Source organism: Gallinula chloropus, assembly GCF_964237585.1.
Source record: "Gallinula chloropus genome assembly, chromosome: 17".
In the NCBI taxonomy this organism is placed as follows: Eukaryota; Metazoa; Chordata; class Aves; order Gruiformes; family Rallidae; genus Gallinula; species Gallinula chloropus.
In genome coordinates this window covers 5,189,251-5,257,451 of record NC_140102.1, presented here as the reverse complement: position 1 = coordinate 5,257,451, position 68,201 = coordinate 5,189,251, and the positions used below count along the sequence as shown (strand labels likewise).

The 68,201-nt window shown below is 40.0% G+C and overlaps 1 protein-coding gene and 1 long non-coding RNA gene across 2 annotated transcripts; one reads left to right on the top strand and one right to left on the bottom strand.

Moving 5' to 3' along the window:
- Nucleotides 1-3,744: 3,744 nt before the first annotated feature.
- On the bottom strand, nt 3,745-5,011 carry LOC311198206. The gene is made up of 3 exons (XR_014617686.1): nt 4,985-5,011; nt 4,424-4,466; nt 3,745-4,104 (listed from the first exon to the last, which is right to left on the bottom strand). It is a non-coding gene; the product is annotated as an uncharacterized lncRNA (long non-coding RNA).
- A 2,509-nt stretch (nt 5,012-7,520) lies between these two features.
- On the top strand, nt 7,521-48,578 carry IFT81 (intraflagellar transport 81; the record flags this gene model as incomplete). Its single annotated transcript, XM_084271936.1, has 18 exons — nt 7,521-7,664; nt 8,455-8,558; nt 9,178-9,355; nt 12,211-12,300; nt 13,330-13,395; nt 13,714-13,824; nt 15,062-15,146; nt 23,192-23,355; nt 25,927-26,022; nt 27,973-28,119; nt 36,305-36,454; nt 38,415-38,543; nt 39,660-39,749; nt 40,762-40,848; nt 42,401-42,472; nt 42,555-42,640; nt 47,270-47,315; nt 48,246-48,578. 18 exons carry the CDS (start codon nt 7,521-7,523, stop codon nt 48,426-48,428), a joined length of 2,028 nt encoding a protein of 675 aa, XP_084128062.1. The 3' UTR covers nt 48,429-48,578.
- Between the last annotated feature and the right edge of the window lie 19,623 nt (nt 48,579-68,201).

The window sequence follows — 68,201 nt, the reverse complement described above, 5'->3', positions numbered from 1 at the left end:
AGCCAGCAGCCCAAGTTCAGCAAAAATCAGCACCACAGAGAACTCACACAGCGAATGAAAACAGTATGATGCCTTCTGGACAACTGGTCCCAAATAGAAGAAACAAGTTCCCTGACTTATTCTGAGAACTACTTAACCATCACAGAGGTGTTAAGTGGTTCAAACATATCCTGCAGTAATTCCACTGCTAAACAGCTACAGACCTCTCAATGGGAATGACTGTGAGATCTGCCCTCATTCACAGCAGTCTGCACTCTTCCTCACATCTCCCCTTCCTCTGCTCCCCCTCACTGTTTCTCCTTTTAGTGAGGGCACACATAAGCTGGTGAGATTCACTTTTGTAGTTTCAAAAATATGTTCTCTGCTATCTCTTAGGATTCTGCACTGTTCTGCTGCAGTTCTGCAGGTTGGATCTTGCAGATGCTGCACTGGTCAATACTGCAATAGAAGATAGCAGCCACAAAAAGAGATTTCAATCTGAAAACACAGTTTACGTACCATGACTGTGGATATCTACATTCCCTTCTCACAGGAGTTGTCTGAAGAGCAGATAGCTTTGGAGAAGGGATACTGGGGAAAAAAAAAACATGAAAGAGCAATATCAGTATCTTCCTCTCCACATCTATGTAAAAAGTCTTACTCAGCTTCAATATAAAAGTATCAAATAGAGAAAATAACAATGCAGAGCAGGTATAACCCTTAGTAATTATTCGGCTTATAGGAGATAAAGGCTCAGCTACCTGCAAAACAAGAAAACACACACTCCTTACTTATAGCAACATTGTCCCATTTTTCACACTCCCTCCTATACTGTTAAGCACAATAAATTTAATATTGGACTATTTAATTCTTAGTTTATTAACAGTCCCATGTGCTTTTGCCAGAGAAAGTCAACTTGTATTTGAGAACTGCTCTGCAAGGTCCCACTTCAGATGGGCATTATCAAGGAATTGATAGCCTTGCTTTGCCAGCAAAGAGGTGATATATGCAAGAAGAAAATTTCTATTTTTCTTATCCTAAATGATACAGACAACACAAGGTGACATCCTGACCCTTCAGATGCCATTTGTGAAAGAACAATTAACTGTAAGAGGGCTTGATGTCATCCAAAAACTTTCACCCACGCTGCGTTGCCGTGTACCTCGGCTTCGGCTTTTTCTGTCACAAACAGTACTGTCCTCTCTATGCTTTATTTTTTTTGGAGGAGAGCTTAAAATACTCAAGTCTTTAACTTTCAGACTTACTATTTTTGTGCCTCACACTGCTTCAAAAACCTTGGCCTAATGTTTTCACTTTCTCATGAATTGAATGTGTGATTAAAAGGAGGAAGGATGCCTCTGTTTTTAAGCTGACAGGAAAGTCACCTAGCTCATCTAACTCATAAAAGCACTGTCAACTTTGAAAAACTCTTGTATGTTCAGAAGATACTTTCCATGCTACATAAAAGTGAGATAAAAGGTTTGCTCTGAAAAACAAACCACAAGATCTTGCACCATTTCAGTTTAAAAACAGACTGTTGTTAAATAGCAGCTGAAGAACACATACAAAGCGACTGATAATGTTCCTTTATATGTATCATCCATGATACCATTTCAGCATTTTCCTTCTGGACAACAGAGCTTTGGGATAACCCTGTTGTTGGAAAGTGGCAGTGGGAGCCCAGCTCCAAGCAGCAGAAGGTGGGTATAGTACCTCAGTAAGGCAACTTGAATTTCCTGCAGACTTGATTCTTTGTGAGATTGGGATCAGTGTGCTCAATGCCCTGGCTTGCTGCCCTCCCATGAGAATGAAACCAACTTCATGAACTTCAGCAGACTTTGTTCAGCAAACACTTATCACTGAGCACAGCCCCACTTTGGCTGCAAAGAGGAAAATCTGCCCTTTAGGGGCAATCAATTATTGCATATTCCTAAAACATCTTATTGTTCTTGAAATCTGCTGTAAGGGGTGACTGGCCATTCCAATCTGACCCTGAGCAGGAGACTCAACAGAGCAGACTCTAATCTCAGAAACACTGGTGTAAATCTGAGATTATCCAGTGGAGTTATTTTGGATTTTTCAGACAAGAAAAAAAAAAAAACAGAAAAGAAACTCTGGGTGTTTTTTAAAGGAAGCTTAGTTAGCTCCATCCAAACCACCCCACCTTGTTAGATAACATCCTACACCACAGTCCCACCACAAAGTTCCCACAACCATACCCACCTTCTAAGAATGGTCTAACACCAGATCAATGATCTTGTTTGCTGCCACAAAACTCAAAACCCAAAGTGCTATAAGCCAAGTTGCAAGCAGGCAACCCCCAAAAGAAGCAGCATTTGCTCACATACAACACAGCACCCCATCACCATGCACCCACCAAACAGACACAGTTACACAAAGGGAAGGTTTACACACTGGCACATGTAACATTCTGAATACACATGTATTTCTGAGAATCCTTCTGAGTCAGGCACTCCAGCCACACATTTACACCTATTGCTAGTGCTTTCCAGTGAGGTACTGGCTTTTGAAATCCACAGCTGCCTGGTGCTGTCTTCTTCCACCTCTGCATCCTTCCCAAGCCACCCCACTTAAAGAACCAACTGCCTGAAGAAACACATCCTTTGGTTTGTTCACAGAAAAAGCACCAAATTTTACCCTGCAGCTCTGGAGTTGATGGCTCAGCACTGTTCTTGTCACATTCTGTTGATGGTACCATGTCTCCTCTGTACCACCAGTCTTCATCAGTCTGAAGTAATGGTGGGACAGCTGTGGAGATGAAGCTGAACAGATGGAAGCCAGCATGCTGACCTCCTGGGTGTGACTATCCAGCAGCCAACAGTTTGCACTAGCATAAAGATGATGTAATGAACTTCTGGACTGGACAGATGCATGCAGCACCCACTTTACAGGGGGGTCAAAAGCCATGCAAGGCATAGGGCAATGGTAAAGCAAGCTTTTGGGTCATCAATAGCCACAGACATCTCCAGCTTCTTATCTCATGTTGTATGAGACACCATCCTATTTGGTCTTAGATTGGTTTTTTTTTTTTTTACCAGGTCACAGGATTAAAAGGGAGTGGCAGTCACTGCTGCTCTCAGCAGAGCCAATACATGACACATACTTTGGCCAAAGCTTCTCCTACTCCACAGAACCATGAACAAGCCAGAGCTGGTCAGTGTGCTGCAAGCCAGCTCCTGCATCTTGTCCAGGGGGTCCAAGAGCAGGTGTGAGGCCACCATCCAACAAACTAAATACAAGAGATGGAGCTGTAAAGATGCAGAGCTGTCAAGGTAAATCTCAGGCTCAGAGTCTGAAAGTGAAGAATTTGGGATTGGAATCGACAAGACCCATATTAAAAGGACCAGGCTCCTCTATCCTGCAACAGAAGATCCAAAGACACAAAATATACAATCCCTACAACATAGATCTAGTTTTTTTCTTCCAATCCTTTAGTATTTGCAGTCACCTAGGATGCTCTACCTAAGGTTGTAGTCCTGACAAAACCTTCCAAACCAAACAATCTTCTTGGTTGCTGCTATCTTCTTAAATGCTTTAGCACACAGGAACAAGTTGCATTCTGCACAAACAGGCTCAAGTTTGTGCAACATCAGCGATCAGTCCTTAGACTTTTGCTGACCAAGGTCCCTACTGCTATGACTGGTATTAGTGACACTTCAGCAAGCAAAATCTTGCTGCATGATAACTGGAAAAGCTGCAAGTGGGAATCAGAAATAGATGCATTTAGGTCCTAGAATAGTCACAAAGAAATTGATCTTTAATATAACAGTCAGACTTATGTGTACCTACACAATCACAATATTTATAATAAGAGAGACAAACAGGAGGGCTCAGATAGCATAAAGGAAGCAGAAGTAACTGTTGTCTTATCTTCCTAAATGCTCTTGTTTTCACATTAACGTCTTCCATCTGTTTGGGATCTGACCTCAGCAGCTCAGCTGGACCTATTCATCTTCTTGCCCACGACGTTCCCATATAAGGTGATCTCTCCTCGCCCATGGAGCACGATTTCGATTTGCTCAGGTTTCGTTCCTCTCTGATTTGCTGGCCTCTATGGTCGAGCTCTCTCACAGTTCTGCAAGGCAGTCATCCACACAGCAGTAGCTATAAAGAGAGGAGAAAGTCAGGGGGGAGTAATGAAGCTGTGCCTGCAGATCTAGAGCTCTGGATAATTTACTTGCAGGCTCCATTCTCTTTCTTCCACACGTTGCCTCTGGATGATGCTTTTTCAATAAGCAGCCTTTCCCAAGACATAAAACACAAGCCCTATCCAGAGAACTAGAAGGAATTCTAGGGCTGAACTGCTCTCGTGTCATTAGGAAACTTTGCTTGAAAGCCTCTGTCCCTCTGCATGCAAACTAACTTGGGAATTTGGAAAATGCCTCCAGAAATACACCAGAAATATATATATATGAACACTGGCCTTCGATGCTGTAAGGCTTGATCCAGATACCACATCACACCAACTAAGAAAAGATAAGATAAGCATCAAACAAGTATCTTGGCTGCTTCCTGTAACATTTGCCCCAGGCTGCACTGCAAGCTATCATCTCTTTTATGGCTGTGAAGATTCTGTTGTGATACAGAGCACAAGACACTGAGCTAAGCCTTAATTTTTTTAAGCAGTAAGTTTGAAAACTCAGACACTGCTACGGACTGTAAATACCAAGCAGCAGGGAGCCTGGCATAGCAGGATGGCTACTTTGGGCTGCACGTACAAATAGAACAAAACTGTTGCAAGAAAGGATCAGGAAAACATACAACTTTAAAAGGATGACACCAGGTCCCCCATGCTTTCTGTAGAACACGTCTCCAACACATGATTTTGCTCCTGCCTTCAATCAGTTGAGCTGTTGGAAGGCCAGCAAGCTGCAGCTCAGCCAGTCCAGTTCTAATGACATCTGGTTATGGAGCTCTCCCACCCCAAGAGTCAGAACACTCAGACTTCTTGCCTTTCCACCACAACAGAACAAAACTATCTCACCATCTTTTTTTTCTTCTTATCTTGGCATTTTCTTAAGTTTTCAGACATCCTTCCTCTTATCTGTTGCCTCTTAAATGTTACAGACAGACTAGAAGAGGAGAACAATCCTTTGCTTCTTGGAAGGTGAGGGAACTGAAATAGTCTGATGTAAAGGAGGATCTCAGAGGAGCACCCTCCCACAGTACTCAGCAGAAATCCCTCTCCATCCTCACCAGCATGGGCACAATCACTCCTTCCTCTGCACCAAGGTCTGAGGAAATTATGTGTATCTGTACTTACAGAAAGTGTTTCTCTAGCATTAAGTGGTAGACCCACATCCAGTACTTCCTATTATCTCTTGATACAGGGAGAAGACCTGGCCCCTGGTGCCTCCATGGGAAATACCATTTTCATTTGCTGTGTATTCTATATGCTCGAAATACTCATCAGAAGAGAAGTGTAATTGATACCAGGAAAGCATGTCAAAGGAAAGTAGATCTCTTCTGGGAACTTGTAGGTAAATACGATTCCTAAAGGTCAGTATACAGATTGAAAGCACAAAGGAAACATGATCTGCTTTTAAAGTTCAAATCCAGGAGTCAGGAGACTTGGATTATTTTCCTGGCTCTACCACAGCTTTCATGAACAATCACAAGCAACCCATCCATCCCCTCTGTAACTTAGTTTAGCCAGTTAAAAGCTAGGACACCAATGCAGTGTCACTTTTCAGGCTTCCTGTGAATTGTTTTTATGAAGTTTTTGTTTTTCTTTCTCCTCCTCAGAAAGAAAAAAGGAGTTAACCTAAGATAGACGCAGTGCTTAGAATTGCAAAGTATTACATTTATGATTGCTATTTACTGAGTCAAATTCTGCAGTGATTTACAACCTGTGCATTTCAATTGGCACCAATTTAATATGACTCACTGCATATTTTAAACCATCATCTGTGGACTCACATGGGATTCTAAGACTACCCAAGAAGCTAATTGCAATATCAGAGGCTCCAAAATCCACCTATTTAAGATCTAAGCATAGGTTTTGAATGACATGCAACAAAAAAATCTTGCAGATTGAGAGATACCCGCTTTGTGAACAAGTGTCACTTTAATATATAGTCTATTTTTGATTGTTTGGCGTTTTTGAAGCTTGTGCTCTTGCTGCAGATTTAGCACAGCTAGCACTACATACTTATTTCTACTCTGAGGCACACTGACAACTGATCTTCAGCCCTGAGGACATGAATTTGCCATTTGCCCCTAAAGCAGCCTGGGCACAGGACCCGCATTGCTGTTTCACAAGGATCCTCTGTGCATTTTTCCACTTCAAAGAAATGAAGTAACCATTCACCTGATCCGTACATCAGCCACACTCAACCTCTCTTTATGCTGTCAAAGACTGCCAGGAATCTTAATTGGGTAACTGCACCAATCTGTTTGTACATCTCCTACACGCGCGACAACAAGCCTCCCTCTTCAGAAACCACAGAGCTAAGTATACACTTCATAGGGTGAATCTCAGGACCTATTTCTGCTGTTGCTTCCATCAAGAGCACTTGTGCTGTGAAGAAGCCCCACGAGAGACTTGGCCTATGGCGCGCACACTGCGGCAACCGCCGCCTCACGGCAAAGCGCCGTCACCCCTACCCCGCTGCTAAACCCAGCTGATGTCTAGCGACGGTGCCGCGCCTCACACCGTGGCACCAGGCAGGGCCTGCTGCTGCGGCACCGCCACCAGCCGCTCACTGGGGATAAAAGCCCCAGCTCCTGCCCGACCCGAGGCGGGAAGGGACGGGGGAACATCGCACCTTCCGGCGCGCCAGGCGAAGCTACGTCAGGGAAGGCCCCGACACCGCCGGGAAGCCTCTTGGCCTGCTGCGCGCTGCCTCCCCTCAGACCGCAGCCAGACGAGGAAGAAGAGGGCAGAGATTTGCCCCCCACCGAACCAAGACCGCCGCACCTGCCGAGCCCACCCCACTCCATTGCCCGCGCACCTCCCCGCACGACCCCTGCCCCGTCCCGCCCCCGTCGCTCTACGCATGCGCGGACGCCCCCTCGCTTAGGCCTGTTTCCAGCCGCTCCGGCGCGTTGGCAGAAGCGCGCGGTAGTGTCGGAAGTGACGCCATTGCTCTGTCTTGGCAACCGTTGTCAGAGTAACCGGGGAGGCGCGCGCGCGCGCGCGGGCGGGCTGGGGCGGCCCGCGCGGGGGGCGAAGGCTGAGGCCGAGCTGTCGCCTCAGGGCGCTGCCGCTCTAGAGGGGGCACCTCGGCGGGCTTGGCTGGCGGGAGGGACCCGGCCGCCTTCTCCCCCTTCCCCCCACAATCTCTGTGAGGGGCCGAGCCTTTCTTCGTTAGGCCGCGGGGCGCCCGCCGGGGCTGAGGGGGCGGCCGGGCCGGGCTAGGCCTAGCCCAGTGCCAGCTCACTGCTTGCGGGCTGCCGTGGGCCTCACTGAGGCGGTGCCTTCACCCGCCCTCCCGGCAGCCCCTCAGCTCCCCCTGCCCGCCGAGGCCTCCTGACATCTCTTCTGTCTTCTCTGCAGAGGTTTTTTCCAGGACACGATTATGAGTGATCAAATCCAGCTCATTGTTGAGAAGCTCAATCAGGAGCCCTTCAGGAAGAACTACAATTTAATCACATTTGACTCCTTAGAACCGTTGCAGCTGTTGCAGCTGCTCAATGATGTTCTGGGGGAGATTGACCCAAAGGTAAGGAAGGCAACGAGAGGCACTCAGACCTGCATAGTTGTGAACATATTAAACGAGCTTGTCACAAAAATTTGCTTTTACTGAAGTCTGGCTCTGTATAATCTTGTGACATGTTTGGTTTACCAAAATAACTTGTATGAATCTTCCTGGAAATAAATGTGCCTGGCAAGAATCCTTTCTGTCTATACATCTATGTGTTTTTGGCAAACCTGCAAATGTTTCTCTGGCCACGGATACTGGATCCCTCTCCCCTACAGACTGATGGTGGGATATTTTTTCTTTGGAATACAGATCTTAACTTGGTTCATACTGACAATTGCCTTGTTCTTGGGTTACAAGTCAGGCAGTGTCTTGCACACATAGGGCAGGAACTGATCAAAAATTGAAACTCATGACTTCGTTGTTGCAAGAGATACTGAATCTCTCTCATTTGAGGCTTCCAAAAGTGTGTGTAAGATCAGAAGGAATTGATTGTACATCTGAGGCACAGATACCTGTGCCTTGGTGTGCTTGGATATCTGATTACTTTGGTGGAAGTTACCAGTTTGTCTGCACAGATGAGGTCCCATGGGCAGAAATAATATATATCTAGGATAAATTTGCCTGAATACACACGTTGGAGAAGAGTCCATTAGAAGAGAATTGAAGTTTGGTGATAAAGAGGATGTTCTGTATGGAGCATCTCACTATTGACATATCATGTGACCGTAAATTCTTCTAGTGTTGCTAGTTAATTAACATGACTTGGACAAACAGTGGCTAATTAATTTTTACTTTTTTTATTATTTAGCATGCTGTTGACATTAGAGAGGAGCTGCCGGAACAAACAGCTAAAAGAATGTTGAGTCTGCTTGCAATCCTTAAATACAAACCTCCAGGAAGTATATCAGACTTGTAAGTATATTTTTGTCTCCAGATCACTGTAAAGCATCTTTTACAGCTCGTATGGCAGCGACCTTTAATTCAATAAATTTTGGTCGAGGTTTTGACCTCGACTATCGCAGTGGGTCTGTATAAAGCCTTGAAGACAGGTCCTCCCTTATGCCTGTGGAGTACGGTGTAGGGGTGTCCGCCGGGGGAGGCTGCCCTCGGGCCCTGCCGCAGCGGCTGCTATTGCGGAGTCAGCCAGGAGAGGGTGCCGCCTGACTGGCAGGGTCAGTGCCTTCCCCATCCCCTTCAAACCAGCCACCCGAGGCTGGATTGCACCCTCCTGCGCCAGGTTAGAACCCAGAAAACCCACGCTCTTCCCACATTGCCGTTACTCCCGAAGCAGATAGCAGAAAGGGAAGAGTCGTTGTTGCTGGCTTTAGCCTCTTGCTGTGTTACGGCGTCTCAGGTTAGCAGAATTGGGATCATAAATAGCAAACTGTCATCATGAGTGTTTTCTAACAGCATTAAGAAGATCATTAGGCAAGTAGAGAGGGAATAAAATACTGCAAATAGGTTGTTCCAAGCCAGTGTTCTTCAGTTTGAAATTTATTGGTATTTTCTTTTTGTTGTTTCCCTATCGAAGTGCTTTCCGCCAAGGGTTAGTTACTGGAAGCAAACCTGTCATTCATCCTCTCTTACATTGGCTTCTTCAGAGGACCAATGAACTCAAGAAACGAGCTTACCTGGCACGTTTCTTAGTAAAATTGGAAGTGCCAGCGGAGTTCCTACAGGATGATACTGTGGCTGACATCAACAAACAGGTACCATCTTTCATGAATGCCAACATTTTACATTAATTAAACTGTGGATAGGAGGAGGGACAGATGAATTGGGGAGTTGCTGTGGAGGAAGTTATGTTAAAAGCATGTTGGAATGAAGGGTAAGCAAAGATCTGTAGTAAGAAATATGTCTTAACCCTGAAAACATCTATTTGTAAGTAGCATGGAATTAAAAATATTTAAGCCCCTTAGGCACTGGGTACTAAATAATGTTCAGAGCCATGTTGGCCAAGAGGGATTTTTATTTATTAATTTTTAAACACTTTTGAACTATGAACTATGACATGGATATTTTTAACTTTATATATTTCCACATTAACCTAGTCCAGAAAATGTTATGACCAAAAGCCAGTGTCTCCTAATTATCAATTCATTGTACAATATTTAGTACCTAATCCTTTATATTAGCCTCATCCCACTTCTGCTTCCACCATTATGGTTTTTTTGTGAATAAGTAAAAAAAAAAATCTTTTTCCCAGGCTGACATTCCTACTCGTTATGTTCCCACTTCTTTTGTGAGCATTAAATGTTGATTTTAGATAGTCAGAGTGGGTGGGTTTGAAATGGAAAGCCTAAAGTGAACCAAAGTTATGGTTTTAGATCTATATTATCTGATGTACATATTTACTTAATTCTTTTATCCGGTTTTCTGTGCCTGTTGTTACGTATAGTGACTTGCAAAATCACAGTGGTTTGGAATGATTGTAACAGGTTTGATTTATTAGCTTTGCACTGGTAAAGCTGTGTGTAGTCTGACTGAAGCTTGACTAAGCCTTTTAATTTTTTGTTACAACTAACAGTATTAGATTTACAACTTGAAATAACTATGCAGAGGTAGCAAAGAGAGAAAGGAATGCAGATTGTATGTTTTTTCAGTATGTCACGATCCTAATATGTATAAATATCCAACTCCATGATTTCCATTACGTAAGATGTGTTCCTTTTTGGGATTACAGGAATATAACCATCTTATTAAACTAATGCCCTGCTGATTAATTCAAAACAGAAGCTGGGGTAATATAATGCCTTAAAGTAATTTAACATTATCGTGCAAATATATAGATAGTAATGAATTAGATTATTTAGCCTGAAGTATTCAGGTAAGTAGGCTTGCAATAGTGTGTTTCAGAGAAACATTTCAAACAGAGGAGTTTGGAAATCTTAGAACATGCTCAAGTTTTATGGTTGAATAGAGTCAAGCTGAAATGTACTTTTGTAAATTATTTAAACAAGATACTCTGAATACTTGCCATCTTCCCAGCAGTGTTGTGATTTGGGCATCAGATTGGCTGCGGTACATGATTTAAAAATAAGCAGTTTTGGGTATAAACTAGCTGTCCAGTCTTCAGTGAGTTGCCCTCAGGTGCCAGGAATCTTTCCACTGTAGGAACCAGGGAGTTCTTTGGTCATTTGAGTGTGTCACATTTCAGGTACACATGAGGTAGCTGCAACTTTTATTTGGTGAAGGTGAGAAGCCTTCCCTTCGTTATGATCTGTAACATGCTATGCCCTTCTTTGAATCTTACCATTACTCTTGAAAAAGCAGACTAACCTCTCCTTTTGAAAGAGGTAGAGAATCCACACAAAGGGAAGCTGTTGGACATCAGCAATTGTGTATATAGTTACTCAGAGACTACTTGCTATTTCATTATTTGTTACAGTACTTCTATAATGCATAAAACGATGTAATGCAGGCCAGATGTGTTGTTCCTCATACTTTTTTCTAACTCATTCTGCATTGTCCAGTGTGTGCACACCTTATTTGCTATTTAACCACACTTTTTTTCTCTATTACCTTCTTCTCAGTAGCCACTTTTTTGCTATTATTTTGAATTCATTCCAGCCTGTCAGTGTGTGCCTGATATTGAAAAAACCAGAAATGAACAGAGCATTCTAGATGCTGGTTCCCCAGGGTTTTACAGAATGGAATTGCTGCTTCACTGCTCAGGGATATGATGCCTTTGTTGAACTGGCCTTTGCTGTTGCCATTTTGTGTTCAACATTCATATCAATTGCTCTTTCCAGGAAGTAAAAAATGACTCGATATTCTCTTTTTAGATTTTTCCATCTTATTGAATGGCTGTTTCTGTGGAGATTATCTTTTCTTCTTTCTCAGCTTGCATTTCTCCAAGTTGATGCTAAATTTATTTCCTATCCATATTTCTAAACTCTTTCTGTCCCCTGTTATTTCCCTGCCCACACAGACTTTCACACTGCCTCTCAGTTTAAAATTACTGGTGGGCAATGTACTGGCGTGGAAGTAGCACACTGTCTGCTTCTAACTACCAAACTACATATATCAATCTCTGTAATATACCAAGGGCATGATTATGCAATGTGTCAAAACTATTTCTCACATGTTAAGTCAGGTGTGCTCTTGGACAGCTTTGCTGGATTGAAGCTCACTGCTCTATAAATTGAAGCCCCATTACTTCGATCGAGCATGTTGTTAGATGAAGCTCTTCCTTTTGGGGCTGATATATTTACATATGTGGTATACACAGATTTAGAGTAGGAGAGAATCATTTATTAATACAGCATTGTCCCTTTCAGATAACATCTTATCTTCCTGTTTTGCAAATACACTATGTATTACAAGGGAAGAGGTGAAAGTACTGAATAAATGGTGAACTTCTGAGGGTATCTTCAACTGGAAGATTTTTTAAAATTTTTGCTTTTACAAGTGGACAATCTTTTATGATGGAAAAATGCCTTTAATTCTTAGTCTCACCATATTTCTATTTCTGTGTGTATTATTGTATTAGTAAACCAACATCTTGATCTGAAACTCATTGGACATATTGCTCATTCTGCATGTTTTTTACTTCATTTTATAGTATGAAGAACTGATGGAAGCATTTAAAATCCTACATAAGGAGTGTGAGCAGCTCAAAACATCTGGTCTATCTACTGCAGAAATAAGAAGGGTAAAAAGATCTGAAAAAATGGCACAACTTTTGTTTAGAGTTCTTTTTTTAATGTCAGTTCTATTTCTGTTAGCTTTGTGGACTCAAGTTGTAGAGGTCAGAGCTGGTAGGCACTGCAGTTGCCTTTCTGAAACTGTTCTCTGTTGGCAAACAGATGAGAAAGTCCTTGCTTGTGCTTAGAACTGAGCTTTCTGAAGCAGATTGGGAAAGAAGGCTGCCAAGACTGTTCACCATGATTCTCAAATATTAGAACTCCCTTTCCTGTGAATGCAAACTGATACAAAGCCTTTTGCTTTACTGATAGGGGGTAATAATTTCAGAGTGTTGAATGAATTAAGAGCTTAAGTCAACAGAAATTATGATCTTGTGTGGCTAAGGTGTTAAATAAAGGTATATGCCCTTTTTCAGAAGAATACTTATGTGTGTGTGTATGACTTTCCACTAAGACTCACAGACAAGCAAAAATTGAGATAAGGTCTAAATTCAGAGAATTTATTTCTCTCTCTCTCACAACTATAAATCTGTGGAGTCCTGCTGTTGTAAAATAGTATTAAAGGATAAAAATAATCAGATACATGTTTTAGCACTAGGCATGTTTCTTTTGACTCAATTTCAATACAAAAAGTGTCAGCAAACACCACTTGTATGCAACTCCATACAAAATTCTTTGCCAGGAAGTGGGTAATGATGGTAACATTAAGAACATACTGAATTCATGCTGATTTGGGGGTTGTTGTCTCTGTTAGTTTGTTTCTATTTTGGAGAAATCCACCTGCTTTTATTTTAAATGTTCACATTAATACTAAAGGATGCAGGTGAAGGAATGTTAGCATAAAGAGGGTGGGAACTGTGGGGGAAGTAAGAGAGAAGGATTGAAATCCTGGATGTTCTGATCATAGATATATAAGATTATAACTGCTTCAGTGTATTTCAATAATACATTTTCATATAAATTTGAACAGAATTTAGTGCAATCCATATGATACTGTAAATAAATTAACATTTTAAATTTTTTTCCTGCTTTTTTAGGACATCAGTGCAATGGAAGAGGAGAAAGATCAACTAGTCAAGAGAGTAGAGCGTCTTAAGAAGAGGGTAATAAGAGAAGTAACACTGTTACATTTCAGTGTCATAATCCTTGGCTTGCAACTCTGGTTTTGGAATGCAAACAAGGATTAAGATAAACATACTGTATGTCTAGGAAGGAATCGAGTAACTAATTGACCCACGGGGAATCTCCCTAGGCGTTAGTCCAGAGCTTTTAAGAATCTGGAGTCCAGTACTTTGCTGTCATTTCTGAGTAGTAACATGTATGGAAAGGAAGTGCTAAGTGGGCTTGTGAGACATATGATCTCTTTAATGTATTTCTCAACTATCTGACAGTAACATGCACTATTTATCCACTTGCTGTAGGTGGAGACAGTACAAAATCATCAACGAATGCTTGAAATAGCAAGAGAGCTTCGCTTAGAAAAAGAGAGAGAAGACTCTTTGGCTCAACAGAAACAACAGCAAAAAAATCAGGTACTGAAATAAAAACATACCTATTAAAATAAATAGTTGTTGACATTTGTTTGCAGATCATGCATTTAAGAAGGTACATCAGGAACAACAGTACAGAGCTTCTCCCATCATCAGAAAATTAAATCCCATTTAAAATAGGAACATCTATGTACATTTTAGGGGAAGAGGCTTGACCTTGCAAGTTTTGAACACTTCATTCAAGGTACTTGGCTGCCTCAGCTGCCACTGATGTCATCGTTTAGCAGTCCCAGGAAATGTTCCATGACTTAATGTTGTAACACCCAAAGGGATTTCTTTATATTTGTGGTGATGAGGAAATGTTTCCTTAGTTTGATTTGTATCTTTGTGCATCTGCACCAAGGTTTCAGGGGCTGAGTAACACAGCAAGTGCTTCCAGCTTTTCCTTGGGTGGGGGGGAATATGTATTCAGGAGCAACCTTGGGATTTTGGTCTCTGAGTTTCACAAAAAGTATGTCCTAGGAAGCACTGGAAGCAGTTGACATCTGACTATAAGGGAGGGTTTTTTTCCTGAGCTATGTTGTCGAAACAAGGTACTTTAATAAAACCCAGTGCCACATTATTATGTCACCAAATTCTGTAATGTAAACTTCAACAGTGCATTAAAAAAGGGAAAAACAAGCACTCATATTTCTGGTGTTGCAGTCTATATCTGGATGTCAGTTGGTGTGCATCAGTAGGCTTTAAGCTGTTGAGTTTTTTGCTTGAACCTGAGCAGGATCACAATAAAAATGAATGTGATGTCCAGCTAATTCCAGTTTTTAATACACAAAAATGCTAATCAACTGGATGTTTGGCAAGAAGCTTTCCAGTGTGCACTCAAGTTGGACAGCAGATTGCTGTGACAACTCAGCTGCACTGAAGAACTGCAGCATGAGGAAAGCTACCTGCTGCAGTCCTGATTTTTGCTGTCTTTGTTGCTGATGTTCAAGCCACTCATATTTTTGGTTGAAAATTATTTAAAGCATTTAATTGTTTAATGCATAGAGAAAATACCACTTGGGAGTACAAGAATACTTACCTTAATTACAGTAGAGAATATCAAGTAAACTGAGGCCAGTTGTTGAAAATTTGTTTTGGCTTGTTCCCTTGTGAAACAGATAATCACCAGATGCTTACAGCTACCATCTTTTTTCCTATTTGGGATTATTTTTATTTAGCAGTTTGACCATGCATTTCAAAGGAATGAGCTTATGTGTGTCCAATTTTCTTTCAAAAGTTGTTCCATGCAGAGCAGAGACTGCAAAGAGCACAGCTCCAGCTGAAAGAGATGCATCATGCAGTAGTGGATTCGAAACCTGAAAGTAAGTAGTAATCTCTAAAGGCTGGGTTTTTACATTTCTCTGTTAGAACTGAAATCCATCTGGATGGCTGTGGGTAATACGGTAGTGCCAAAAAGCAGGTAGGAACTTAAGGGAATTTAATGAAAGAAATAACTTGTGTTCTAAAGGTGATCCTAAGCCTGAGTGTGCCTTGCCACAAAAAGCCAGGGACACAATGACAAGGGAAGATATCAGTCATATTTTTGAGATCCACTTTTAAAAAATTCTTGAAACAGTTAAATACTGAATACTACCCATAATACTATGTGAGAAAACAAGCACACAGTCGGAACTGCAAAGGATTGGAAAAAGCAGAAACCTCTTAGAAAAGGCAAGCTTCTGACTTAGTACACTTTTACATCTTTTGTGTTTGTAATTGGGCATTGATGAAATACTGCTGCTTAAAAATTTTCTCAGTGAATGTACAAACACATTTTATTCAGAGTAGATTTGGTTTTCTAGTTACCTTCTACAAAATACTTGTTTGAAAAACTTTAAGGTCTATATCTTATTGTGCAGTTTTGTGTTGTAGTTTTGTATGGTACCAAAAATAAAGCTAATTTGAATTAAACTCTTTTTTATAGATCGCAGATTATGTGTATATGACACACACATACATATATGATTATGTTTCTAAATATATATAATAGATAAGTCTCTATATTTCTATATGAATATATTTGTTAACATATGAAAATACTTTGTTCTCATGACACGACTGTAACAATTGAGTTGTTGCTGGATTACATTAGTAATAGCAAGGATGCCTTCTTATTTTCAGTGATATCTCAGTCTGCAAATAACCTCAGCAAAATACTACTACTTGTGGAGTAGGTTAGTAGTCTATGATCAGATAGGCAGGAATTGCACTTACTAGATAAATGCATAAGTAACTGTCACCAAAGGTTAGAATTGTAGAACCTCTAGGTTTCTGATGACTTAATCATTTTGAAGGAAATATAACAAGTATTCACCTGGCAGTTTAACAACAAAACTGGCAGTCAGTTTAGGGTTCAGTGTGTCAGATATATTTCATCTTTGGCAAATGACTTAACTCCTTCCAGTTTGTCTCCTGGTTATTAATAACACATTGCAGGATTGATAGAGGGTTTATGTGCTGTTCATACAGGCATTGGGGTGGATTTATAGGGGGATATTTTATGAAAAGTAGTGTGGTGTGAAGATAAGACTTGGAATGGCCCTTTTCACAGGGATTTTCCAGTTGCATTATTTAAAAAAAAGCTGTAGAATGATTTTTGTTATATGTATAAATTACTTCCAAGATGATAGAACCTATTTCTCAATTCAAGATTAGTAAAGTAAGTAATTTTCCTGCTCTTTCAAGTACATCTAATATTGCATCACATAGCTGCTTTGGCAGCTGCTTTGAGTTAGAAAATTGTTTTCAGTCACCACTGTGTTGCATTGTTACTATTTTGTAATTTTACTCTAATTTTCTTTACAATGCTCATCAACCACTGAACTGCAAATGGAATGAAAGAGTATCTGGACTATCTTCTTCACTCAAAGGGACCTGCAGCAGATTTTATAACTGTTCCATTTTTGCAGTAGCTATCAGAGAGTTTATACAGCAAAGCTGTGTCAACATTTCTATTTCAGTTCCTGGGTTTTTTTTAAGGCCAATGGAAACTTGATGGGTTCAGTTCATAGAAGCAAAGGTAACATAATAAAAAAGCCAGTAAATATGTCATTTAATCATTGAGATGAAAATAAAGATAAAGTTAACATATTTAATTTCCTTATCTAAAGTCCTGCTTGCAAGGGAAAAAAAATATGTTTAGATGTTCCAAAGAAAGTCTTGGAGTCATTACTTAAGGAAACTTCTGTTGAAATTTTGCCTAAACAAAGTCTTTAGGACTTAGCTTTGTAATTGCTTTCTCCCATAGTAGTTACAAAGCACCGCCTGTAGTAGCAATTACAGAATGCCAACTGTGTTTTTTAAATAATTGAAATTAGGTGGCCATAGTGCACTGAATAGGATTCCATTTATTTTAAAAGCTTTGTTGGTCTACAGTTAGCTCAATTTATTTTATTTTTAAAATTCCCTTTGGCTGCAGTTTGGTACCTTGCTGCCTACTCGTATCCATATAGCTTGTATGCTGACAATTCCGTGGCTGGTTGGTAGGTGTGGGTTCTCACTGGAAGTTGGATACTTTCCTTTAAAATAATTTTGTTCCATTTTTAATACTTCAGGTGTTTTTACTTCCAAATCAAGATAAAATGATAAAAGCTGTTAATGAGTAGAAGCTTTTTTTTGGCCTTACGGACACGTGTTGCTTTGATTGCTTCATCTTATAATTAATTTAAGATGAAGTACTTTAAAGAAATGTGAAGGAACTCTAAGGAATGCAGCTAGCATGTATTCATGAGTATCATTAACATGCAATTAGCATCAGTCTGCTTTAGCTGTGCCAGGAAAATACAGCTTATGGTTTGTAACTCTTTGAAAGGCAATATTTAGAAGAGTTTTTTATCACGAAACCCAGTTGATTGTTAGGAGAAGTTTGGTAGACTAAAATTGATGATACTAGTTTCCACAGTACATTCCTTCCCTGGTTATTCACTTCAGTCCTACTAAGTGTGGAGTTTAACTACAGACAGGCAGTTGCTGCTTGTGGCACTAAGTAACATGAATTTGCCATTTCTGGGACTTTGTCATTGTCGTTCTGGTTATGAATAGTATTTATACTAACACTGACCACTAGTTTGAATAACCCAGCTCATGCTTTCTCAGCAAGATTGCCATCTTTTTGCTTTGAATATCTCTGCTGGCACAAACACAAATTGTTAATGCCAAGAGGCCAACTGAATTACTGAAATTCTTGATCTCTGTCCATTTTATAGAACATTATCCTTCACTTCATTGGCAGAAATATGAAGAAGTGGATGACTGGCTTGAAAATATTGATTAAAAGAATGTGTTATGGTGATTGTTGTTGATAAACAGTGAAATGTATAATTTATATACTTCATTAAGTTAATATGTAGTAATAGAGCGCTGAGAACATCAAAGATACCAGTCAAAGACAAATTGCTTTGTACACATCTCTTTTCTGTCATTCTGAACACTTGATGAAAAACAGAAATTTAGGATGCTACTATTTAAATATTACAGTTGAATGAAAGCATTAATATTTTTCATATCCACAGAACTGTCTTTCCCTAAAATCTCAAGTTTAAATGATCTCTGCCAACACTGCAGACCACGTTACAATCGAAGTTATAGATGTATTTGGTAAAGGAGAACTTGCAGTTCCTAAAAGGTGACTCTGAAAAGGAGTTGGGGGTCACAGTATAAAAATGGTAGAACTGGTGCTCCTGGTGTTAAAGATTTGGTGCTATCCCTGCCTTTACATACAGAAGAAAGAGGAGTAGGAGAGTTGTATTATCTCTTTTTAGCTCTGGTATGTCCATCACTGTGACACTGTGTCTGTTGCCCAGAGTTCAAGAAAAATCTTGAAAGGTTAGAGATGTTTCAAGGAGCATCAATAATAATTATAAACGTGGGCAGCAGATCCAGGACAATTTTTTAGTTTTTCAAGGAGATATCAAAGGGATGATTTGACCATAAGCAGTCAGTCTTTGCATGTCCCAGGCCTCTGTCTTAAGGAAATTGGAACTGGTATCATTGGAAATTTGGGGGGAGAATAATTTCAGTACTACCTTATTGAAGGTGATGGCAGAAAGGGAAGTGAAGGCTTGGATGTGAGTGAATGCCACGTGGAAGTCTGTTCTAGGCCTGTCTTTGTTGTGGCCTTCCTATGTGATATTAAACAGAAAGTTGGGAGATAGTTCATAAAATGAGTCTATAAAAGGAAATCTTTTTCTTCTCCCCTCTCCACCCCCAGCTTTTAGAAAATCAGTTATTGTTGCAAACTGTTTTGGTACAGGATGCAGAGCTGGTACCCTGTATAGGGAGGAGAGGTAGGAAAAGAAGTAGAAATCTGAGTGCAAGGTGAATCAAGTTTTAGATCCATTAGTAGAATCACACAGAGAAACTTGCCTCTTTTCTACATGACTAAGCAAACACTAAGAAACTCTTTCTCCCATCCTTCTCTTTGTAATAATAATAATAAAAACATTTGAATGGAAAACATGAGGAGTTGCTCTTAATAGCTCTCCACATGTAAATACGTGGTTGGCAGAACCTTGTTAAAATAACCTTAGGGCACAGAGCCAGACTTTCTGTGCAGCTTACGTATGTAGATTCTGTAACCATAAGTCAATGTTAAAACATTAAAAACAGAATTTATATGTGTAATGGAAAGATTTGAAGTGTGCTTGCTTTTCTTTCCTCTAGCCTGAGAATCTGAAAAGAAGAACGCTTTTCCCTGAAAAAAAAAAAGTGCTGCCCTGTATTTTAAGGTTCTGTTAAGCAACAGAATTCGTTCTGAGATAGTTACTTCTCAGTATGTTGAATAATATAGGAGGAAAAATATATAGGAAATAAATTAGCTTAGTCATGAGTGATGTTGACATCATCATGTCTTTCCCCATTCAGATGTCAAGTTTTAACTTGCTTCATTGCTTGTTGCACCCTCAAGAGTAAGTGTGATGCAGAACCAGTCAATGTTTGAAAGAATTGGTGGTGGCAGCTCTGAGATTATCTGCAAAATAAAATGAGATAGCGATCAAGGTTATACCCTGGGAAGTCAGTGGGTCTCAGCTCCTATGGAAGCAGTTGTTTAGTTGTTATTTCCTGAGTTTAGTGTCATGTCTACAACAAATTATTTAGGTACCTACATTTTTAATGAGAACTAGAGTAGTACAAAAAATAAAGTATAGGCTATAAATGCTTTTTGCTACTAAGAGGAAAACAAGAAAATAATTTGGTTACATTAAAGTATTAGTATTTGATATCAGATTAATCTAATTGATATCACTTTGATTTTCAAACCAAGGATCTTGGTTATAAATATCAAACTGGGATTTGTGTTCCTAGTCGGTTCTGAGGTGATAATTCAGCTCCCAGTGTACGTGGGAAGCTTTGCTGCATTTGCAGAGGTGGTAGATTTCTAGGGAGACATTAAAATGTAGTCCCTCCTGCCCAGCTTTGTCGTGCAGAAGACTGGAATCGAGTTCTTCTGGAAAAAAGAAGTGGGAAATCTGTCTTAGTAAGTCCAAGCATCTTTCTCAGGGTATAGTTCTAGTGCCAAGTACATAATGGCTATTGCAGACGTAGAGTAACTCCGCTTACCCATTCTGAAATCAGTGTTGTGCTGTTTGTTTTGCACAAGATAAATGACCTTTCCAAAAAGGGGAAAAGATCATGTGGTAGTGTTGCTTTTCATAAACACAGAAGTCAACAAACTGAACTACTGGAAGAGAGGAATTCCCGCTCATTTTTAGTTTGTGTTGACTTTGTTAGCAACATTGCTTTCCCTAGGGTCTCTTTTCTTTCTTCTAGTTCTTGAGGCTTTCTCAAGAACTAAGAATGGCTTATTTCCTCTCTGGCAGCTAAAGCAAGTAGCTTTCCTTTCAGTCTGAGCTGAGAGCAGAGGATGAGGAGGATCTATCAGGACAATGCTTCTAGAGGTAAATAGTGGCAGAAGAACAAGGGGCCGTTTTCTTAGTCTTGTGTTTCACTTTGTTCTCCTTTTGTAAGTCAGTTTTTAGCCTGAGAACCAAAACCAGCTTTCACCTACATCCTTTCCAGTCTCTATTTCAGCAACATTGTGCAGTGTATGAAAGAGATTGTGAATTTGTTTTTCTTGGCATTTCCATTTTCTCCCACATTTGGAGAGAATCCCCCTTCCCCAAAATACCCAACCCCAACCGTAGCAAGTAGTTTTAAAAAGTGCCTTAGACACTGTAGTTGTCTACATCATGACAAATGTTCTGAAATACTTATTCCCACTTTTATCTGACAGAAAACTTCCAAATCGTACTGTAGTCCTTGGCACAGGTGTCTTGGAGGAGTAATTGCACTAAGCTGCTTGCTGTCAGTGGGAGCCTGTGTAATGTAATTTAAATAGCTGCTTTATTTTATTGTGTCACATTCCTCTAGCTCTCTGCTGTTCTTATCTGTATGTACCTGTGTTTATTGATAAATTATCTGTTAAGGAGGCTAAATTAGCAAGAACCAAGTCTTCATTGTGGTGGTTTGGCCCTGGCCAGAGGCCCAATGCCCACCAAGCCACTTGCTCACTCCCTCTTTTCAGCTGAAAAGGGGAGAAAATATATGTCGGAAGGCTTAGGATCTGAGATAAGGACAGAGGGATCACTTGCCAATTAGAGCAATGGGCAAACAGACCCTGCACAGAGTAAAAGAAAGTGATTTATTACTACTACAACTACACACCCAGTGAACCAGAGTCCGATAATGAGAAGCGGCCAGGTCTTAAAGCACCTTCCCCCCACCCCTCCCCTTCTTAGCTGACTTAAACTTCATCCACGAACTTCTGCAGTGTGAGTCCTCTCTATCAGGGAGCCATCTCCTCACCACAGGCCTCTCAGCAGGACTCCCTTCCTCAGGTGCTGACGTTCAGGCCCAGACTGCCCCGGCCTGGTCCCCCGCAAAGTCACAAGTCTCCTGGCAGACCTGCTGAAGTGTGGATCAGTCTCTTCACAGGCTGTAGATTTCTCTGCTCCCCGTTCTCATACATGGGCTGTGAGAGGACACCTGCTCCACCATGGTCTTCTCCACGAGCTGCAGGAGAATCTCTCTTTCTGGCCTCATTCTTCCCTCCCCCTGCCTCCCCGTCTCCTTCGGGCCTGGCTTCAGTGTCCGCACAGCTTGTTACCTCTTCTCACTCCCTTCTCCAGTGGCAAAAGGAGCCTGCCTGCAGTTTTTTTCTCCTATATATGATTCTCAGAGCTGCTGTGACCATCTCTGATTAGCTCGGCCCTGGTCAGCAGCAACTTTGGCCTTGAATTGGCCGATGTTTACTGTCTAGGGTTGCAGCGAGCAGTAGCTGCTGCTTGCAGAAGCCATGTCAGCAGCACAGCTACACAAAACTGCAACAGTCATAAACATGGTAACACATGACGTGCATCAGGCTTGGGTAGAACAAAACTTATAAATGTGCTTGCTTTTCTCAACATAATTTTTGACATTACTCGGCAGTTTCTTCTTGGTTATTTTATTATTTTCAGTGTTCTCAGACTATATACCTCACGAGGTTAAAGGCTTGTTCTTAGAGGAAGAAATAGTGTTCTATTTACAGAGAGGCAAATGATAAGTGTTCGGGCACTTTAAAAGACCTTAAAGTAGGCATATATCACATTTTGCTCATTGTCAGGCCTCTTTAGATGCCAGAACAAAGTTTTATTTTAAGGGAGAATTTCCAAGGATGTAACAAGTCTGTGCATGAGCTAGGCCAAATTACGATCTTTGCAGAGATAAAGGATTCACACAGAGATAATTTCTGTGTGTAGATGAAGTAATTCACATGAAACAGTGACTTAAGCAATCTGGAGTAGGACCAACTTCAAGATGCTTCCACTGCTCCAGCCAGGGAAGCTCCAAGGGATGCAAACTTCGAAAAAGCTCTCAGCCAGTCAGCACAGCTGTGACATGCTTTGCTGCCTCTCATCTTGTATGTGCATAAGCAAGCAAAGTCTGTCTCTTAATTTTTAAAATTTCGGAAGAATGTCATGAACAACACAAAATAGTGAAGTAGAATCCAACATCTTGATGTGTGCAAGACACACGTAGCATTTATGGCTTTCTGTGACAATGCTGCACGCTGAAGTTTGCATCTGATTCAACTAGAGCTTCATTTAAGAAGGGTTTTACTTGCTTAGGGATGAAAAGAGTCTCAAGGAATAAATAGTTACATGTTAAAGATACAGATGGACAATAATACATAATGTGTTGTTTTAACATCCAGATTCAAAGTCTACATCAATTAACTACCTGTTTCTTTGAGCATTCAAAGGAAGACTGTTGTTATGCTGTTGCTATTGTAATCTGCTGCTGTATACTTTCATGTGTTGGTGAATTTAAATGTAATTATCTGCTCCATTACTGTTATAGATACATACTGATTTAATTTGGTTTTAAGGTCTAATGAAGAAACTAGAAGAGGAGATAAATTTCAATTCATACCTTGTCAATGAGAAGATACCTGCAGAGCTTGAAAGTAAGAAGAATTCAACATATTTCTTACAAAAGGTGGTTGCAGAGCCAGCTATGAATCAATCTGATCTCAGTGTACTTGAAATCAAAGTAAGTTGACCAAAGTCACAGTCTATGTTCTGTATCATAGTCTAAGGTTCTTGTGCACCACAGTTTTCTTATCCTTTGTAACTTTGAGAAAATATTTCATTCCCAAAAAGATGTGTTAATCACTAAATGCAAACACTCAGATAAGTTTGGGGTTTTTAAAACCAAACTTACCCCACACCCAACCCTATCCTCAATTACTAGTTAGAAAGCAATTTGCTATGGTGTGAGCAGAGTTGTTAATTTAACACTAAAGTTTTGATTTTTTTTCTTCTCTTCATTTTTGGCATGTTTTAAACACTCACTGACATCAAGGGAGTTTTTACCAACATGTAACAGTGTTTATGGAGTGGTGAACAACATTCTCTGAGTGATACATCTTCACAATATTGTGTCATAACCTGTGTGCAATGGTGGAGGCTGCCATAGTGTTTGGAATAGGTCTGGATTGTTTGTTCTAGTTGGTCTGATCCCCAAAGGAAATTCAGGTATCAAATACTTGATGTACCCTTCCAGATTTTTTCAGAAGTTAAAAACAAATAGTGTGAGAATGAGCAAAGATCCTTCTTTGTAGTACATATCCAAAATGTGGCAAGGGTTTGATGCCACAGAATTATGTTGCTATATTTCACTTCATTAAGTTTTCATATTTGCATAATCCTGAGTGAAAGATTAAATATGTAATATTACATTCTAGAAGAATTTAGAGGAATGCTAATTATTAGTATATCTGATGATGATGACAAACACTTGCAGCAATGTTAGCCAGGGTGGGAAGACTAGTCCTACATACTACCAGGTACACTCTTCAGTCTGAATGTTGTCTCCTTGTACCAGTTGGTTTTTAATATTCCCAGGATCTCCAGCACAGGTTTGCTGCAAAAGATGGATAATGAGGAAACAGAGTACTTGTAATAGACCAGAGAACGATTTACTCATGGGCTTGAGGGCTGCCATCCACCATTATTCTTGTGTTTTGAAGCAGAGAGAGGAACTACATCCACATCCTAGTAGCCTGTGCGTTCCCATGTAGCACATGCCAAAGTAATGTAATAAATGTTTTTTTGGATCAGGTGAAGATCAGCAGCCAAGTGTCATTGAGAGTCTATTCTGCTTCAAGGTTAAGGCTACTTCTTGTCAAAGTAAAATTTGTGACAGTTCAATAGCAGTTTGGATCCTGATCATTAGAGTTTTAAGGATGACAGCATTATTAAATTAGGTCTGAAATCATAAGCTACCCTGTGATCCAACCTCTGCTTTCCTAGTTTGTTGCTTTTAATCTAAACAATATTTGTGGTTGCAGTTACTTCTTTCAGGCATACTTGAAGCCCTGTTTTACACCTTCCTTTTCCAAGAGTATTGTTGTGGTTTTGGCAATATTTTAAAAAGCTTCAAATTTTCTTCCTCTGTGAGGTAACCTTTTAATTTGTTATGTTTTGGAAGTATGATGTTCTTAATGGATAATAAAAATAAAAAACTTGGCTGTTATCATAGCACCATCATAGACAGTTGTTTCTTTTTAAAGTCAGCCATCTATTATCTCAGTGTCTTAAAAAGGACCTGAATTGCCCTAAGCATGCTACTATCATGTCTTTTATAATCTATAAACCAGGAATTTATTCACACAAGGGCATTCTTATGCTGTCTTCAAATTCAGGCCTGTTCTAGCTTTTGTAAAGGAATAGAATTTACAGGAGATTCTTTTTTTTTTTTTTTCAGGTGTTGGGAGTATTTTTAGTCCTATTGAGAACTTTATCTGAAATACTTGGGTCTCAAAGTACACGGATGTTGCTCATAGCAATGTTAAAGTAATGCCCAGCACTGTACCTGTGTTACATTTTGACTTCATTGCATTTCAGCACATACTTACACTGCTTGCTTATCAGCACTCATCTAGTTAGCAGAGAATTAAAGGAAGGTTGCTAGGGCTGTGGTTTCCATGGCTGATGAGAGTCCCAGTGTAGTGTTAAGTCAGGACTGCAAAAGCTGCAGTCAGTACACTGGTGTAGCAGCTTGAGTTCCCAGATGCTGTGGGCTCTTTAAGGCTTCAGCTAAAATGGAAATTAACAATTTGAGACCAGGGACAAATGAGTGTGTTTTGTGGCAGTAGAAAGAAGGTACCATAGAGCTGGAATACGATGGTCTGTGGCTGTCCAAGTATCAATGAAGTTTGATCTCAGTCTTTATGAGCTCCCCTTTAAGCTTCTGATAAATGTTGAGTGAAAAGGAATTTTAGTTAACATCAGTAGAATCGTGTGTTTCACACAGTGTGTGACAACATTGGTCTGTTTTCTGTCTGTACCAACTTGCACACATTTTCTCTCTATGTCCACCAGTTTACTGCATTTTCAGGGCCAACGTCATGCTTCTGCCTTATCATAAAGGCGCAGAACTGGAAATCCAAAAACATAGCCCCTTCCTGGCCAATACTTAATGACTCATTGAGTTTTTGGGTTTGTTTCTCTGCTTTAAAAATGAAACTAGCTGGATTGTAAATCTGGTTTGCAAAGCATTTAATTCTTTGAGAAGACAAAGAAATAAAGCTTTTCCTTAGTTTTCTACTCTGTCTTGCAGATAAATGAAGTAAATGCACAAATGAATCAGCTTATTGAGAAAAGAATGATGAAACATGAGCCAATTGATAGTAAATTTTCCATGTATCGCCAACAGGTAAGAAAGACCAAACCATTTGTTAAGCAGAAGCAGTAGAAGACTTTCAGTCACTGATTGCTTTACATCCTGTTTTCTTTTTCTTTCATTTATTTAGGAGAGAAATGCCTAATAATGGAGGACAAAAAAGGAAATAAATAGCTGTATGGTCAGGGCTGAGTCAAACCATTGCTTTCACTCATGTTAGGGAGCTTGTATTGACTGCTGTCTTTAAGCTGTTAGGTGATGTCCCTCAGCTGCATCACAGTAATTCTGGAAGGATCATTTTGGAGGAGCTATTTTGGTAAAGCTCCAGCTGTGGACAGATTCTTAAAAGGCAGCACGGGAGTTGGCTGCTGCAGTCAGACCTGGCTGCAAGGCTGCCTCTCAGTCCTACCCTTGCTTGTGTCTGGCCATACGCTATTTTTCCTGTTCCCTTCTATTAAGAAGGAATTCTTCAATTCCTCATCCTGAGGCTGTAAAATAGCCTTTCTATAAAATAAGCTGTCTGGTCTCGTCTTAGTAAATTCACAAGTTATAAAAAGGATTTATGAACTCTGAGATTTTTCAGAGCTTATGCAGAAATGCAAGTGATTTATTTTCCAGGCAACCTGTACTGCTGCTAATTTTATTGAAGGTTTTCATGATGATGCTTATGGTGACAGTTTAGAAAATAAAAAAGCTTAAGTAAAATATATTAGTGGGAGGAAAAACCTAGTGATAAAATGTATGCTGCAGTTCAATCACATAGGGAATATGAAATGCACCATTTTGGTTTGTGAGAGATACTCTTCCCCAAAGAAAAGTCTGCTATATAATGATTGGGTACTAAGGAGCAGCTGGTCTATGATATATAAGTATGTATGGTCAGTGGAGGAACCACTCCATGAGTTCAGGTTGGGAGTTGAAAGCATGGGGTGGTCTTCACTGTGCTCTGCTAGGCACTGGCTTCTGTTACACAAAATAATTGTTTCTATTGTACACAGTCTGTCACTGCAGATAGCTCATGAAGCAACAAGCTGAGATACTACCCCAGCAGAATTCAGTTAAATATATTTTAAGAAATAAAGCTGATCCTTTTAACCTGGTCAGTGTGGTTTGCTTCATTTTTTTCTTGTTTTCCCTTTCATATACAGAAACCAACTGTGTATCCAAATTCATGCACGTGCATGAAAGGAACGTGCTGCGTTATTTAATAGTATTTTAAAATAGTAATTCTTAATTTTGTCAAGATAAAAATGCTTTCCCCCCCCTGTTTTTTCACCTCCTGAACTAGTGTATATTTATGTTCACAAATCTGTTAGCTTCTGGTCAAATGTTAGGTACTCTTCAACATTCTGCCTTGTTCTTAAATGCTTTATCTTCTAGACTTAAAAAAACCCTCTCTCTAATCTACACTATTTCTGTGCTGTATTGCTTTATTCATCGTCTTCTAGTCATTTGCCAAGATTTAGTGGCTCGGTTCTGCTGTTAGTATAACATATTTCTGTAGGTTGGAGTAGGTTGGAGTTATAAAAATCTGTATTATGACATTTGTGAAATCTTGGATAACTTTCCAGTTAAGCCATGTTGGTGTATCTTACATAGGCACAAAAAGGGACTAAGCAGAAGAAATGGAGCACCTAAAATGCCTACCTTTTTCTTCAATGAAAATGAAAAAAGGAGGTGAAGAAATGTAAATGTAAAATGTAAAGTATATTGAGATGAATCTGGAAGTAAAGGCTGTGGTTGAAATCTTGGCTGTACTGAAGAAAGTTGGGAGTCTGCGATCAGCTTCAGTGCAGTTACAGTTCAGCCCACTGTATACAATGTGCAATCAATGCTTCTTTCTTTGCAAAGAGACATGCTCACATCTCCTAACTGTTTCTGACAGCTAAAATACGGTATCAGGGGTGGGATGCCTGGAACTGAACGGATTAAGCAAGGTGATTTGTACTTTACTTGTCCATGTGCATTTTTATCATCACACAGGCATCCATCATTGCCCGGAAAAAGGCAGCCAAGGCAGAAGAACTTCAGGCTGCCAAGGAAGAGATGGCCAGCGCTGAAAGGCAGATGCTGCAGAAGACCAATGAGGCCCATGAGTTAGAAGGCTCTGAAGTTCCAAAAGGGGATGAGGTATGCAATGTAACACATGACAGAAGGAGGAGGGAATTGGTCAGATTTTGTTAGCTCAGTTTCCTTTGAACTTGACATTGCAATAACAGCTTGTACAGCACCTTACCCATTTCATAGCATGCTGTAAAGCTATGTGGTCTCAGCTTTGCAACAGATTGACCTCAGGGGACTTTTTAATGTATGTTTTCTGTCATCAAATACCAAAATTACCAGAGTTGAAGACTTTTTTTTAATCATGCAGGTAGTATGATACTGTCCAGTGCTTTCAGATGCTTTCCAGTATTTCTACTGCAGCAGTGCTTGATTTGTAGCTATTTTCAAATTATTAATTTCAATTATTCATATTGTACCTAATAGATTGTAAGGTATAGAAGGACTTGATGTTGGTGGTCTTAGCGTTTCAGGCTCTGTGATGGTATTGATGTTATTTCAACTCAGTGGTATGATGGTAAATAACTATGTATGAAGGTTGACGAGTCTCGTGAATGGATTAGGAGTTCAAGTGATCAGTCACATGGATTAGATGTATAATAAAAATATGTGTTACTATCCATTTGCTGTGTGATGTGATCCTAAAGCATAATACCAGCAATTATCAGAAATGCAATTAGTCCCATTGTATTTATCACCCACAAAAGTTTTTACTTAAAAATGTTTCCCAGACCCTCCTGAAGTTTCTCTGCCCTGCAGACTTTGACTAGCATGGCCAGTGTAGCTCAGGCAAAATTCTACTTGAAGCTGTATTGATCAGAGCGGCTTTTTCTTCTTCAAAAGCTTGCAGAGACTAAAGGTGCTCAGCTGGGTAGTGGTTTGTCAGCAAAATGAATTGGCTTTTCTTAAGACAACAATATTTCTGAGTTTGGGAGAAGCTTGCTAATTGTGCTTACGGGCAGATTCACTAAACCAAAGAGTATTTTAGCTGCATCATTCTCTGACTTAATATATCTTTTCATTCCCTCGTATTGTCTTCATTTGCACTGGCTTCATTTATCACGAGTAACACTCTTTGCTTGCTTTATCTGTTGCTGTGCTTTTTGTACATCCTACTCAAGAGAGGGAATGTCCTTTGTAGCAGGAGTTCCCTCCCTGATCCCACAGCACATGCCTGCTCCACAAACATCACTTTTCTTGTAAAGGAGTTTTAATGAGTGAATCAGGTACAGAAATGTTTAAGCATCCAGCCAGGCATAAAGGCTTCCTCTATAATATGGAATCCATATATATATCACTTGTGCCTTCTTGCCTTTCTTCCCTTCTGTAAATCAAGGTGGAAACTGCAAGTGGAAGCAATGGCACCAAGACACTGAAGGATTAAGATGTACATCTTTCTTACCATGACATACTTATATCCTTTCATAGGTGTTCGTAGGTAGCAGTAAGAAGAACAGCACTGCATTAATTTCTCTCCCCTACAAGGTTTTCAACCCCAGTAGGCATGTTGCTGAAATCTTTGACAACTTTTAAAGTAAAAATAAAAACAGAAAGCAGACAATCTGTGTTTCATGACATGTGATGGGTAAGAAATGTTTAATTAATCAACAAGACAGTAACGTATGTTTTCCATTATATGTCAGTGCACTGGAAGGTAAAAAATAATTCATGTTATGCCTTTTCTCAAGGGAACAACATCCTCTGATCCATAGAAATTCAAGGAGGGCAGGGTAGGAAGGAAACACAGATATAGAACCTCATAAGAGGCTTAATAATGAACAAGTCAAGTTAATTGTCTTGCACAAAGAAGAGGCTCAAAGGAAAGACCTGTTTTGAACATAACCTGCATTCCTTTTGTTAAAATATCTTCTGCTTTTGACTTTTAAAATCATTTCAAGTTCTTATTTTGAAAAGTGAAGAATAAATGACTGAGTGCTTCAGACAAAACCATCAGCTTAAAATAAGAAGCATTTGCCTTTTCCTAAGGAGCATTTCCTGCTTGGGAAAACACTTTCTGCACATTGGCCCAAAGAAGCCAGTATTACTATATATATATATATATTTGTATGTATGTATGTATGTATAGGTACACAATGTGTGTGTCCTGTTCTTGTTTGTTACTTCATCAGCTACACTGTAGCTGTAGCAGTAGTTGGGGCACCACTGTAGTGTAAGAAGGGTGTTTCCTATGGCTAAAACCTAGGAAAGGATTTGAATTCCTGATAATTTTGATAGTTTCTTTTTTCAAAGGTCACAGTTTCCCCTTCTGGAAAATGTAGATAATGACATTTAATTCTTTTGTAAATGTCTGCTGCCAAAAATGCTACATAGGACCTTGGTGCTATAGGTTCTGTATCTCCTCAAAGTACACTGCAAATGGATGTTACAGAAACAGTCCTGGTTGTGAGAAGACAGGACTAATAGATGGGGCAAGTAAGTGGGCAGGGAAGAGGCGATGAAGCAAAAATGAAGTGGCCAGGTTATCTCACATCAGTTAAAGTCTCAGTTCATCACTTGCCAGCCAACCTTTTGCTGTAGATTTGTTTCAGATATGTTATGCTTATGAAGCTGTATTTCCTGGTTCAGTGCTCCCTTACTCCAGCTCTGAGCCAGTACCCGAGGAAATCTCGATGAATGTAGCGGTGAGTCACTGTTGCAATACACGTGTTCAGTGGGGACAGAAAGGGGTTGTACATTCAAGTTTAAATCGGGCTTTTAATCCTGCTGTGTTTAATCTATCTAAACACTACTGCTAAATCAAAGAATTATTTTGTTCCTGGAGCTGATATTTCTCCTCTTTGTCTCTCTTTGCCGTATCCTCTTACATCATGGCACTGACAAGGCTTGGCAGCCGAAGAACCAGTGCCTTCCTAGCTTGTGCTGCCATACCAGGATTTCTAGTTGAGGTCTTCTTAGCACTTCATTCACCAAAAGGTCAACGCTGCCTTACGTGTTTAGGTGCTTGTGTTTTGCTTGGTTCTGTAATCGTGAAAAGGAGTATTACAGCATTCCACTTGCTTCGAGAGCTCGTGCAGCTAGATAGAACTTGGAAGAAGCAGCAGGGAATAACCAATTCATTTACATCAAACACAGAAAAAGTAGGAATAAATTGTCTGCTTTGGGGATTATGAAATCTTTTTAAGTACTTCAAACAAAGTGCAGTGAGCATGGGGTGAAGTTGGCAGGCTCCTTGCTGCAGCTGTCAGATCCTGAAAATTAGGGAATCAAATGTTGACACTTAGAAGGCTGGATGGTTCAATTACAAGTGATCCTAGGTAAAGCTGAGATATTTTTAGCTCTTTACACAACGCATTGTACTTTTCAGAGTTCAGCATAGGGCTCCAAGAACCTCGACTTTCCCAAGGCATCAGAATAGAATAGTGTCATAGCTGAGCTTAGCCGGGGTCGCTGAAATGAATCTGTTTTTGAGAACGTGGCATAGAAAGTCTTGTCAGTTTGTTAACAGATATGTGAGGTTTGCATCGTCTTTTACATGAGACATTTAATTTGCTGCATACAAATGCTGATCCGTGCCTACCTGCACCCTGCTAAAAGAATATAAACACTGTTTTAATTTCCAAACAGAGAAAACAATCTTGGACCATAGATCTTGTCACTTTTCCTCTAAAACTGATGGCTCCATCTGAATCCACCAGAACCAATTGTCCAGCTTCAGACTAGGTAGATGGATTTTTAAGCAAGCAGCTCTAAAGGAGCTCACAACTTGAACATCAGGTGCTTGAAGCCAGGACGCAGGGATATATTGTCCTATGCGTCTGCTGCCTTTCTCTTAGCTTGTCACTGAGGCTGCTGGTACAGTTCTATTCCTGGCTGTCAAAGGCTCCTTACTCATGAAAATAGGAGAGTAGCTGGTAGTCAGGTTGTGAGGACGAAAGTGGTGAATCTGTAGGATTCTAACAGAAGCCAGAAGCTTTTTCCTGTAAGAAGTTAACTGTCACTTAAGCCAAATGTATGCAGTGATTCAGACAAATCGGAACTGAGCTGAATGCGCTTTCAGCACCCACTGGCATGAATAAATCATCCATTTATTGATCTGTGCATTTTCAGTCGTAACTGAAAATGGGTTTTCATTAAAGATACTCTGATTGATCCAAATGATTAGTAATGGCTACTTTAATACTCCTTTCCTGACCAGAAGCAAGCACTCCTAGAAGAGATGTCCTACTTAACGCTAATGAAGAATTTTCCTGATTGATCTATCTAATGAGCAGGCTGTAGGAGACGTTCATTTTAATAGATTGAGGTTAATCTGCTCATATCTTTCAGAAGTTTGTCCTTCTGTGTACGAGTTGTTGGCTGCATCCAACAGTAGCTGTACCAGCTTAAATTTAGATCCCCGTAGGAAAAAATACTGAAAACCTGTCATGAGCAGGAACTTTTCCTAACGGAATTTTAAGGCTTGGGACAGCTGTTAATTGGTCTAGCGAGAAAATGAGAACATCTATTCCTCAATTCTTAATAAAAATAGTCAGCTAAGATTTTCTGCAATTTTTGTGCTTATGCAAATAATTTTATTAACAAAACAGTTTATTTAGAACCTTGTTTAGATTATGCATTTTTAATAAGTTGGGATTTTTTTTTTACAACCAATACTTGTTCTCTAGTACTTTTGTATGAAGAATATTTTGATTACTATAACACAATTAAATTGATACAGTAATCCAGAAAATGAGGGGTTAATTTGGGATTCGTTCTTTGAAAACAAGTTTATCCTTCTCTTCCTTTAAAGCTAATCTTAGAATGAGGCTCTTGTGAAAACTTCATGTGGGGTAAATGTTAGTTTTAAGGAGACCAGATGATGGGCTCGTAGTGAATAGCAGTGCACCGAGGCATGCGGTCAGCATGCTTGCGTTCTTTCCTGGAGGGGAGTAGCCTGCCTGACCCTGCCTGCTCCTGGAGAAGCCATTTTAACAGTCCTGATTTAATTTTGTCCTACTCAGAATTGTTGTAATACTTAATTGCTTCAGAAAAATGTGGTAAGACTTAATCTGGTGATAGCAATCTCTTTCAGATTGTGCTAAGTGGACAAGCAGTACTGGCATTGCTGGATTCTTTCAATAGAAATGGAACCGAACACAGGGAAACCTGCCCAGGGATGTTAGATCCCTGCACGCTGCAGGACCTTCTAGGAGAGACCAAAGTCCTGTTTTCATTCACTCTGTTTCATCATCTAGATTCCACACTTGTTGTGTTACAGTCACCCATAAAAATAGCTGAGTGAAAAAGCATAATCTTTCTCTGCTTTCATTTGGATAGTTTTTATATCTCAGGGGGCTCTGACTCGGCTACCAAACGTGGGGCTCCAGGCTTGTTTACTTTAACTGCTAACTCAGTGCCAGCATTTGGTTCTTGGCCAGTCATTTAATCTTTGAAGCTTAAATAACTATTTGTGTTAAGTTGCTTGAGAAAGAAAAAGCTTACGTGCGGACATGGCCTTGAATGGTGCATCACTCTGGGCACCACCAGATCCATGGGAACGCGGGTGGCTGAGCCTGCCGAGTTTCTACGCAGGGAGCAGTTGACCTGGTCTATGGGAAAATGCTGCTGCTCAGGAACAGATTCCTTTTGCTAGTTAATTTTAAAGTCATATGGCTAGACAATGTTATTCTTTTGTGAACTATCCAGATTATTTAAATGACCTTTTACCACAGTGAAGCACAATGTTTTCTATCATTTTAAGGGCTCATTTTTCCTCTACATATAGATGGGAGCATGAGATATATAAAGCTTCTGAAGTAAGGCTTACACAAAGGATGGCACTTCTGGAAACCTTCAGAATCAGTTTCAACTTCTGGGCTTTTTTTGGCTTTTATTTTTAAGTAAAAAATTTGCTCTAAGATCCTACCCTACAAGCTGCTGATTTAAGTGGAATCAAACCTAGTAACTCCAGCTCTGCACTGGGCCCTGGATCTAAAGAAACTTTGTTAGTGAGATTTTGAGAGGCTTAACCTCTGCTGGTTCAGAGTAGATGAACTCTTGAAAATTCTGCCAAACTATTGATTGATTTTCTACAGGCATTATCCTTTTGTCACTGTTGTTTCTATCTTGTTTTACCTTGTATGCTGCAATAAAAGCTATATGAAAGGTTAAGTTTGCTTTTAAAAAGCCAGATACTGAGATGAAAGATATACATCCATCCCCCCCAAAAGATTAAGTTTTGCTTGTCAACGTGAGCAACTTGTAGTTCATTTGGGATGAAATTTTTATTATATAGTCCTAAATTAATCAACTAATAATAGAACATTGGTGGAATCAGAGCTTTAGTCAACAAGATCCTTTGACTTCCATTGTAAAATACATTATGCTTTGAATATTGAATATGCAAATGCCCTACCTCCCACTCAAGCTATTTTCAAGACCTTGAAAGTAGCTATAGCTGTGAAGAGAATAATAGTTTGCTTTTCATCCAGGGATAAACTGACAGAAAATCGTTCAGATTTGATAGCTACATGTGGTCACATATGAAGCAAGTTAAATCCTTCACATCACTCTGTTCTGTATTCCACTGGTCACATGAAATATCTCTGGAACTCCTCCATCAAGACAGATGACTGTGCTTCCCTTAAATTCTCCTCAATTAGTTGGAGAGATTGTATTTATAGTTCAATCATCTCTGAAAATCACAGAAAACTTTGTATTTAAAAAAAAATGAAGTCTTTTGTATTAACTAAGCAGATAAACTTGAATTTGCTATTGAAAAAGAATCAGTTCTGGTAATGCTGCCTTACGTGTGCCAGCAGTGTAACAAAGGCAGCGCGACTGTGACAGAGCTGCCTCCGCTGTGCGGTGCTGTGGCTTAGGTGACCTTGTCTATCCTTGTCCTAGGTAGTACGCACGATGTACAATGGTATTCCAAAGCCACACATAGTCCCATCTGCATAGAGCACATTGAGTAATTTGTGGGTTTGTTCTTTCACCAAAAATGTTTATAGCTTTTGGCTTTAAAAATAGTTCTGGAGCATAGCAAGAGAGAAGCAGCTTTGGCCTAGATATTGCACAGGATGGCAGATGAACAGGGTTGATTTCATTTTGGGCATTTTGCCCAGGACACTTTTTATAGAACATACAGTTTCTCTGGGGGGTTCTTAGGCTGTGGTCGCACTGGGGGTTTGGGTTTATTCATTTGAAGGGAGAGACAGAATTTTGCAAAGAGAGAAAACCCTAATATAAATGTCAAACTCTTAAGTTCTTCTGTGTTTGAGTTTCCAACTTGTGTCGGTGGTAGCGGGACTCCTATTGCTGCCTGGCTTCTGCTCAGTCTGCACATGCTGAGCCCCTCACCAAGTAACACTCTGAAGCTTTTCTTACAGCAGTGGCTGTAAAGGTTTTTATTTGCTTTCCATCCCTGGGTCTGAACGCATTTCTGAGCTGTGGCTGGTGTTTGCCTCACAGCTCTCATGTAAAATGTAAGAGCAAAGCCTGTTTGACAGATGGAAAACATTCAGGCAAAGAAAAATATTACATGTTTGTTTCAACACTTGATATTTCATATGTTACAAATGGAGCACATGTGAATTCAGATTAGGTCAGCTAAGGCTGATCTGTAAGGACGTGTCTTATTTTGCTGGGTCTTTAATAAAAATAGTAATTGTCCATTAGTTTAGCTTTTGAGTGAAATACATATTGCATTCCTCTCTTCCATGCAAGGACTCTGCTTTTGTCTTCCTGTTTTTAAAAACTTAGCCAGTACTATCATTTAGGTCTGCAAGAGTCAAGGAAAGAGAACAACAATTTTAACTGTTGAGAACTAGCATTGGAAAAAGAAAAAGATAATTTTTTCCCATGCCCTCTTCCAATATTTCTGCCCTTTCTTATCACATTTCATGGTCTGCAGAGCTCTTTGGGACTAGGCACTGCTGATCTGGTGCTCTGCTGCTAGTGCAAGTTACCGTTACATTCACTTTTTTGTTATCCGTGATTCTCACAACATTTTGGAAAGAGTAATTGCTTTTCCAGCTGTGAAATGGTGGTGAGCAGAGCTGACTGGTTGTACTGTGGTACCGACGAGTGAGCTGGGACACAAAGCCATAGAGCTGGTTTTCCTGATCTCGCTCAGTGAACAAATGCAGAGCTGGAAATAAATAGACCCTGGGAATCCTGAATTCCAGTCCTCTGTTCTAAACATTTAAACTTCCACTCCAAATAGGATAATTCCATTTCACACGGCAGCAGTCCGTGATAAGGCCCTTTTCTGCTTTAAGTTAACTGGTATTTCTGTTCCCTCTCGTTCCAGTTCAAACACTATGTTAATAAGCTCCGGAGCAAGAGCACGTTTTATAAAAAGAAGCGACTGGAAATAGCAGAAATTACAGCTGAGTATGGTATCCTCCAGAGGACAGAGGAGCTCCTAAAACAGCGCTACGAGGCTATTCAGCAGCAGCTGGTAATACAAGCATTCACTGCTCCCACAGTCCATCACCCTTTCTTCCCCAAGAGCAGCTACAGAATCTATGGATGTTGTGTTCTTAGATTCTAATGTCAGTGATCCTCAGCTCTCCCGTGGCCGTCAGTAGGAGAGTCATCAGGGTATAAATGTATTTTTGCCTGTGCTAAGCCGCTGTACATCACCCTCAGCAACTGTTTCTTACAGGCGGTCAGGACTGTTCTGCGATTTCTTTTTTAGACAGAGGGGCTTGACCCTGTGTTTTAAAGTCAATGGTAAATCTTCTCTAACTCCAGTTAGAGCAAGGCTGGATTCTTAAATTAGTTTTTGGTATCCACATATATAGTAAGGGCTTTGAAGATTATCAACAGCAAGTAGGCTTCAAGTTACCGCTGCAAAATATATAGAAAAATGTATTTAAAAAAAGAGCAGGCAGGAAGGAAACATTCTAACCCCAGAATATTTAGAAGAAAATGTGTTCACAGCAAGTGAAAAATTTAAAACTGGATGAATGCTTTTTCTAAGCCAGAACAGCAGGAGAAGGATCTCTGCTATGCATAACTGTAAGCATTCAAGGAATATCCACACATCCCAAATGCAGAGAGATTCCCTTTTTAGTTCACAGAATTCTGCTGCTGTAGTATTTTCCTCCAATGCCAGTATTCTTGTTATTAAAATACTCCAGGTTTACTTACCATATTGGTTAGGTCTATGTACGTGTTTCACATTTTTAAGCGCAGAAGTATTTGCCTAATTAAACGAAAAGGGACAGTGTGCAGATACATGGGATAGGCTTTGGGAAGAGAGTCCCACAGATGCAGTGGATGATGTCATGCTGCTTCACCAGGGCATTCATTGCTTAATTGCAAATAGGTCCCACATTGCTGCCTGGGTAGAAAGAAGCACCCGAGCAGAAGGAGCGGCGGTTTTTCTCATGATTGATACTTGGCTAAAGGAAGAAGGTGTGTGGATGTGTCTTTTCACTTAAACTGTGTTTATTTACAGCAGGATAACTAACATACACCGGTCACCTCATGGGGAAAGCACAGCAGAGATAAGGCACTAGAAATTGTTCTGTGAAGTGGCTACACATGGTCAACAGTTTATATTCATTCAAGTCTGACCTTTTCTAAACTACCCTGTGGTAAAAGTACCGAGCTTTGACTTCATACAGGTCTTACCACCAGGTGACTGGGCACACCTTTTCCCCACAGAATCCAATAGACTTTCCCTAGCCCTGGGGATACCGCCCTGTCAAACCACACGCTGCTCCTGGAGTCCTCAAAAAGCTCCCGTTGGGTAGCAGTAGCTGTTAGTAGAGATAAATCTTTCTGTAAACACATGGTTGTAAAAGGTTTGTGAGGGTCACAGGCTTGGAGTTCATAGATAAATGGCAGCCTTAAGAATGAATGTTTTGCTTTTTTTAACAATTTGTGGATGCATTGATCGATGCTTGGCTTTCAGATCACAGGAACACCCTCTGTACTTGACAAGCAAGCATTGCTAAAGACAATTACATCAACCTATAATTAAATGTAAAGTTTATGTAATAAAATGCTAGAATTGGGTAAGATGGCTTTAGCATTACTATAATGAATAGTTTTGCCTGACAGTTGTTTAAAAATAATCAGCTACATCTTCAGGTTAAGCAGCTGGATGTTACATATTGAACTTCTTCAGAAGTGGCCTAAAGGCCACTTCACTTTGTGGAAACTTCCTTTTAAGTTCATTGGGCCCCGGATGGCCAAATTTATTTACAGAGAGTTGTTATTCTCCTACTCTAGAGGCACTGGACAAAACAGTAGTTGTTGTGGCAGCTACGTTATTAATCATTTTAAAAATAAATTGATTCCAGTACTTAGCTTTTCTGCTTTTTTACAGTATTTTAGCTCTCTGGAGGAATTTGCTGAGTTACATGTTTAATGGACTTACATTCAACATTTCTTTTTTGTGTCTGCAGCAAGCTATTGAAGACAAGAAAGGTATTTCTGGATATAGTTACACACAGGAGGAACTGGAAAGAGTATCTGCAGTGAAGAGTGAAATGGATGAAATGAAAGGCCAGACACTGGATAATATGTCTGAAATGGTGATTTTTGTCATGAACTATTGTTTTTCCTCAATCTGAGTATCTGGTTCAGATATTAAATATTAACATGAAATTAAACCGAGATGAATAACTTTAATTGGGTTTTTATTTTTTAGTCCACATTTATAGACTAAACCCATTTCAAACCAGAGACATCTGCAAAGGTAATCTTGGAGAAGTTTACTAAAATGTGCATTTCTTTTAATGTACAAAGAAGAAATTTAGAATAACTTAAAAAAATAAATCCTGGAGAAGCATTAGGGATATCAAGTCTTGTCATCTTTCCTTTTTTACTTGTTTGTGATAGCAGAAGTGGTTTCGTATTTGTTCCTGCATGTTATTTGAAAGAGATGAATGGTTTGAATTGGTTACAGAATATTTTTCTGGAATGTTTGTAAATCACTGGAGTGAAGTGTTTCTTTAACAAAATACTTAATGAGCCTAAAGAGCTAAATATCTTTTTCCCTATAACCTCATTTCAATTGCCCTTAGATATTTCATGTTTTAATTTAACTTCCCACATAGCCACAGAAGCAGATAGAATTTGGGTTTCTAATTTGAAAATATTATAAAAGAGCAAAAAGCAAAATAACATTCTTAGAAATCATTAGGGCTCTTTTAAAATAAAATGCTGTAATGAAACCAGAATGGCTTTCAATTAGAGCTGGATCAAAGTCCTATTGTTGGTATAAATATTTTTAAGACAGTCTGGTTAAGCACTTTCAAACTTTATTAACCTGTGCAGGTTGATTGGATGGTGTGTTTTCTTAAGGATTTCTTCCTTTCTCTCAGTTCACCGCTGTGCAACTCCTTCATTTTCCCCTACCCTGTGAGCTCTTGTGGTGCCTGGCACACAGGCTGCCTTCTGGGCTTCTCCATCATGTTCTCAGCTGGACCAGTGGGAGCAGAGTTAGTGTCGCTTGTGGCAATGACCCTCCTGCAAGATGGGCTCTTTCCCTCTCTTAATTAGGCCTGAACTTATATATTGTTCAGTCTTCATTGTCCATGTTTTCTGTATATATTTTGCATTTCCTCTCTTCATTTTCACATTCCTAATTATATTAATCTATGATTAGTATCACAGTGTTGATGTATGTTATATTTTCCCTCTACCAGGTAAGAAAACTGAATGCCATGGTGGCAGAGAAGAAGGCCAGCCTAGCTCCTGTCATCAAAGAACTGAGACAGTTGCGTCAAAAGTGCCAGGTTAGTAGAAACGCTTCTCTCCTTCTGTGTAAATAAAGTCAGAATCCCAAAGAAGTCTAATCCAGAGCTCTCCATAGTGCTGCACAAGGGCAACTCTGATGGAAGGCTGCAAATAGCAGAGTGGGTCAGCAGTGATTTGCAACAGGCAACATGTTAAAGACTGGAATTCATTAAAGCTGACAGTGCAGACGTGGAATCAGGCTGAAAAATTCACCCTGTAAAGGGCAATTAAAAAAATTGCTACACCAGGGGAAATCTTTTTAAAATCATGTTCAAAACCATGGGAAAGTCAGTTTTTAGATTTGGTTTCAGAGCTTTTTCTGCACCTCAGCACTAATGATCTCAACTAACGTTCTCCTTTTTAAATGGATTGCAAATAATATCTCATCCAGATAGTTGAATAGAGTGATCTAAGTCCTATGTTAGTCTGCAGGAACAGCAGATTTATTCATTTGTGTTCAGAATTTTATAGTGAGATGGAAAAAAAAAAGTAATTTGGATCTACAGCTGCTGTAAGCTGGCTTGTTGCCAGGGCAGTAAATAGAGCTGTCTGTCTATCTAACAACTGAATTTCCAGAAAACTTACTTGTGATGGTTCTATTAAGTGTCAGCAAAAGAAATCCAGCCAAGGCTTTAGTTGTGTACAACTGGAAAGCTGGCTTTTCCTTCATAGCAAGTGTGCTAATCCTTTGTTAACCTCTATTTTTATAATTATTTTTCCTTTCTTGCAAACCGCCCTATCAACCAACCACATCAGAGCTGCAGATGTGACGGTAGAGAAGAAGCTTGTGTGCTGCATTGTGGTGTACACAGCTGGTCCTCCAGCACGCAAAAGGGGAGGCCAGTGGCTTCCCTGGGTGTAATAATACCCCAGTGCCTGGTCGGTGCATGTAAGTGTCTGTGAGAGTGCCAGTAGCTGACGTGTGAGACCGCCAAGACCAGTCTGCCAGCATGTCACATGTCAATCAATTGAAGATTTCATTTATGTACCCTTTTGCCCTTTTCACATAAGGAATTAACTCAAGAATGTGATGAAAAAAAAATCCAGTACGACAGTTGTGCAGCGGGGTTAGAGAGCAGTCGCTCTGCGCTGGAACAGGTAAGATGGTGGCTTGTTGGTGCACAGGAATAAATGCTGTTTGCTGTGGTGCTGTGATTTCCCTGCCTTCCCTCTGGATGTGGGAAGTAGGAAACTGCTTCAGGTAGAAATGAGTCAGTGGTCATCTGCAACAAGGCAAATCGTGTGCACAGGTGCTGTGGACTGGCTATGGTCGCACACATTTGGTGATACATCAGTACACCCACTGATATCCAGCTTTGATGAGCAAGAATGTTTTCTCTGCCAGAAATCCTGCTGACCCAGATAGTATCTGTTAGAAAATAATCTGACCATAACATACAGATTAATTTATTGAGACAAATCTTTATATGCGTTTAGCAGATTCATTAAATTAGCAACTGATCCAATGGATAATTAATGCACTGAAATGGATGGCAAGGATGCTTCACTTAATGTGTCTGTCTTGCATTCTGGCATTCATTTAAAAAATGCACCCATTTATGTACAGCTGAGAGCTTGTGGATGTGCAGTGCACACATTACTGGGGCTATAGCACTATAGACAGGAGGAACTTAAACCAGCGCAGACTTGAAGGTGGGGACAGCAATTGCAGTATTAGTATGTTCATATGAATCTGCTTTATCTGACTAGATCACCTCCTGTGAACTTTGCCTGGCCTTGATTTTTCAAGGGTTTGCCCACATAGGGGATATATTTCAGACTAAAAAAGGCATACATTTAAGGTGTGGGTGATTATACAGATATATAATTCTTTTCTTGCACTAAAAGTACCTTGGCATGGCTTTATCCAAGCAAAATAAAAGAATCCACAGATAAAACTACCGTGAATTAGACCTTCCATAAGTGTTTTCAACTGCAATCAAGGCTTTTTTCTTGGCAGACAGATCTTAGTCATCTTCTAAACCATGGAGACAGTCACATCCACTGATTACGCTGGACGTGACTGTCAGCAAACTCCTGCAGTTGAACAGCAGAGTTTGGTTTTCCAGTTGATGGTGTCAAAAGTTGCCCAGTGACAGAGCTTTGGAGCTGACAACTGCTGGTGACCCAGAGCACATGAACTCAGTTTGGATTATTAGGTTTTTTGGGAGGCACCACTTAGAGATGGGACTAGCCCACTGTCTCCTTACTCATCAACATAATTATCAATTGCTAATTAGTGTGCTACTAATATTTCTGTAGCTTCTAACGTACATTTTGCAGATGTGTTCCAGGAAATGCTTATTCACAACTGGATTTAGCACTTCAGCTGTGCTGAGGAACAAGAGCCATGGCAGCACCTGTGAAGTGTCTGTCAGAAGTCAGCCATACCAATAAACACCCAGCAGCTCTCCATGAGCGGCCTGAACTGCAAACCTAGAAAAATGAATTGTCTCACACTTTTAAAAAGACTCCTGTAAAGCCCAAGTTATTTAACATTTAAGAAATGATCAGTTTCTTTCTGTCATGGACTCTTTATATCTGGTTTACAAATATATATATCTTTGCATCTGGTTTCTATAGCAACACAGAGCATCTCCTATGGCCTTTCAGTTACAATGTCCCTTGAAACCTTATTCTTGCACTACAGGAAGTGAAAGGACTACTTGAGGAGTGTGTTCAGGAAGAGAGTAACTACCGTTACATTAACTGCATGAAAAGGGTAAGATACCAGAAGGACCAAATTCTTTGCTGTGAAATGAAATAGCAGTTATAATATATATTTTTTTAAAATTTCTTTATAGAATCTAGAAATACAGCTGCAGCGGGCTAAAGAAGAAATGAAGGCATACATCTCCCCAGACCCACAGGAGAGGAGAAAGGCAATTCGGTAAGTGTAGAGATGTCTTTCTTTTCTGTTAACTTGAAGGATGTTCATAAAGTAAGGTTGAAGTTAGGAATTTTCTCACTGGCATTTGAACTGGAGGACTTCAGCTGATAAATTTAGAAACACTATAATAATCTAAAAATAAGCATCTTGAATTCCAGTATATACTCCTGTAAACCTGTGAGTTTTCTCAGACATACCAGAAGATTTTCCCTTCCTACTGGAGATTATAGGCCCCAGAGAGCAGTTTTAACTCACAGGCCCTGTTGGCACAGGCTCAGAGAAGCTGTGTTTCAGCTTGGTCCTGCAGGAAGCGTGGCTCTACCAGACATAATGCCTTTGCCAGGGTTTCCCCAAGACTCCCGTGTGCAGGAGAAGGTTTACCACCTCTCAGAGCAACCGTGTGCTGCCCTTAGAGTCTGGTCATTGCTCGCAAATCTTCTGCTCCTCTTTCAGGTCTAAGAGCTGTCACAGTCTTTGGTACAGGCATGGGGGCTGCATATGTGCATCCTAAATGGGTTTGGTTCGCTCCCGTTTGCAGATCTCACTGGAGGCAGAATGAATATTCTTCTTCATCTTTATGCTCAGTTTCATTTGCTCCAGTACAATGATAGTTGGTTCATCCTGTGAGGTTGTTTTTGGGACACCTTGCTTTTTCCTGGTAGGGAGAGAAGGACAAGAGGTTACAAACTGACCTGATGCTTGGGTTTGTGTACTTTTCCACTTTAAATGAGGCAGTTCTGCCAAAGATTTAAATGTTTTCTGAGAATGAGAGATTTTGGATTAATTATCTGTAAGTCTAAATGCTACCATGGCATGCAGATTTTTTTTCACTTTTACAAAAACACTGGTATGCAGTAAAGTACCCAGTTCTGTCTGTTAATACAATATCAAAGTGGAAACAGGATTCAGGCAATAAATTCAACAGGCTGGTTCAGCCCCATCCAAATTAAACATCAGAAAAATTGAAACCAAAACATTTATAAAATCCATTTGCTAAAAGTGTCAAAACTTATTCTGTTTTTTATTCTTCATAATCACTTTTTCAAAATTCTGGAGTTTTGCATGAAATAAAAACCTGTTTGCCTGTTAGTTTTATCTTCCCCCCTCCCACCCCCCCCCCCCCCAAAGTTTTTAGATTGTAGCTGTCAACAAAACAAAAAAGTATAAATCCTGTTACTGGTTTTACAAAGTGGTCTTTGGCTTTCACAACGTAATATTTCTCTATAAAACTGTCGTATTAAAATTCATGTTTGATGCTTTCAATCAAGGGTATTCTTCTTTAATTTTTTAATGAATGGAATGAGGGAGAAACACTCTGATGTTCTGAAAGGAGGATTGGGTCTCTGTAGTTGTTACTGTACCAAGGAATCTCCACAGAGTATGTAATTTTTACTTCAGAGCAGAGGGGACACCAGCTCTGCCTTGTACCTCTTGATCACACTGCTCTACATCAGTCAGTGTTCCTGCAGTTTGCTTTACTGCTTAGGCTGTAAAAAGCCATGGAAATATAGTTCCTTGATGTCTAGTCCTTAGATTTCTGTCTTTCAGAGACAGGACAGATTGTTGCTCGAGCTCTGTGTTATCTGTCATGTCAGAGCTGTGGTTCCCGTAAATCTTGCGTGTAACGTGCCAAAATGCTTCACAAAATTGCCCCATTCACAAAACAGTTTCAGAACACTACTGAGTGGCAAAGCAAAGATAGAGCTGCTTAATTAGATAATTAACAATCATTCTGCATTCCATTTGAAAGCTTCAGACCATCCAACATGATGACATCACAATGGGAGAAGAGAAACAGGAGTTGTCTGTGACTTCTCCAAGGAGATGGAAGAATAAATTAATTTCCCAAGATATCTGTCCTCTTAGGACTTTTCCCCTCTCAGAATAATTTCTGGACCTCTCTGTTTCAGTGGTGGCAAAGAGAGAAGCACTGATAGTTGGTAGTGTGTATAGTCCAGAGGTAATTTCTTCACTCGTTGTGGAGTGAAAAAATACACTAATGGACCAGTAGGATTTTATGGGCTCTGGAGTGGGGCCATTGAGAGGGATAGTGATGTGTCAAACTGAGTGAAAATACCAGGGACTTCCCCAGGAGACACTGAGAGATGAGGTCTTGTGTCTCTGTCAGATCTGTCGTGGGCTAGAGAAGTGCACGCTGCACTGGTATCAGCAGAGCTGCACCTCCTGCTGCTCTAGAACATGAGGCGGAGCTCGCTAGGAAATGGAGGGCTAGGTTACATCCAACACAGAGACCTTCTGCAGGGATCTGAGGCATGGAAATGTTTAAATGCCATGTAGCAAACAATTGGGGAAAAAGAGATGGACTCTGAGTGGTGGCTAAGCAGCCTCTCATTCCATCTCACCAGATAATGGAAGGCTGTAGGAAAGAAAAGATGTGTCTAATGAAAGATGATGAAATAGAAAAATCAAGCAGAAAGATGAAAAAAGAAGTGGCAATGAGAAAAATCTTAATGATGATGTGACTATTCAGTAGTCTGAAAGGCAAGACAGCTCAGCCAAGCAGCTGAGAGGAAATGCAGGTCAGGCAGCAGCTCTGGCCTTTTATGGCCTCTCGGGGAAGGGGAAGGTCTGAGCTTATCCACAGATGCAAAGCAAAAAGTGCTCCAGCTGAAATACTTGTGAAATGAACATCCACAATGTGACAAACCATCAAAGCCAACTGCTGGAATTAAGTGTGAGTCCAGCTATGTAATTCCAGGTATGGTGAGGAGAATGTGAACGGAGCATTACCACTCTCTCCGCTGTCCCTGTTTCACTTGCTAACCGTGGGCACAGAAGCTTGGGAAATGATCCTCTCACAGTGACTATACACATTTTTGACCTTCTGTCAGAGGTCACAGACCCGTCACATTTAAATGATTTACAGCAAAGTTCAATATAAAGATCTTTACAGAATATAAAATGACTTTTTTTTTTCTCTCTAGACATCTTTTTAGGACGTGAATGTATTTTTCAGCAGGCACTGGAATGTAAACGGAGTAAAAATGAACCATAAATAGAACAGCACTTTCCTACCAACGTATTGAACAAAAAATGTCATAATTCCGACCCTCTTTATTGAGCGTAAACTCTGTTCCACGGAGTCACTTCTTAGGAATGCAAGAAGTTAATTTTCTTATCTAAAAATAGAAAGTGGTGGGGTTTTTAAATGAAGTTATTAAGTTGCATTCTTTCCAGTCATCATTATAAATAGTAAAGAAAAACTTACTAGGAAAGACATCTAATCTTCTGATGCTTACATTGAAAACTCTACTTAAGGAAAAAAAAAGGTGTGTTCTTGAGGCCCAATGTGTGTGAACAGATGCAGCCTGCCAGTGGAAATAAGAAGAATCTGCGTGGCTTTCCATCTCTCAGATTTGGTGAGGATTGCTAGGGATCAGCCGTGCTGCACAGCACTTGGAGCAGCCTCAAGACAGCTCTGCTTTGTTCAGGCTAGAACCGTCCAAGAGTGAGAGATGATAAAACCATCCAGTGTCATTCTTCACGCATCCCTTCTGCAGGGGGCATGGCCGGCAGGGCCAGGTGGCCAGGGGCCCCAGTGCTCCAGTCGAAAGCCTCGTGTACTCAGTAGAAGGAATAGAAGAAACACAATGCTGCTCACCACGCTCTAGCAAATCTTTGCACTCTGGTATCGTGAAGACTGACAGTTCATTCTGGAAATTAGGATTTCTTTATGCTAAAAGCTCTTCTACCCTGCACAGTCTGGAAAATTCTTTAGATGAGCTGGGTTATTTTGTATTCTGCCAGCAAACTCGCAACCTCTAAGTGTTCCTGTTACACACAAAATACAATCATTGATATTTTTTCAAGTGAAGGAGCGAAGAGGTTTCTTTTTTTATTGTCACATCTCAAAAAAATGTTAAAATAAGGACACAGTAATGAACAGTAATCTGAATCCTGCTGTTATGCTTTGCATATTATATTGTCAGGTTTCACGTATCAAGTTTGCATATGTCAGAAAGTGATCCAGCCACTTGTTACAGACAAAAGGTGTACAGCCAAGATTTTTAATAATGAATGTCAACAGTTATGCTTCTAAGCCTATATTTAGGCACCTAAATGTGACGGCTGTTTTCTGAAAGTGAGGAACGCGCAGCGGTTCCATTGCAGTCGCTGGATTTGTCAGACCTGGGGTGAAATGCCATTCCCCTCCATTCCTGTATTTTCCCACTCGTTCTAACGCTGCGTTCACAGCAATTAAGGGCCAGGGACTTGTAAACCCTGATGCTTGTACAAACGAGGCCGCTAGCTAACCCCAGAATATCACCAGGATAAACGTGTTATTAGAAAGGGATCAAGTATATCTCACCTAAATGATCTTGCTGTTGTCTTTGAGCTGGGAGGAGCAGTGATCATTCCTGCTTCAAAAATGGAGATCTTATCCAATATCACTTCTCCCAGCTGCACAACTAAGAGACTCAGAGAGATCTCACCCTTCGCGTCAAGGGACATGTTGTCCAATGACAAAAAGGCTCCTCCATGCTTCCTCTTCTATCTCATCTATGAACCTCCCAGTACTTCCATAATTTTCCATGCCTACATTACTGTTCTGTCCTGTTACATAGAACCAAATACAATCCAAATAAAATTATTCCATATTTCCTTTAGAGAACAGTATACACGAATGATCCTTGAACAAGAAAACCTTGGGAAGGTAAGAAGGATGTTTTTACCTTATAAACACGTTGTCCAGCTCATATTTTTGTGGGTCTTATTCTGAAAGGCTGTGGTCAGTCTTTTATAAAAAGCATATTGCAGCCTACAAAGAAAATTCCATTACTGCTGGCATTGGTAACTAATACCCTGAAAAGAGATCATGCTCGCTCTTCGGGGCTTGATTTCCTGCAGAGCATAGCTTGTAAAAGATAGTCAGACAGCTTAACGTGACAGCACATTCCCTGAAAACCATTTGGATAAGAACCTGAAACACGGGCATAACAAACTGCGCCAGCTCAAATTTTATGTTGTATATAAAGCAACCTGTTGAAGACAATAAATTTCGAGCCTGTCAGCTTTATGGCTGTTATTAAAGGCCAGGGGATCATCAGCGCAGCGGTGTTAAACAAAAGCAGTTGTCCATTTTTAATCTTGTATGAAGCTCAGATCAGCTTGGGTGAGGTTAGGCAGATTAATTCACACTAAAAATCTTGGGGTTTTTATTAGTTTCCTTTTTCTGAGTCAGCTTGTGAGCAATTTTTACAGGTTTGGGCAGACACGATTAATAATCAGTAGCAGGTTTAATGGTAAAACCTTAATTTCATGAGTATGGTATCATGATATGATTCCATTGCAACTTGACCTCTGTATGGAAATGAACTCAGATTTTGGCATAACTTCTCCAATAGATAAGACTGTTCTTTAGATAGTTGAAAAACATTGAAATAATTGTCAGTCCTTACAAAGATCCCAGGTGTTAATGCATTTGCCACTCACAGGGGGTGTTATTAACTTGAACAAAATAATATCCCAGGTGCATATAAAAGTCATTGTCGTTCCTTGTGCCTGTGTGAGCAGTTTGTGTGGCTGTGTGAGCTGCTACAGAAATTAATAAACGATTTAATTAATGGTTTTGTGTTTTTAACAGAAGTTACGGGAGAAGCAGAAAGTCGTACGGGAAAGTCACGGGCCAAACATGAAGCAAATGAAAATGTGGCAGGATTTTGAGCAGTTAATGGAATGTAAGAGAGAATGTTTTCTGAAACAACAAAACCAAACAGCCATTGGTCAGGTCATTCAGGAGGGAGGCAAAGACCGGCTCGTATTATGAATTCTTCCTTCTTGACACCAACATGAAGTAGGAAGACAGTGTGTTGGGTTCCTGAAGGTAACCTCTTACTAAATATTGTTGCTTTCATTGTTTCAGCATAATTTGTTGTGCATTATTTGGTTTTGGTGAATAAACAGACACCGACTAACCACTCTACGAAGCTTTTCCTTCATTGTTTAGGTGACAACAGAACGTGGTTAGGAAGATCTGTTATCAGAGCTGCAGCAGGGTGAACCTCATCATAAATCTTAGTTTTATGAGGCTGGGAATGGCATGCATCTGCCGAGAGATCAAAGGAAAAGAAATCCTTCTCCAGGGTCACAGAAAACTTATGTAATTGCTCTGCTCCTTACTCTGTATCGCTAAGGTTACATTTTTGCAAAGCCTGGGACTTGATACTGTCTAATTGTGACCCTCCTGGCTCTGCCCTCTCCTTCCCCATTGTCTTTATTCACCTAGTGTGACTGGTGAGAGCAGAGCCCTGTCCTCTTTGAGCTGCGCATGCTCCTACTCATACTTTCCTTGCACGGTTGAATTGAGTTGATTGTGCTTCCAGGAGACAGTTCACTGCTACAGCGTCAGGAGTAGGTTCTGAGAACAATTACTTGGATTCTGAGATTTTTCCATTATCTTTTGTTGTTGTTTTTAACAAATGTGTTTTTCTTGCACATACATTCTCAATTTTTTTTTTCCCTTTTGAAAGTGTAAACAGTAGTCAGCTAACAGCTTTCTCCACCCAGGACATTTTGGGTTGTTCTGCTTGTGCAGCATGGTTCCAAAGCGGTTACCCTTCCCCAAGAGGGTCATCCCAGGGATGGAAGGGTACTGGTGGGTGGAAATGTGGCACAGTGGCTCTCAGGTATATCAGGGTACGCAGAACAGGTAACGGGCAAAGCTGCCACATGCTCTGGCTTTGACCTGAGCTACAGACAACTGTCACTTAAAATTGCATCATGAGACCCACAGCTGACCCAGGGTGAGAGGAATGTAGGTGAGGCTTGAAACTGTCCCTCACGCTTCATCACTTCGGATGAGCACCTCTTACCCACAATCAAAGATCAGAAGCAGAGAGATAAAGTCTGTGGGACCAGAACTCTTGCTGTTCTTCTCTGGCCTTTGGCTAATTGAATTTCTAGATAGGTTTGGATTTGGTTTTGTTGGGTTTTTTAGTGCTTCCTGCCTGAAGTAGAATGTCTTTTCAGGAATAAAAAGTACTTTTGCTTTCTCTGGTACCTAACTATGAGATGATCTGCTGTTTCCTGTATTGAGAGAGAGTGTGGTATAGGTCCTAGTTTGCCCTTGTATTAAATATACTTAATAGAACTAAAATAAAACCTGATTACTACATTTTGACTATATTTTTTTTTTTTACATTTCTTAGGTAAAAGAAAATAAATTGTTAGTGACAAGTAGTTTACTGGGCCACCAAAGAGGTTTGAATGAGTCATTTAATGAAATGTGTTTCAGATGCCCCCCAAAGTGTTCACAACTGCAGCGTTGTGTAAGGAGTGGGGCTCAGATCCACAGATTCCCAGGACATCCTCATGTAAGCCCTCCCACACTGTTGAATAGCTGAAGATAGTCTTTCTCAACAGCTGCATGCTGATCTTTCCCAGGACAAGGAGAAGCAGCACATTTTCCCCTACACACACTTTCAGTGAGCGTGGAGGGAAGGCTGCAGTGTGGGGGACAGGTAGACTTGGCCAGGCTGGGGAGAACGTGCTGCATTGCCAAAACCTGGCACTCTCCTGAGTCAGTCACTCTGCACAGCAGGAGAACAGGCCTGAGCCCAGAACTGACAGGATGCCACCTCCCTCTGGAGGGAGAAGCTGGGGAAGAGGGCATATGCAGGCTATATAGCATGGGCACGGCTGTCTCCAGAAGGAACATATATGTTCCTTCCTGCCTGGTGCTGCAGGATCTGGTGGTCTGGAGGAAGCTATGGAAGCTGCATAGCTGGGCTTCCAAAGGAGGGCTTTGCTGAATAGCTGCCAGCAACAGGAAAAGAACAGAGACAGCTCGATGTGAGACGTGCTGTGAGTATAGGATAATCACCAAAAAGGGGCGTTTAGGTAACTTAGGAGTCAGCCTGTGGTTCAGTCCCCATGCAGGGCACAGCGAAGGGACTTTATATGCTTCAAGTCAAAATTTAAACAACCCTCTAAAGCCCCTATTTGACTAGTCCATTTATGCAAAGATGTATTACATGGCTTAGCCTGCTGCCCAGGGAAAAGCAATTCTTTTGAAATTCATAGCAATGATGTAGAGTAAGATTGAGTATAATCATTTTCTGGTTTTCTGTTCGGAGCTACCCTAAAAATAGTTCATCTTTCTTCCTTGTAAAAACAGTTTATTGCTAGTTGCTCAAAGATGACGTGATTGTTGTTCTGATCTGATTAGTGTTCTGTCATTTGCACTGCACCAAGAAAGGGCACGCAGATTATACACTACAGCAGCAGCAAAATGACTTTCTGAGATGAAGCAGAAAATCATAATAACTGTTATGAAAAGAAAATTGGAAAAACTCAAACGCTATTTTTAGCTTTTTATATAAGTGGACATTTAATAAATGCAACTTTAATGGATTCTGTTCACTGGCTTTTCCATCGAGTTCATGACTTGATGGGAGCATTCAGAAAGCTTTACTGAATTTCACAGTTACATTTTTACTTCCTAATTTGCAACAAAAAGCTTACTTCCAATTCTTTTATTTCATTATTATTACAGCCTAGGTGGTTAACTATTAAGATCAAACATACCATATGGAAAAATACCTGCCTTTTCCTTGTGAAGGCCCAAATAACTAAAAATGTGTGTAAATAGATTGGGGTCTTGGCACTTACCAGATTTCTTCCAGTTGGAACCCTGATCCCAGCAGTCACTCATGAGCAGCAGCTTTCCTCTTTATCTTCACCCAGAACTGGATGAGGGAGATTCCAAATGTAAAACTGGTACAGTATTCCGCAGGTCTGCAGTAGTCATGTTGTCCTTAGAGCTACTGGCATGTTCCACATGGACCTAAGGGAAGAAATAGTTACAGGTGTCAGAAGTAGGTGTGAGAAACCAGCACATCTACCACGTTCTATCACCGGCTGTTCTACCTTCTGGATATCGTGGTGTTCTGTTTGTATTAGCAGTACCATTTTCCTGCTATTTGAACTATAATAAATAAAATAAATGTGCTTAGACTTCCTTAAGTAACCTAAATCTAGGGTTAGTTATTTATGTATCTTTACTCACATGGATATTAACTACTAACAAAGTCATCTGCATGTAGCTGCCCACAATCATAAAAGTTAGGCCCAGCTGTTGTTTTTATTATGTTTAAATACACTGATTTCCAGAGCTTTCTTGGTAAGACTTTCCTACAGTATGGTGCTGCTCACTGTGATCAAACAATACAGCACAAGTATCTAGCAACACTTCAGCACAGCAGGCAGACAGATGTATGGCTGAAAGACCACGGAGACCAAAAAGCTGTCACTTGAAAGGTGTCCCCATGGGAGAAAGGTCACAGCACACTGACACAGCGGAGTGTGGGTCGCTGTTACGCCATCATCTCAGCTGCGGATGAGGAGAGCATGATGCCTGCAGATCTGGTGCCTTTCCTTGGTCCTGTATATGCCCAGATTTAAGTGATAAAAGTAAAGAACTCAGCCATAACCTCTGCCCTGTGTTACGGTTTGTAGCAGGAGGTTTCCTGCTGAAGTAATGCTGTTAACTCTTTGTCTGCCTTTCTCTAGTGCAATCTGTAATGAAACAGTACAGAAATGTTCATGGGCATGCCAGTGTTCCAGTGAGGAAGTATTGCATGAAACAACAATTTTATCACAAGGTACCACCTGTCTGGCCAACACCCAGTTGGGTAGCTGGCTTGTAACAATCAGAATTTGACCTATTTCCAACTTGTGTGAAGAGTTCTCTACATTCTCAGCATGAATTTGAAAAGGATTCTCCAAATTCTGTGTCTGTTCCCGTGGCCTTAGTTCCAGAGTAGCTGTCTCCAGACTCCCAAGGCAATCCATTTGATTCTAAGGTCACTGGGTGAAAAGGGTATTTGTCACAATTGCGTTGCACTGTCTTTCATGATCCCAGTTTACAGACAGAAAAGAACCCGCTGCCAGCCACTGCGCAGTGGTGATGTCAAACTGGGCGAGGAGCTCTGGGGTTTCGGGGCGGGGAGCAAACATCTTCCAAATAATCAGCAGGAACTGTGAGACAAATCGTGCAATCCTTACTTTCACAAAACCCTCACTGACTTGAGTGGGAGTTTTGCCAAAATAAGGTCTGTTGGATTTAGCTCTGTGTTCTTCCTCCTGACAGATCGAGCAGGAATTAAAGGGACAGCATCAGCTTTGTACGACACATGGAGTAAGAGCCAACTGCAGTTATCTAAACTAACGACTTTCATCCAACACAAATCAACGTTCCATTAGGCAGAGACTAATTTATAACAACAAAATAAATGTTTGTGGAAGTTCTTCTCAGCACAAGCAATCAAAATACGCCAGTCATACACAGTTTGGGTTTGATTCGACATCTAGGAGAGGCTGTCTTGCACAAATCTAGTGCTGGACTATTTATAGCGTTTATCATTGAAACACAACCTTATGCATTACCTGGCACTTTAAGGTATTATTTTTAGTTATTATTTTAAAATGAGCTTTGGTTTTACCTCTTTTTTTTTTTTTTGCATTTCCATTCCTCATAGCCTCAAAAAAAGCCTGGTTTTGCAAATCAGGATGTGTACAACCAACATCTGCTGAATGCCAAGAACTAGAGTTCTTTCCCTGGATCTCCTCAAACCAATGCCTACTATACTGTTCAGTTCAGCCTGTCATCACAAAATAATGTGTCATTTTTAGGCTTCTAAATTTTATGGCGACTGCTCAAGTTCTGAAACCACTCATTTATATAATAAGCACTTAATTAGGTCTACTCTTGAAATAGGATCAAGCCAAATCCTGCACATTTTGGTAATACCAGAAAAAATGCAGTTGATTGATAGGAATATGGAAAATGGGATCTTACCGATTTGCAAAGATTAATTCCCCTCTCTCCTCTTCCCTGGCACTTAGGGAGCAACAACAACAATAAAATCATGAAGGCATACATCATGTACAAATAATAACCATGTAAGGGAAATTATGAAGGAATAAATTTCACAGTTTCTTTTTTATGAATTTTAAAACTGGTTCATACTGGGGGGGGAAGCTATATATATTTTTTTAAATTTTCCACAATTAAAACTTGTACATTTTTGTACATTTTGTACTGGGTTACTTGTTAAAATAGCAGCTGAAACTCTAAAGTTGTAAAATATGAATAATTCAGGAGTTTACTTGGTTTGCAGCATTTTCTGGTGAGCAAACGAGTGTTTAGGCATTTCTTTGTAGTTATCCCAGAAATGCCAGAGCCATTAGTAGAGAATTACCAAAAGCAAAAAGGGCTGATTAATTTGGGATTCCCATAATTGAAAAATTAAAAAATTAACACATTTAAAACTATGCATCTTGCTTCTCACCTACTATTTAAATGATGCATTGCTCCAAGACTGCATTCTGTAGACTGCAGTGTTCAAAAAACTTTTTAAGTATTTATAAAACATTTTACCCATCTCCCCTACTCTGTGCCTTAAAGCTTGCTGTGTTTTTATAGCATGTTAGAAAGAAAACAGAACTGTATCAGAACACTGAAAGTCACCCACAGACAACCTGTTCCACTAATATTTTACATTCATGTTGCATCTCTTGTCCTGAAGGATTTCTGTACTTTGTTTTTCATTGCAGATAGGCTGACCAGGCTGCTCAGGTATCTGCACGAGTGAGCTGGGAAACAGGGAGAGATCTCATTAATGTTCAGGGAACAGTGAAGCAAATTGGGCATTTATGGTTTCGTGGGCAATGACAACATCATCTCAAAATTGTCTCCTTAGGAAAATACCTCCCACAGCTAATAACCAGAAAGCAATCTGAATTCTTTAAACAAAGAGGTGGTGTGTGGCATGCTTCATCCTGGGTGTTTACTGTGGTGCTTACTATTCCCTTTGTATGTTTTCCTTACTTCAACAATCTGTATGTAAAATGCATCACTTTAAAATGTCAATACGCTGAAGGTTCTTTTCTGCTTGTTGATTTAATCGAATGAAGTGAAGGTTGATCATAAAATACGATGAGAGGGAAAGAGAGAACTCGTATACTGGAAAAAGCACTATAAATATTTTCCTGGGATCATTAACACAACCTTGTAACACTTCACCCCATGCAGTGGAAAGAATTATGCTATCCTTTTATGAAATGTCTAAAAGGTGCTTACAATTCCATCGATTCCATCCCAAATTAATGTGGCTTTTTTTTTAAGTGTAAAGCAAACATCCCTTAAGTCTTAATTCTGTTATCTAAGTTATTTTCAACCTTTGAAGGGATTCACTTGCTAGTGACTTGGCAGTGTCAAACAAATGTTCAACTTTTATTCTGACACTTCTTGAAGAATTTGATTGAAACTATATATGTCTAGATAACACCCAACAAAGTGCCCCTCTTGCGTTTGTTTCAAGATATTTTTGGAAACAACAGAGGCGACCTTGGATGGAGCTGCTTTTCCAATTTAGGACTTCATTTGGTCTAAGAGAGTAAAATTATACTCTTTAATCCTTTTGTGTGCCTAGAAATAAGACAGTTCTATTTTATGCTATTGTGGAATTGTTTTTCTCTACCTTCTTCACAGTGTCAATCTGTTTGGGATAAGAATTATTTTAGGTAATCAACAGCTACTTTCAAACATACATATAAATAGTCCTTCAGTGTATCACATGTCCCTTAAAAGCACCGTGCAATCTAAATGAACAGTGGTCCTTTACATAACACCTTTGCTTCTTCAGAACCAGGGTTAATAACTGAGTGTTAGCCTTCCTCTTTGCTTATAGACACGAAGAGTCTGATTTCAAGCCAGAGCTCACACAGACTTGATGTAAAGTCTAAATGAGGAGAGTGGTAATGCTGGCGAATGCGCTATGATGGGACTGCCACCTGTCCGGATCACAGCAGAAATATTGGTTGTCAAGCTTCAAGTTTAAAAGCCAAGGTTAGAAGCCAGGTTGTCTGTACATCGACAGTGGGGGGTGATTGTTTTCTTCTGACTTCAATTGTACCTGTAAAATTTTATTACACCAAATCACTTAAGATGTTTTAAATAGTTTGCACTTAATTTTCTATAAAATCAATACATTTTAATTCACTTGTATTACTCTCTGTTATAGGCACACTGCTCTCCTAACAAAACGGGATTAGTCTGTTGCAGCAATAACGCAGTTCTGCTGCTGTGAATAAAACCAGGATCGACAGCATACAGTATTCCTGTCATTTACCCAGGACAATATTTACTCTCTTCAGTAATAACATTGTCTGGTGTTACCTAATGACCAAATACAAAGTATAATAGGGAAACTAAATCTCAACATGCCAGTGGAATCTATTTGACATGAGCAGTGTATGCAAATGCAGATGTAAATATACTACTCAGGAGTATGCAGTTTATACTCCTTTGATTGCACTTAATGTGAAGGCATATTTTTATAGCTCTGTTATATACTTACTCTGACTGATAGCTCAAGTTCTTACTCTACAACAACCGGTTCCCCGATTTGCTGGCATTGTCATGTAAAGTAGTTGTGGAGAGCTCAAGGGAAACAACTTTTTAATTGAGATCCTGTGAACCTGAATGCATGTGAGCATGACTACATTAGCACAGATCAGGTTAAAATAAACCATCTGGTATCACAACTTTCATCACAGAAGCTCAAAATAATTTACAAACAACTCTTAGTAAAGTCTGTTGACCTTATATGCCAGATAAACAAGTTGCTGGTATTTATATTATTTTCTAGCTAAACAACCCACAGTATGGAACAAAATAGAAGCAAAACTAGGAATCTTGTCCTCTTCTTTGGGCTGTGATCTCAGGGCATGCCCAGGATTCCCAACCTGATTTCTCCCTGAGGAACCTCCTGAGTCCCCCTAAACCCTCACCCTTGCCTGAGGTCTGGTTTGTTTGAACATAAAGGAATGACACAGCAAACGTCACAAAATTTCCCAGTGGTGTAGTCAGTGCCCTAACTTTGAGTATCCTCATCTGACCCCAACACCCCCTAAAAAGTAATCCAGAAGCAAAATGTCTGTACATTTCCAATGAGATATTTCATTGAAACGTGTAAGGGAAAAAGGTCACAACAGATGCAGATAAACAAATAGGATACAGACAGGCATAAAGCTGTCTCCTGAGGGAGTTTTTAATTAAATTGCATCAAGGAACTGCAAAGCATAAAGAGCATCACAACTACCTTCATTGAGCTAATGGAGTCAACAAAACTAAATGTGGGATTTTCTCTTACCCTGAGATCTTTTTATGATCCTAGAGAGATAAATATCAGGAGAAGCAGTCCTAAATAGAAACACTGTGCGTGTGCATCTGCGGCATCCTTTTACTTGTGGGCCTGTCCTGTGTACATTTTCAGACTTTTACAAGTGTCTGCTTTGTGCTGTAGCTGAAACACATGGATTATATAACCTACTGCAGAAATAACAGGAAACCTTATGGGTTTGGGGGTTGGTTTTTTTTTCAGCATCTAGAGGAAATTAAGACATTTTGATTATTATTCAATTTTGTCTTGAAAATACATAAAGATGCATGATAGTGAAAGTACTATGAGAGAGAAACTGGTAAGGGATGAGAGAGTTTGTGCTTCTAGTTCATTGCTCCAGGAAGCCGTGGCCGAAGCTGCTGCTTCTGCTTACCTGGCATGCTCCTCAGTGTACATCCAGTGCTGGAACTGGATGGAGTTAGACCTCAAAGAGAGGAAAGGCAGCAGATTTATCATTGGAGCACTAAATTTTGGGTTTACATGTGAGAAAAAATCCAGGGTAACCTCAGTTAATGAATAACCCATTCAGTGGTGATAGCTGATAAATTTGGCCTTAAACAAAAGCTGAACTGTTGTGGGTACAGTTATATACTAAAACCATTTTCCCCATGAAAATTTCCAGTCTCAACAGTTCAAGAGAATTAATTATTCATATTATTTCTTGAAAAAAGCCTGAAAAACCATGTTTAAAAAAAGCCCCACAACTTTTGAATGCAAAGTTAACATTTTCAAAAGAAAGTGTATACTTTTTTTTGGGGGGGGGGGGATGTTCTTCAGTAAAAACATAACAATCAAACCAACTCAAATAACTTTGCTGGAAATCTCCTCCCATACAAGAGCTACAGCCTGTTATTGTGTAGTTCATTAGACTCAGATGAACTCTTCACAGCAGGCTCAGCAATGCTTACAGTATTATGTTCTCCGTGGAAAGGCATGGACACCAGAGTTTCATAAGAAGGGATTTTTTTCTTTGATACAGCAGCTGCATCAGAGCCAATTTTACCTGCAAATACATACTGCTGGTGCAATTTATCTTTGTTTGAAACAAGCCATATGGGTACATCCAGTTTTTATAAAAGGGCATACAACAAATAGAGTGGTTTGCAATGTTATTGCTTCACTGATGCATAAATATTGAATACCTAAACACAACATTAGCTAATTGAGTTGGGAGTGATTATTGGCCAGAGATAAAGCACAGAGTAACTAAGTGTGGATTAAGCCTGCCCTCTTACTTTGGTTCTCCCTCAGAACAATGAGGATGGAGGTTTCCAGGAGATTAAATCCATCAATAATTTGCACCTGGAATCTAAAAGAAGGCCAAAAAAAAAATTAGATGGAGCTTCTTAAATTGCAAGGTGCTGCATAGATTGTATGGAACTTAAGACAACACTTCTTCACAACCAAAATCCCTTCAGGAAAACAGTAGTGACAGCTCTGCTTTTAACTGAAAGCATTAAAGCGTTACGTGGTATATACTGACACATTCTGCACAATTTATCTTCACAAAGCACTGAGAGTGAACCAAAATTCACAAAATGCTGTTTCAAAAGAGAAACACCACACACACACCCCCTGCACACCTCCTGCCTTTAGCCCAGAGCCAGTCTCTCTCACAGACAACCTGCCCAGCCACCAGAAGACACTTTCTACTCAAAAGATTTTAATTTTCCCATAGGACTGCTGTTCCATAGCCATTCCCCACGCCCATGTTCCTACAGTTGCAACCACCTTCCAACCCAAACCATCCTATGATTCTACACATAGTCCAGAAAAGCCAACTGGTGGCCTGAGGGAAGGGGTGGGACAGCCCCATTCTGTGGTACCATGGACTAAAACAGCTTGTAATTAGTGTGAAAATGTTTTTTCAGTTGTGCTGGCACAAGCCTCAGTGGGGCTGCAGAGCCAGGCTTATCAGAGTCTCCTGGTGAAAGATGATTATTAACCCAGTTCCTCAGTTTATAGCCACAAGTAATTGTAAAAGCACAAAGATCCTTGGAGAGCAAGGAGCTGGGAGCAAGTGGCCAGAGACGCAATGAACAAGGGGTTGGAGCTTCCCAAACTGCCTTCCCCATCAAAGAAAATGTTCTCATTGTCCCCTCTGTGCTTCAGTGATCAGCTCAAGACAGTCTGAAGGCAAATTAGGAAAATAGTGTTTTATTAAAAAGCTCATAAGCGAAGGTGAAATCTCCCCTTCATCAAAACCTGCTCCCCTAACAGGACATTGAGAGATCACAGAGTTAAATAACAAAAAGCCAGGCATTCTGTCATTTAAGAAATGCTCAGCAGGCGATCGGAGTTGGAAGGCAGGAAATTAATACTCCTAACTTCTGATTAGCATTGTCAGAGGTGTCATGTGCCTCTCCTTCGTGTGACTCTCAAAAAATGAGATACAAAGATGCAGAATGATCACCTGAGCTTTTGATTTTCCATGGAATGCTTTTCCCTCCATAAACTCACTCTCCTCCCCTCACAGAAGACAGGCATCTCTTTAAAGAGAACATAAAGTTCTGGAAATCTGTCTGCCTATGGGATGGTATAAATCAGCTTAAGTCGCTTTCCTGGTGTAATGCCTTGGACAGATCCCTTCCTATTTCCTGAACAGGATTTTGGAACAACCAAAGAGAAAACAGACTGCCCTAATTACTGTACCCCATGATTTACATTGAGCCCTGCTCATTGTAAGGCAGGACGTCATGAGTGTTATTGCATGCTACAGTAACGCCCTGACACGTTCCACATGTTCTGTAAGGCTGATACTTAATAGGAAGTAAAATACAAGAGGGAGATTATGAAAATGCTTAGGCAAGAAACCAGGGAAAACTGCAAAGTGTTGGAATCCATTTATTGATTATGATTTCATTCAAGTTGCCAGTATTTCCCAGTTTCTTAAGGAATGAAAATCTGAAAGATGTAGTAAACCCTACATCACTGTGTGTTGTGTTTATGGTCAGCTTAAGGTAGGAGCACACGAAGGACTGTACAATATGACAGCCTGGTTTACATACTTGCCCTTGCAGAATGAAGTGATACATGGCAAAGGGAACATTCATAGTGGCATCTCTTGGAGAAAAGGCTTTGTTCCTGAGCTGTGTTAAAAATACACAGAACTCATACAAATGTACCAATATCATAGATAACTGCCACCAATTCATGCACATCGTTAAGATGTGCATAAAAAATGTCTTGTAAGATCAAAATGTCCTCTTACAAGAAATGTTAGACTCTCCTCATGATTAATAGGGTAGCAGTTATATAGGGGAATGAATCACTCATGCTATAACCCCTATGAACCAAATGAACTAACCTCTTTTGAGTCAACCTCATACCTAGCTAGGAGAAAAGAGTCCGACCCAAATAATCCATAATTAGATCATCAGCTGCTAACACTATTGATCTCCTGAGATTTGGGGTGGCCCAAGCTGCCCTCATTCTCCAGCTGCAACTCAGAGAACAGACTTCATTCTTCAAAGAAAGAAGGCTTTTTTAAAAAAAAAGACACATGGAATACTAAAATAATGAAGCTGGATATCCATCTTCTTGGAAGTATCATAATTTGTGGCTGTTAATATATAATCAGAAATCAGATTATGACCTTGTCAGGCAGAACAGCGATTATATTATTGCTTATATAATTGGGGATCTGCTTGCTGCCTTTTATTACACTTTGCAGGAAAATTCAGGTGCTGTTCAAATAAAGTTCTTAATATCAGGTTCAATCTGCCAAAATCACTATACAAAAATTCAGCTGCAAAGACATTCTTTGTATAAATCCATTTTTAGAGTGCCAAAAGCCTGGATCAATGCTAGACTTATAAAAGAATTAATTTCTGTATTATTTTCATGTATTGGGTATTTAATGTCTCTTGCCTTTTCAGAACATGATATTCTTGGAATAGTTTGACACAGTACACTCTGTTTCTAGCACCACTTTTCCAGCGGTCAGTACACAAACTGTAGTGGGTTAAATACAGCTTTGAAATTTCAACTTGAAGAAAATTTCAGACTTGAAGAAAAAGTAAATATTTCCATTTTAGTAGCTTACAATGTGATTAAATTTAGAACATTACATGCAAAATAATGATTTTATTTAGAAAATCTTATTCATGGCACAGCTCTGATGACTATGAAATCTGTTGGAAAACCTTATTGGTAACAGGTACAAGGAACATTCATACCTTTCCAAAAACATCTATGCTAAATCTTTTCAGGCACTAACATACTGAGTCACATAGGATTCTTCAGAAAGATCACAGGGGCCCCAAACTGTCTGCAAGGTTTTTTCCTCATTTCTATGGCATATGTTGTATCAGAAATCACAGTTAAAAGAATTTCATGCTCAAAATTGAAATCTTTTCTCACATTTAACTAAGCCAAAATTCCTGTGATGGCAGAATTAAATTTGGGTTTGTTCTCAAGTGGTAGGAAAGCTACAATATGGAACAATTACCATATTTTTTACTCCTAAATACAAAGACTGTTACTTACTCTGAACATTTGCATCATCTTATAGAGTCATCAGTAGGTGTCAAATAAGTCCATTGCCTCTGCCCAGAATTTCTTCTGATTTTTTTAGAGGAACTTTTGTATATCCTGATCTAGAAGAAATCTATCTTTCTTTTTTTTTTCTCCCCTATTTAATTCACTGTGTATAGCAGGTGGGAGCACTTACAAACAGTTACATATAAGCAGCATTTTAACCTCAGCTGAGCCTTTCTTTTTCCCATGACGGGCAGAAAGGTGAACTGCTGCCTTAGGGCTGGATCAGGTACCACATCCAAAAATTAAATTCCAGACTGGTCAGACTCAGACTGAGGGAAAAGCAGTTTTGGTGATATCAGTGTCTGTCTTCTGCCAATATTTTTATTTTCTTGCAATAAAAATATCTCTAGAGGAAAAGTTCCCACTGTATGTAACTCTTTTGTTTTTTCTGGTTGAGTCATTTGGTTTGTTTATGTATCCTGTGCAGAGGTGTAGCTTTGCAAAATGCCTTCTGCATGCAGGAAGAGCTCCCTTCTGTACAGATTCTCTACCTGAGCATCAAGGATAGAAGTAAATCTGTAGCTGATGACGTTTCAAGGGCAAGGAAAACAACTGTTATATCTGATTTGGTTCATGTTTACTTTTACTTATATCTAGCAATCTGCTCTCCCACGGAAGATGCTTATTTGCAGAAGAGAAGACTGTATCCTTTTAGGACTGATGCCTGATCTGGAGAAAAGGTGCCTACTAAGGAGAAGAGGTATGTCTTAAGCACATATTAGCTAATGTAATAGGTGCCTAGTGTTGTAAAGGCAATTGTATGTGCCTTCTATATTAACTAGCTAAGTTCTAATTCTTCATTTCTTCCAATCAAACTTATCTACCAGCTAACATAGGCTAAATCTGCCTTATACTGTGGAGTACATATTCCAAAGCAAGCTATTCCACATGTGGAATTTAGGATTAATTATTCACAAATAACTTATGTAGACAAGTTCCAGGGTACAGCTTGGTTAATTTATTTTACCTGTGCTTACTGCTGAGTTAGGGGGCTCTACAATGTGTCAAGGAATCTCTTCCTTTCAGGAACTGTCTAGAGAAACTTTTCCAATTCTAGCATTCTGTAATGAAAGCCTGAGTAACTTCAGGTTTCGAAGTGAAGTAAAACAGATTGTAGCAGGCTGGTGAACAGGCTAAGAAGCAGAAAAGACCTGTTACTTTATGCTGCAAGTGAATCACTACAAAAAATGGAAAAAGGAAAAAAAAATCAACTTCTATCTGCCTATTTTTAGCTTATTTCTACTGTAGTGATTTTTTTCTTGCAAACTCTTTCATGTAAGATGTTCTTTAATGTTGGGTTACTCACGTGCCAGCTATGGTATCCAGAAGTTACTGAATATAAACCTGGGTGCATTCTCCAAGTCTTTGCTTTGGTAATATCTTTAAACATAATAGTCTCTGCCTGTTGGCTTGTTTTCTCACGGGGAGGGTGACAGAACATTTTGTGTTCTCTTATCTTCAGTAGCAATGCAACAGGAGGAGCTCCACAATGCGAAACCAAATCTATTGCTATTAATACAACATCCCAGCCACAGAGAAGAGATTTGTTTATTTACCAAAGCCAGAGATACCTCTCTCTGACCTTTCCAGAGCTTGTGTGCTTTAGCTGAGAATGGACTCCTCAGAACTGGGTGCTCTTTTTAAAAATATACAGTAAAAACCATACACACACATCCCCAAACCAGAGCCCAAGGAGTATCTCGAGTTGCATGAAATGACACACAGCTTTGAATAGTTAGAATCAGTCTAACTAGGGCAAAGTCCATATTCAGTTTTGATTACTTTGCTACTGCACAGAGACCAGTCAGGCTTCCGAAGCCCATTTGCCTCTCTCATCCAATGTGGCGACACATTTAGCTGACTATAACCATACATGGGCCCACTTTGTCTGAGGCCTAATGTATCTGTAGCCTAACAAACCTGTCAGTATAGATTTTCTTCCTTCTTTGAATAATTAAAAAGTGCTTCAGATTGTAAAGTATTTGGTTTAACAAAAAATGAACCCAAAACATCAGAATGTTTTCTGGAACTCAGCCTGCTTTACCTGTGCTTTAAACCACTGTAAATCATTACATATACTAATAAAAACCCCCTATGTTGTTCATTTTGCTGTATGGAGTGACACATATGTGCAACTTCATATCTGCAAGAGTTAAATCTTGCACTAGCATTAAGGATTCGACCTGGTTTAACCTCATAGACTCACAATCCATTCTGTTAAGCTGGTACAACTAGTACAAAAAGAGCCTCAGTGAGCATCCAGGCTGGTGCTGGTGATCCTTGTCGGACAATTTTAAATTTGTTATCTAGATGTCTGCTTGCCAGAAGCTGGTGCCCTGCAACACAGTTGGCAAAAATGAGTGTGGGCTGGCTCCTCAGCCCTCTAGTTTTCCAGCTCAGTATATTAATTCACTGATTTTGGTGCTTTCTCTGTGACTAATAATTTAATCTAAAATGACTAGTAATGAATTACAGAAGTAGACCTGGGAGTAGGAACTGGAAACGAGGGAAAAAGTTGGCCCTACATGTCCTGATTCTAAAACAATACTTGCTAGACAACTATATAAAAGGAAAACAATAGTTATGCCATCTCCTTCTCCAACAGTTACAACAGAAAGCAGCACACAGTCCTAGGAAGAACCCAGTTTTATCTGACAGCTGTCAGATAAATCCTGAGCGTGCTTGCTTAGCTGAACCCTTTGAAGACAAGGCTGTAGCTGCCCTCCAGAAATCTCAGTCTAGGTTTAAGGAAGGGCAGTTGGTTCCCTGCTCCTGCTGTCCCTGCCCTTCTGCAGCTGTGCCATCTCTCAGTTGTGTGGCACCAGTGCTCATGCAGTGGAATTGCAAGCCATGCCACACAGCTGTTCACCTGGAAAGTAAGGCAGGAAAAAACCCCAGCCAGCCTCATTGAGCATTCAGTTCACAGGGTGACTGACCTCTCTGTCAGATTTACAGGTAAAATCACTTGTAGGGCTGAACAGTGAATCTACCTGGTTAAAATTAATGTTTTCTTCCCTGGATAACTTTGCAGTGCCTGCATTCATGCAATGAAGGAGGGTATAGGGCTGGAAACCAGCACCAAGGTGTAAGGTGGGAGCATAACTGCTTCTTTTGAAAGAAGTACCAGATTCAGGGCAGCTTACGTTGTTTATTGAACTATGTCTTATGTCAAAGTCTTTTTAAAATACCACATTGCTTACTGTTTTCTAGGCTTTACATATAGGTTCCTATGGTTTGACAATGCCAGTCACCTAAAGAATTAGAAATAAAAAACAACAGTCCAAAATAACTGCCTCTTCTCTATAACCACCAGGCAATATTACCTATAAATAAAATCTTCCCAATATTATTCTGAACCATATAGCAGCTTGGAAGGCCAAAAAACTGTCTTTCATTACTCTAGAAACTACTTCACACTTTTGAAGGAAGTGGTTTAGCAGTGATGCATCCCCTCATGCTCTGACCAACTTCACACTTCATTTCTTATCCAAATCTAAGTAACAGGCTTTGGGGACCTTGCCTGTATTCCTTCCTACTCAAGTCTGTTCCCATCTGCCTGATCCCCTCAGTGACTTTATAATACTTCTTTTGTGTCACCAGAACTACTGCTGACTCCCAGTCAAACTTCCCACACTGGTCTCTCAAACTGCACTCCCTGCTTTTGCATGTTCAGTTTCTGTATCTGCAAGTGCATGAATAAGGGCTTGTTTGTATGCACAGAATTTACTATGACCACTTTTACAAGTTGGGTTCAGGCAGCGGAGGAGAACTCTGTACACATAGCAAAGCTCTGTCTCCATGGAAAACTGCTAAAAAGCATCTTATCCCAGTAATCAGGGGGAGGTTTTGTGAGGAACCTGTGGAAAGAGGTCTTTCATCCTGCCTGGTTCACAGCTGGGGTTTCTCCCTGGCAGTTGAGACCGGTGATGTGAGAGGTTAGTGGAGAGTGGGAGCAGATTCCTGTGGGGCTTCACCAGCCAAATTCCTATCTAGCAAAAGGTTGCTACAGCAACTCTGAGCCTCCTGAGATACAGAAATTATTGCAATGGCTGCTGAAATGCCTCCCCACTGCTCTGAGACAGGATAAGGAAAATCCTTCCCTTTGATACAGAATAGTTACCCACTGCCACACTTTTTACACCAGCTCCATACAAGCACCAGGTTTCCTGAACTTGCTCGGGAACTGATGGCTGCCTTTCCCTCCAAAGCAAGATGCAGTTCCTCATTTGCATGAAATGCAAACCTAGAAATAATAAACCTAAACACCACACAGCAAGGGCTACAGTTCCAACACATTTTTTCCCATGGAAACGGTAAGAGAAAATACAAATCATATGACAAAAGTTAATATACTACTGAGTGGGCTGAACAAAATATAGAAACCTGTACAAAGCAAAAATGTGTTTGCCAGACTAGAGTTTGTGGTTTTCAAAAACCACATAGATACAAAAAACCCTCAACCCATAAACAAAGCAAAACAGGCCAAAATCTCTCATAGCTTCTCAATGACTGTCCAGTAGTTTTTTGGCTGCCTCCAGCCTGCGCATGTTTTCCTCTGGCATTTGGCCTGCTCACAGGTCGTTCAGTCCATTGGCCTACGTAATAAATACCAGACAGAGATGATGCTTTGGGCAGAACAGGAACACTTGTGATCTGAACCTACAATGGGGTAAACTGAGGATAATCAGGGCACAGACACAGCACATATCAGTGTACTCTGCAAGTGGACAAATTGTCTCAAAGTCACTCCCATTTCCCTCCTTTTCACTTTTCAGCAATGTAGTTTGCTCTAGAAGGCACAGATGAAAACAGCAGAATCATTTATTTGAAGAGGTACCTGTGCTTTCCTGAAATAACTGGATGACTTTTAAAATATTTCTTTAACAAAGAAGTCACAGCTTTTATACAGTTGCTCAATTTAAACCTCTGCAACAAAAAGGACTGAATTCCTCTGGGTCCAAACCCAGTGAAATCGATACAGTTACCTCATGGGAGTTTAGTCCAATGTGACTAGAATATCCCCTGTGATTATTCAATTCAAAATATTGCACTGATCCAATCTCCTGCAGTTGCCAAATGCTGCAATGTTTGGTGTCAGCATGCAGCACGTCAGATTTTTTGACACAAGCTTGGTCCCTTGTTAATACAGTATTTCACTGGTTTCTTACCTTTCGCCAGGTCTATGAGCTTTTGGATTAACTCTGAGAGGCTGGAGAACAAACTACACTTTCAGTATGCCAAAATATCTTGCTCAAGTCAGATAATTTTATTTTTTTTTTATTTCCCTCAGTTTAGTGTGTACTGTGATGATGACTCTCAGAGATCAAACCCAGCATATAATGTTTAAAACAAAACATTTGTTAACTAAGGATTTCCTGGATTTTTTGCTTTCTTATTTATACTATGTCTTGGACCTTGTGAAATCACTGTTTAACTTCCAGTGTTATTTATGGAAGCCAGCCTGTTGCTGTTTCCAGATCTTACAGAGAACTTTCAGTTTGCAGTTTCAGTACCAGGTGCATAGTCCTGGCTTAACTGACTAAAAAGTAACATACAGTAAGTACTTAACCCTCTCACACCCTGTCCAAGTCTTCACAGGTAAGATCTTTTTCTACATCTAAGCTACCTTGTTAGAGTCAGGTTCCCAAGTCCTGAAAGATCCTCTTCTGGGACAGTTTAGAATTTGGGTCTGCACTGCATTTTCACTGCAGCAGACGTGAATACTAGCTATGGAACATTCCTGTGGTGCACACAGAGATCTGATATAGTACCTCCTTGGTTATCCATAAAAAAATAGAAGACTAAATGCCTAAGCATGGAAATAAATTTTAGGAAATTAACAATTTTTATGAGGCTTTGCATGCTGCCACTACTGATCAAAACTCTCCAAGCCACAACAGAAAGACAGGGAATAATGCTTTGGCACACTGGATCCAACCTCTGTGCTGTCGGCGTGACTATGACTTCCAACCCTGATGGAAAAATCAGGTTAAAGTGTAACCTTCCTCAACATATAGGCCCTGGATTCGCATCCTGCAGCACTATGTGCTACCCTTCACAGCTGCATAAACTAAGTGTACAGTAGCTTTAAAATCTTAGCAAATCAGAAACGAACAATTTCCATTCATTTTGCATGAGCAGAAATGACCACACTTGCGGTACAAGGCAGTACAGGATCAGGTCAATGAAGTTTATGTGACTGCTGTCTAAGCAAGGTTGTTAATGGTTGAATTAATGACCAAAAAAGGATGAGAGAGAGCAATAATAAGTTACTTATTTAAAGCAGTTTGGGCGCTCCCTTACCTTGCAGTCTTTTTGTCTGACGCCTATTGCTTTAGGTCACATTACAGAAGACACAGGGTATCATTGCTCAGACTTCAACATCAGTTGTAGCCACTCAGGAGCCTTCTAGGATGGCAGATAAAGGTTACAATCTGGTGATGATCCATCTGCAAGTTAGCAGGATGGAATATGTTTGTTTTCAAACACTTTTTTGAAAACCTGGAGAAATATATCCCAAAAGCCTTTATTTAAAAGAGAAAGTATTAAGGCTGCAAAATCAAGGCCACACTGAAATTAGAAAATTTTAGGGTTAGAAAAAGAAGCCAGGAATCATGTAATTAAAGATTACTTTAGGGAATATACATGGAAAGGCAACCTTTATTCTGGCATTTTCTAACTTGCAAATTATTCATATTTTGGCAAAGACTTTGTATGTGGAAAACGTATATATTATATATAGAACTGAATTAATTAATTTCTGATATATTTTTTGCCTCATAAATACAGTTTCCTGATTCCACATTAGAATC